The sequence below is a fragment of the Loxodonta africana genome, chromosome 7 (assembly GCF_030014295.1).
Source record: "Loxodonta africana isolate mLoxAfr1 chromosome 7, mLoxAfr1.hap2, whole genome shotgun sequence".
Taxonomy (NCBI): domain Eukaryota; kingdom Metazoa; phylum Chordata; class Mammalia; order Proboscidea; family Elephantidae; genus Loxodonta; species Loxodonta africana.
In genome coordinates this window covers 88,807,013-88,879,101 of record NC_087348.1, presented here as the reverse complement: position 1 = coordinate 88,879,101, position 72,089 = coordinate 88,807,013, and the positions used below count along the sequence as shown (strand labels likewise).

At 39.9% G+C, this 72,089-nt stretch overlaps 1 protein-coding gene across 1 annotated transcript; it reads left to right on the top strand.

Annotated features, from left to right (window-relative positions):
• Nucleotides 1-34,116: 34,116 nt before the first annotated feature.
• On the top strand, nucleotides 34,117-37,490 carry LOC135231731 (prostate and testis expressed protein 14-like). The gene is made up of 3 exons (XM_064288662.1): nucleotides 34,117-34,178; nucleotides 35,744-35,857; nucleotides 36,713-37,490. The coding sequence occupies exons 1-3, from the start codon at nucleotides 34,118-34,120 to the stop codon at nucleotides 36,850-36,852; spliced, it is 315 nt and encodes a 104-aa protein (XP_064144732.1). The 5' UTR covers nucleotide 34,117; the 3' UTR covers nucleotides 36,853-37,490.
• The last annotated feature ends 34,599 nt before the right edge of the window (nucleotides 37,491-72,089 follow it).

The following is a 72,089-nucleotide window of genomic DNA, read 5'->3' as shown; positions in this document are numbered from 1 at the left end:
GTTGGAATATATCCTAGGTAACAGCTTTCATAGGAACAGATATATGCACACCCATGTTCATTGCAGCACTGTTTACAATAGAAAAAAGATGGAAGCAATGAAGGTGTGCATCAATCTATCAAAAAATGAATGGATAAATTAATTATAGTATATTCACATAATGGAAAACTATGCAATGATTAAAAACTTCGATGAATCCGTGAAACATAACATGGAGGAATCCAGAAGTCATTATGCTGAGTGAAGTCAGTCAGTTGCAAAAGGACAAATATTGTATGAGATCACTCTTACAAGAACTCAAGAAAAAGTTTAAACACAGAAGAAAATATTTTTTGATGGTTATGAGGGTGGGGAAGGAGAGAGAGGGGTATTGATTAATTAGTTAGTAAACAAGAATTATTTTAGGTGAAAGGAAAGACAACACACAATAGAGGAGAGGTCAGCACAACTGGACTAAACTAAAAACAGTTTCCTGAATACACTCGAACTCTTCGAAGGCCAGAGTAGCAGGGACAGGGTTTAGGGACCATGGTTTCAGGGGACATCTAGAGCAATTGGCATAATAAAATCTATCAGGAAAACATTCTGCATCCCACTTTGGTGTCTGGGGTCTTAAACACAAGCAAATGGCCATCTAAGATGCATCAATTGGTCTCAACCCACCTGGAGCAAAGGAGAATGAAGAACACCAAAGACATAAGGTAAAGATGAGCCCAAGAGACGGAAAGGGCCCCATAAACCAGAGACTCCATTGGCCTGAGACTGGAAGAACTAGATGGTGCCCAGCTACCACTTATGACTGCCCTGAAATGGAACACAACAGGGAATCCCTGATGGAGCAGGAGAACGGTGGGATGTTGTTGTTGTTAAGTGCCATTGAGTCGGTTCCTACTCATAGCAACGCTGTGCACAACAGAAGGAACCACTGCCCGGTCCTGCACCATCCTTACAATCATTATGCTTGCGTTCATCGTTGCAACCACTGTGTCAATCCACCTCCTTGACAATCTTTCTCTTTTCTGCTGACCTGTACTTTGCCAAGCATGATATCCTTTCCAGGGACTGATCCCCTCCTGACAACATGTCTAAGGTATGTAAGACACAGTCTGCCACCCTTGCTTCGAAGAAGCATTCTGGTTGTACTTCTAAGACAGATTAGTTCGTTCATTTGGCAGTCCATGGTATATTTAATATTCTTCACCAACACGACAATTCAAAGGCATCAATTCTTCGGTCTTCCCTATTCACCGTCCAGCTTTCACATGCATACGATGCGATTGAAAATACCATGGCTTGGGTCAGGAACAACCTAGTCTTCAAGGTAACACCTTGCTTTTCAACACTTTGCAGCAGATTTACCCAAGTCAATGAGTATCTTGATTTCTTGACTGCTGCTTCCATGGCTGCTGATTGTGGATCCAAGTAAAATGAAATCCTTGACAACTTCAGTCTTTTCTCCATTTATCATGATGTTGCTCATTGGTCCAGTTGTGAGGGTTTTTGTTTTCTTTATGTTGAGGTGCAATCCATACTGAAGGCTGTGGTCTTTGGTATTCATTAGTAAGTGCTTCAAGTCCTTTTCACTTTCAGCAAGCAAGGTTGTGTCATCTGCATAATGCAGATTGTTAAAGAGTCTTCCTCAAATCCTGATGACCCGTTTTTCTTCATATACTCCAGCTTCTCGGATTATTTGCTCAGCATACAGATTAATAGGCATGGTGAAAGAATACAGTCCTGACACACACCTTCCCTGACTTTAAACCAATCAGTATCCCCTTGTTCTGTATGAACAACTGCCTGTTGATCTATGTAAAGGTAAAAGTTCCTCATGAGCACAATTAAGTGTTCTGGAATTTCCATTCCTTGCAATTTATCTGTAGTTTGTTATGATCCACACAGGTAAACATCCCTCTGGTATTCTCTACTTTCAGCCAGGATCTATCTGACATCAGCAGTGATACCCCTGGTTCCACGTCCTCTACTGAAACCAGGCTGAATTTCTGGCAGTTCTCTGTCGATATACTGCTGGCAGCTGTTTTTGAATGATCTTCAGCAAAATTTTGCTTGCGAGTGATATTAATGATATTGTTGTATAATTTCCACATTCTGTTGGATCACTTTTCTTGAGAATAGGCATAAATATGGATCTCTTCCAGTCAGTTAGCCAGGAAGCTGTCTTCCATCTTTCATGGCATAGACAAGTGAGCACACCCAGCGCTGCATCTGCTTGTTGAAAAATCTCAATTGATGTTCAATGAATTCCTGGAGCCTTGTTTTTCGCCGATGCCTTGGGAGCAGCTTGGACTTCTTCCTTCAGTACCATTGGCTCCTGATCATATGCTACCCCTTGAAATGGTTGAACATTGACTAATTTTATTTGGTAAAATGACTCTGTGTATTCCTTACATCTTCTTTTGATGCTTCCTCTGTTGTTTAATATTTTTCCAGTAGAATCCTTCACTATTACAAATCGAGGCTTGAATTTTTTCTTCAGTTCTTTCAGCTTGAGAAACGCCAAGCATGTTCTCAACTTTTGATTTTCTATCTCCAGCTCTTTGCACATGTCATTATAATGCTTTACTTTGTCTTCTTGAGCCGCCCTTTGAAATCTTCTGTTCAGTTCTTTTACTTCATCAATTCTTCCTTTTGCTTTAGTTGCTTGACATTTGAAAGCAAGTTTCAGAGTCTGCTCTGACATCCATCTTGGTCTTTTTTTCTTTCCTGTCTTCTCAATGACCTCTTGCTTTCTTCATGTATGACACCCTTCCATCTGGTCTTCAGTCACTAGTGTTCAATGCATCAAATCTATTCTTCAGATGGTCTCTAAATTCAGATGGGATATACTCAAGATCATATTTTGGCTCTCATGGACAGCTTCAGCTTGAACTTGCATATGAGCAATTGATGGTCTGTTCCACAGTCAGCTCCGGCCTTGTTCTGACTGACGTTACTGAGCTTTTCCATCGTCTCTTTCCATAGATGTAGTCTATTTGATTTCCGTGTGTTCCATCTGGCGAGGTCTATGTGTATAGTTGCCATTTATGTTGGTGAAAGAAGGTATTTGCAAATAAGAAGTAGTTGTTGTTGGAAAATTCTATCATTCGATCCCCGGCATTGTTTCTATCACCAAGGCCATATTTTCGAAACACTGATCCTTCTTCTTTGTTTCTAACATTCACATTCCAATCACCAGTAATTATCAATGCATGTTGATTGCTTGTTTGATCAATTTCAGACTGTAGCAGCTGATAAAAATCTTCTCTTTTCTTATTTCTTCATTTTTGACCCTAGTGGTTGGTGTGTAAATTTGAATAATAGTCATATTAACTGATCTTCCTTGTAGCCATATGGATATTATCCTATCACTGACAGCATTGTAATCCAGGATGCATCTTGAAATGTTCTTTTTGACAATGAATGCAACACCATTCCTCTTCAAGTTGTCATTCCCAACATAGTAGACTATATGATTGTCCAGTTCAAAATGGCCAATACCAGTCCATTTCAGCTCACTAATGCCTACGATATCAATTTTTATGTGTTCCATTGCGTTTTTGACGATTTCCAATTTTCCTAGATTCATACTTCCTACATTCCAGGTTCCAATTATTAATGGATGTTTGCAACTGTTTCTTCTCATTTTCAGTCATGCCACATCAGCAAATAAAGGTCCTAAAAGCTTTACTCCATCCACATTATTAAAGCCAACTCTACTTTGAGGAGGCAGCTCTTCCTCAGTCATCTTTTGAGTGTCTTCCAACCTGGGGGGCTCATCTTCATGCATTATATCAGACAATGTTCTGCTGTTATTCATAAGGTTTTCACTGGCTAATGCTTTTCGGAAGTAGATTGCTGGGCCCTTCTTCCCAGTCTGTCTTAGTCTGGAAGCTCAGCTGAAACCTGTCCTCCATGGGTGACCCTACCGATATCTGAAAATTCAACCCCCACAGTATGATAAACTGACAGACACATGGCAGAACAGTGGGATGCAGGCTTCAAAGTCTAGTAAAAAAGACCAGATTCAATTGTCTGACTGAGACTAGAGGGATCCAGGAGGTCATGGCCCTCAGTCCCTTTTTTTAGCCCAAGACTGGAACCATTCCTGAAGCCAACCCTTCAAACAGGGATTGTACTGGATTATAAGACTGAAAATGATACTGGTGAGGAGTGAGCTTCTTGGCTCAAGTAGACAGATGAGACTATGTCAGCAACTCCCGTCGGAGGCGGTATGAGAAGGCAGAGGGGGATAGGAGCTGGTTGAATGGACACAGGGAATACAGGGTGGAGAAGGGGAGTGTGCTGTCTCATTAGGGAGAGAGCAGCTAGGAGTACATAGCAAAGTGTGTAGAAGTGTTTGTATGAGAGGCTGACTTGATTTGTAGGCTTTCACTTAGAGCACAATATAAAGAAATAAATAAACATAGTCCTCTAAATTGTTATGAGAAATAAAGATAAAAGAAAGAGATTCTTTATATCTGGAAATTAGAACACTGAACATTAGAAATATTCTAAACAAAACCCCTAATAATTCTTCAGATCACTCAGGTGTATGTAATTAACTTCTGCTGCACTCCATCTTGGTTTGCAGACTTGTAAAACCATTATCTTGTCCACCATAGTTCTGAAAATCAAGTGCCTCTACCAATGCATATTATCTCATTTGGGAAAAGGGTTATGTTTGTTATGCTAATGAGAACATATCCCTGTAGAGTGTGTCTTAAATCTAATCACTTTGAGATATAAAAGACAGCATAGACAGAGATGAGTGATCACAAATGGAAGAAAGATGCCATGTGGAAATCTCCAAGTAAGGAGGAATGCTGGAGCTAGAGAAACTGAAACCAGGATTTTTCCAGGATGAATAGAGAGGGAGCCTTCTCCTAGAGTGGGATCCTTGAATTTATTCTCCAGAATGGTGAGGAAATATTATTTTGTTTAAAAAAACCACCCACTTGTAGTACTTCTGTAATAGCAGCACTAAGAAACTAAGATACTTATGCGCCTGACTCAGTACAAACTCCCCAGTTTGACACTCAAGACTTTCCCCACATTGGCCATTATCAACTACCCCAGTACTCCCAATACTTTAACCAGTCACATTAACTATGGGATGTGGAGTCAAGATAAACTGGAGTAACACAGTATAATGTCTCAGAGCTTCCTCTTCTCCTCTGTCAAATAGGGGTGATAATATGTATTTATTAAAGAAAATTCAACCCATCCCTTGTTTAAACTCAACTCTTAACCCTTCCCAGTAACCAACAACTGAGGATGAAAACAAAAGCTCTAGGAAAATTTTAAATATTTACGTAAACCTTAACTAGCCCGTAGAATGCCGCCACAGAATGTTAAACCAATCCAATCTAAAGCCTCACTTTTAATATCCCACCTTTTGCTGATGAAATGAATGACAACCAATCCTTTTAAATTTTCCTTTTGGAAAATCCCCTAACAGTTTGTACTGTTTATAATCTTGTCAAAATTGTAATCTAAAGAGCTCATCTCATTAGAGGGTTGCTCTGTGTTTGGAAAAATTTTTTTTGGACCCAATAAAATATTTCAACTCTAACTGAATTAATGATCAGATTTTCTAAAAATATATATATATTTTTTTAGTTTTTGATGGAAGTTTACACAGCAAATTAGGTTCCCATTTGACAATTATTGCATATATTGTTCAGTGACATGAGTTACATTTATCATAAGGTATCAACATTCTCTTTCATTGTGTTTTGTTTGTTGCATTTCCAATACTCATGTTATACAGCCAATTTGTTTTCTCATCTTTGCTCTTGAGTAATTGTTGACCTGTTGGTCTCATACTGATGGCCGTTAAACAGAGCACCCATCCTACAGGTAATATCCATTATTTTGTATGCCACTCTTTTTTCTCTAAAAGGTAATCTGAGAACATAGGCTTTGTTCTAGGTTTAAAGAGCGTTGCAGGGGGGACAGTCTCATGGGGTCCTCTGTTCTCTACAGTTCCAGTTTGTCTGGCTTTTTAAAAATAAGAATTTAAGTTCTGCTCCACATTTTTCTCCCATTCTATCTGGCATCACCTACTGTGACCTAGCTCAGAACAACCAATGGTGGTAACTGGGCACCATTTAGTTTTTCTGGTCTCAGAGTAGACTTGTTTCATTTTTGAGCAGTTGGTTACTTTATTATTGCTTGCTCTTGGCAAGTAGAAGCCCCATCATTGTGTCTTCGATGACTACTCACATGGTTTTAAGGCCCCAGGTGCTACTTATTTCACAATGATGCAGGTCATGATTTTTGTAAACTGTGTTGTGCCAATTGACTGAGTTGTCCCATGAGAAGATGGTCCTAAGCTTTCACCGGAAAACTGAACCTGCCAGGAAGTGACATTTCTTACTCAATTGTAAGGCTGAGATAACTGTAAGCCAAATAACAGACCAGTTTTCCCGGGAGGGCTTTGTAAAAATTGGCTGCATAAAATCTGCCTGAGTTCCTTAAAAGTGTCTGGTCATATCTGATTCTAAGGGAATTATTTTTAAAATATGACATTCCAGTCAAAGCTTGATGATATAACCAGCTTTCCCAATTATGTCCTCTTAACAAGGATGACAAATTCTTATTCAACTTATGTTTATAACTACATTGCCAAGAAAATATGCATACTCATTAAGCATTTTCCATTTCTGGAGTGATCAGGCAGAGAGAAAAAGATAAATGCTAATAAATTCTTCTGAGAAATTATTTAAGATAAAATAAAGAGATTTCTTGTATCTGGTAATGAGAACTTTGAATATAAGCAATACTCCAAACAAAACCCAAACTAATCCCTCAGATCACCCAAAACACCAAAACCAAACCTGGTGCCATCGAGTCAATTCCGACTCATAGTGACCCTATAGGACAGAGTAGAACTGCCCCATGGAGTTTCCAAGGAGCGCCTGGTGGATTTGAACTGCCGACCCTTTGGTTAGCAGCCGCATCAGATCACCCAGGTCTATGTAATTATTTTCTGTTGCCCTCCATCTTCGGTTTGCAATCTTGTGAACCCATTAGCTCCTCCACCATAGTTCTGAAATTCAAGTGCCTCTACCAATGCATACTATCTCATTTGGAAGTTTGTTATGCTAATGAGAACATATCCCTGTAGAGCTTGTCTTAAACCTAATCACTTTGAGGTAGAAAGAGCAGCATAGACACAGACAGGAGTGAGCACCAAAGGAGGACAGATAGATGCAATGTGGAAATCCCCAAGGAAAGAGTAATGCCAGAGCCAGAGAAGCTGAGACAAGGATTTTCCTCCAGGGTATACAGAGAGGGAGACTTCCCCTGGAGCCGATTCTCTGAATTTACACTTTTAGTCTCCAAAACAGTGAGGAAATAAATTTCAGTTTATTAATGCCACCCTCTTGTACTATTTCTGTTATAGCAACACTAAGAAACTAAGATACTAGTGCAACTAATTAAATATAAACTCCTCATTTGGCATTCAAGAAAAAAAAACCCAAATTGGCCTCATCGTTTACCCCCCCAGTACTCCCAGTACTTTAACCAACGTCAGGTTTACATCTGTCTCAGAATGGGCTGCATATTTACCCGTGTTTACTTCTAAAAACCTCTAAATGACTTCCTGTGATCTGGGCCTGACAGAATCCTACCCATTTTCTAGTGAAGCTTTTTCTACTTCTGGCAGTATTGGCATTCTGGGCCACATGGTTCTTTGTAGTGGGCCAAAATCCTATGCATTGTATGATGTTTAGCAGCATCCTTGGCCTCCTGTATCTGTTGTTGTTAGGTGCTGCCAAGTCAGTTCTGATACACAGCGACTTTATGTACAACACAATGAAACACTGCCCAGTCTTGTGCCATCCTCAAAATCATTGCTATGGTTGAGCCCACTGTTGTAGTCACTGAGTCATTTCCTCTCATTGAGGGTCTTCATCTTCTGTGCTGACCCACTACCTTTCCAAGCATGATGCCCTTCTTCAGGGACTGGTCCCTCCTGATAACACGTCCAAAGTACTTTAGATGAAATCTCACCATCCTCACTTCTAAGGTTGTAGTTCTTTCTTGCAAGACAGCTTTATTCATTCTCTCCCTCTACTGGATAGCAGTAATAAGCCCTCTTCCCAGTTGTGACGACTAGAAATGTCTCCAGACATTGCCAAATTCTCACCCCAAGTTGAGGATCACTGTTCTAGTCCCACCCCCAATGACATCTCTATAAAAACTTTTTGATACAATTCTCTCCTCTCCCTACTTAAAATATTTTTTGAGGTTTTTTATTTAGTTTTTATTTTCCTTTGTATTGGAATCATACTGTGCCTTATTATTATCGTTATATTTGACCACGAATTCTTTTCATTTCCTTTTACTTGTGTTTTTGTACTTTGGAATCCACACTGTGCAATTCAAAAAGAAAATTACCTTAGGCTCTGCAGCCAGACACCTGTGTATTAGACCTTCGAGCTCATTCACTGTATGACCCTGGATAGGGTATTTAATCTCTCTTATCCTGTTTTCACAAGTAAAAAGAGGATAAAATGTTCAAGTGGAGATGAATTTGGTATTAATTTTAAGCACAGCACCTGTCAGAAGCTGGCAACTGGAAGCAGTTTAACAGAAAGAATTGAGTCGGGCCTTGGGGTTTTGATCAGCAGAGACCTCCTTATGCCCTGGGAAGATGTTGCTCATCCCTGTGTCTCTGACTCAGGTAAGGAGCAGCTGAGATTAGAACTTGTGAGGAAGGTGTGTGTGTGCTTATAGGTCAGAGTGGGGAGTGGTGGGTAGAGGCTGCAGTTAGGTGCTGGCCTCAGGCACGTGAAGAGCTGTTTCCTGGAGGCCTAGGCTCCTCTTCCATGCCAGCCAGCTTCCCAGTCATTCTCCAGAGCTGTGGCCCTGAAATGTGTTCAGTGTACATTATCATCATCCAAACCCCGGAGTCACAAGAACTATAGGCTATGGAGACAGGAAAACTGGGCTAACCAGATATAATGTCTCAGAACCTCAGCATCACTTCAAACAGGGATGATAATACATGTCTATTAAAGAAAATTCACACCCTCCCCTGTTTATACTTAACTCTTTTCTTAACCCTTCCCATAACCTAAAAACATATGATTATGACATAAGGTTTGGGAATAATTTAAAAGACTGGATAAACCATTAATAGCCCACAGAATGCAGACACACAAACTTAATAAACCAATCCAAGATAAAGCACTAATTTTAACAGCTCAGATCCTGCTGATTAAGTGAATGACAACAAATAATTTTAAATTTCCCTTTTGGAAAATCTCCTCACAGCTTGTACTGTATATAAGCTGATCAAAATTGTAATGTGAAGAGCTCATCTCATTGGAGGAGGGGTGTGTGTTTGGGAAAAGTTTTTTGGACCCAATATAATCTTTTAAGTCTAATTGACTTATTGATCAGGTTTTTTAAAATAATATTATATTAAGTTTTTGGTGCAAGTTTACACAGCAAGTTAGGTTCCCATTTGACAAATTTTGCATGAAGTGTTCAGTGACATTAGTTACACGTATAACAATGTGTCAGCAATTTCTTCAATTGTGTTCTATTTGTTCCATTTTCAGTACTCCTGTTTCCCTGCCCCTTAATCTCATCTTTCCTTTTGAGTAATTGATGACATTTGGTCTCGTGCTCACGATTGTTAAGAACAACACCCATCTTATGGGTAATATCCTTTATTTATCTGCCACTCTGCTATTTCACTACAAGGTGATCTCAGAGCACTGGCTCGGCTCTAGCTTTAAAGAGTGTCTCAGGGAGTTCTCTGTTCTCCACTGCTCCACTTTGTCTGGTTTATTACTTTTTTTTTTAATAAGAGTTGGAGTTCTGCTCCACATTTTTCTCCCATTCTATCTGGGACCATCTACTGTGGCCTCAGTCAGAATGGTCAGTGGTTATAGCTGGACACAATTTAGTTCTTCTGGTCTCAAGGTACATGAGGTCATGGCTCTGTAAACTTGTTTCATCTCTGAGCTTTTGGTTACCTTCTTACTGTGTTGCTCCTGGTGAGTAGAGACACTTAGTTGTGTCTTAGATGACCAGTTTCAAGCTCTTAAGACCCCAGAGGCTACTCGTTTCCCTATGATGTAACTCATGACTTTGTGAGCTGTGCAATGGGAATTGACTGAGTTGTCCCATGAGATGATGGTCCTAAACTTTCAAACACAGAAAACCAATCTTGGAAGCTGTTTGATTATGTCTGTGAAGTATATGTATTAGTGTCTTCAGTGAATATATGTGCCTGAACCCACATATTTGCATGTACATGCACCTATAGATATGTCTATCTATTCTCACCTATGTGCACACCTGCACCTACCTGTATACCAATATGCCTATATCCATCTATATGTGCTCAAACACTCAATTTTTCTTTCTTCTGTGCTCATTGCATCCACATTCCTGGAAACTTTTCCAATAGCCAAATAATAATAACAAGTGTCTTATCTAAAGCATAGTTTCTCCTCCCCCCACCCCCACGTGACCACTAATGAACTTTGGTCTCTTTTTATATATCTATTCTTGTCTTCTTATAAAAGAGGAATCAAAGAAAGCTTATGTTTATATTCTTGACTTATTTCACTTAGCATTATACCCTCCAAATCCATTCATTTTATAATGTTTTGCAGACTCATCATTATTCTTTAGGTTGCATAGAATTTCATTGTATGTATGTACCACAATTTGCTTATCCATACATCCATTGATGAGCACTTCAGTTGTTTTCATGTATTTGCTATTGTGAATGAAATGACAATGAACATACGTGTGCATATATCTGTTTGTGTCATTATTTTTATATCTCTATGGTCAGAATCCACTCCACAGCAATGGGTTTGGTTTCAATTTGGTAGGGTAATAACTAGGAGTAGTACTGAAAATTTTGTGTTGATATAGTTCTAGTTTTGAGAAAATGCCATGCCATTTTCCATAATGACTGTAATGGTATCTTAGGCTGGGTTCTCTAGATAAGCAAAACCATTAAAACATATAAATATATATTAAAAAGAAAATTATATAAATATATATAGAGAGAGATTTATATCGAGGACATGGCTCAAGTGATTGTAGAGGCTGGAGCATCCCAAGTCCATGTGTCATGGATTGAATTGCATCCCCCGAAAAATGTGTCAACTTGGTTAGGTCGTGATTCCCAGTATTCTGTGGCTGTCCTTCATTTTGTGACTGTAATTTTATGTTAAAGAGGATTAGGGTGGGACTGTAATACCATCCTTATTTATGTCACCTCCATGATCCAAAGTAAAGGGGGTTTCCCTGGTGTGGGGCCTTTACCACCTTTTATCTCTCAAGAGAGAAAAGAAAGGGAAGCAAGCATACCGCCAAGAAAACAGCACCAGGAGCAGAGTGTGTCCTTTGGACCTGGGGTCCCTACATCTGAGAAGCTCCTCAGTTAGGGGAAGATTGAGGACAAGGACCTTCCTCCAGAGCTGACAAAGAGAGAAAGCCTTCCCCTGGAGCTGACACCCTGAATTTGGACTTTTAGCTTACTTTACTGTGAAGGAACAAATTTCTCCTTGTTAAAGCCATCCAATTGTGGTATTTCTATTATAGAAGCACTAGATGACTAAGGCACCATGGATCAGGATAGAGGTTTCTCTGGATTTATGTAAGTGCAGAAACTGGCAAACCCAAGATCAGCAGGTCAGGGAGCAGGGCTCCCACTCTCAGGCAGTGAAGATGGATGAATTTGAAGATCTGCAGATAAGATGATATCTTAAGTCCCAAGAGCCAGAGGTCAGACAAACAGGAGGCAGCTGCAGGATCCAGAGTGAGCAAAATGCTAGAACACCTGCTTATATTTGGATGCAGGCCACACCTCCAAGGAAACTCCCTTTCAACTGATTGGCTACTCAGAGCAGTTCTATCATGGAAGTTATCACAAATAAACATTGAGAATCATGGCCCGGTCAAGTTGACACAATCTTAATGATCACAGTCTACTCCTTGTTAACTTAGCACATGTAAACATATCCTTAAACCATACATAATCTCTGAATAAAAACAATGATATAGTCATACTTGCCCCTAATATGATACAACTAACACAAGTACAACCAAAAATGGACTAGCCCCCTTTACATCTTATATTTCACAAGGGAAGAAAACAGAAATATTTGATGCATACATACAAAGCAGAAATACTCATAACAATTACATTCCACATTTCAGCAACTGGCCACATGGCCATACCTGATATTCAGAACTACCTTCTTCCACCCTGCATTCCGTATTCCCTTTACCCTCAGCAAGCACCTCAGCTGGTCGTGGTTCTTTGCCTGGTGGGGTGACTCAAATCTTCATTCCTGAAGGGCCTGGGTCATTAGTAGTCGTGTCAGAATTGGGTTGCTGTACTTTTCCATTGACTTTAATCACAAGGCATGGTACTACTAAGAGACGCCCTAAGGGATCTTCTGCATTCCAGGCATACTCTCCTTTACCTCTGTCATGTGATATCAGTCCAATTTCCTGTTGGTAATCTGGATGCATCACATCAGCCAGTGTGGTAACACCCTTCCTTGCCTGTAGGTCAAGAGGTACAAGGAGCCCAAAGTGGCCAGGTAATATTCTTAGCTTCCAGGTCCATGGAATCAATGCTGTGTCTCCAGGTGGGATTATTCCTCTCTTTGGAACTAAGACCTCTCGACATGCAGAGCGTAAAGTCTCAGAGACAGGAAGCAAAAATCTTGCAAATGGAACACTAAGGGAAATAGTGAATGGTGACACTCCCATTTCCAGCTCTTGATTCCTAGACTTATGAATCCTGGCTACAGGAGAAACAGCACGATATATAGGATGCTGGTTTACAGCATATACAGCCTCCTAGAGAACATTGCCACAACCCTGCCAGGTACTGCCACCTAACTGTTGCCATAATTGTGTCTTTAGAAGGCCATTCCATCATTCTATCGAGCCACCTGCTTCAGGATAACAGGGAATGTGGTAAGACCAGTGAATTCTTTGAGCATGGGACCACTGCCAAATTCATTTGCTGTGAGGCGAGTCCCTTGATCTGAGACAATGCTGTGTGTGATCCCATGATGGTGGATAAGGCATTCTGTAAGTCCACAAACGGTAGTTTTGGCAGAAGCATTGTGGGCAGGGAAGGAAAATCCATATCCAGAGTAAATATCTATTCCAGTAAGGACAGAACACTGGACTTTCCATGAAGGGAGTCGTCCAATGTAGGCAACTTGCCAATAAGTTGCTGGCTGATCACCTCAAGGGATGGTGCCATATCAGCAAATTAGTGTTGCTCTCTGGTGCTGGCACATTGGGCACTTAACAGTGGCTGTAGCCAAGTTAGTCTTGGTGAGTGGAAGTCTATATTGCCGGGCCCATGCATAACCTCCGTCCCTGCCACCACGGACACTTCGTTCCTAAGCCCACTGAGCAATGGCAGGAGTAGCTGGGAAAAGAGGATGATTGGTTTCCACAGAACATGTTATTCTATCCACTTGATTGTTAAAATCATTCGCTGCTGAGGTCACCCTTTGGTGAGCATTCACAATGAGACACAATTATCTTCACTTCCTTGGCCTGTTCAGAGAGGTGTATTCACATACCTCTTCACCATAAATCCTTGGCTCCAATTTCCCAATCATGTTGTCTCCAAGTCGCTGATCACCCAGCCAGACCATTGGGCACAGCCCATGAATTAGTAAATAATAACCATATGGCCATTCCTTCCTCCCAATGAAGTGAACAACCAGGTGCAACACTTGAAGTTCTGCCCATTAGGAAGATTTTCCTTCACTGCCGTCCTTCAGGGAGGTCCCAGAAAGGGGCTGTAATGTTACTGTTGTGCACTTTCAAGTGATGCCTGTGTATTGCACAGAGCCATCTGTAACCAGGCAGGGGTGTTCTCTTCTTCAGTCAACATATAATAAGGATCTCCCCATGAGGCCATAGATGCACACATGGAGATGGAAGGTAATGTAACAGAAGTGGAGACCATGGGCATTTAGGTCACTTCCTCATATTACTTACTTGTACATCCAGGTCCTGCTCAGGTCCGATCTCATATATACCACTTCAACTAAATGATGGAGTGCTGCTATGCATGTCCAGCTTCATGACTATGTTGTTCAGACAACACCCAGTGTATGATGGGCAGATCAGGCTGCATGGTGAGTTGGTGTCCCATAGTTAAGTGTTCAGTCCCTACTAAGGCCCAGGAACAAGCCAAAAGCTTTTTCTCAAATGAAGAGTAGTTATCTGCAGAAGATGGCAGGGCTTTGCTCCAAAATTTGTGCATGTCTATCTGCCACTTACACCATAAGCAAAAGAGAATCAGCCAGATCATATGGCCCAAGTGGCAGAGTGGCTTGCACTGCAGCCCGAGCCTGTTGCAGAGCATTCTGTTGTTTTGGGCCCCACTCAAAACTAACAGCCTTTTGAGTCACTGGATTAATAGGCTGGAGTAGCACACCCAAATGAGGAATGTGTTGCCTCCAAAATCCAAAGAGGCCCACTAGATGTTGTGCCTCCTTTTTAGCTGTGGGAGTAGCCAGATTAGAAGGAATATCTCGACATGCCCCAAGCCACTGGACCCCTGCAAATTTCACTGAGGTAGAAGGTGCCCGATTTTTGTGGGATTAATTTCCCACCCTCTAGCACACAAATGTTTTACCAATAAGTCCAGAGCCATTGATACTTCTTCCTTACCAGGTCCAATCAGCATAATATCAACAATGAAATGGACCAGTGTTACATCTTGTGGAAGGGAAATGATCAAGTTCCCTTCGGACTAAATTATGACTTTAGGCTGGAGAGCTGATGTAGCGCTGAGGTGAGCAAGTGAAGGAGTATTGCTGTCCTTGGCAGCTGAAGGTAAACTGCTCCTGATGGTCCTTTGAAACAGGTATGGAGAAAAAGGCATTAGCCTGATCAATAACTGCATAAACTATGATATTAGGCTGAAGAGTTGATGTAACCCTGAGGTAGGCTAGTGAAGACGTATTGTTGTCCTTGCCAGCTGAAGGCAAACTGCTCCTGATGGTCCTTTGAAAGAGGTATGGAGAAAAAGGCATTAGCCTGATCAATAGCTGCATACCAGGTACCGAAACCTGTATTAATTTGTTCAAGCAATGCAACTACATCCGGAACAGCAACTGCAATTGGAGTCACCACCTGGTTAAGTTTTCAATAATCTACTGTCATTCTCCCCTCGTGTCTGTCAGTTTGTTGTATTGTGGGGGATTGTGTGTTGCTGTGATGAGGGAAGCTGTGCCACCGGTATTCAGATACTAGCAGGGTTATCCATGGGAGACAGGTTTCAGCTGAACTTCCAGACTAAGACAGACTAGGAAGAAGGACCCGGCAGCCTACCGCTGAAAAGCATTAAACAGTGAAATCCTTATGAAGAGCAGCAGAACAATGTCCGATATAGTGCTGGAAAATGAGCTCCCCAGGTTGGAAGGCACTCAAAAGATAACTGGGGAAGAGCTGCCTCCTCAAAGTAGAGTCAACCTTGGTAACATAGATGGAGTAAAGCTTTGGGGACCTTCATTTGCTGACGTGGCATGACTCAAAATGAGAAGAAACAGCTGCAAACTGCCATTAATAATCGGAACCTGGAATGTATGAAGTATGAATCTAGGAAAATTGAAAATCATCAAAAATGAAATGGAACATATAAACATCAATGTCCTAGGCATTAGTGAGCTGCAATAGACTGGCGTTGGTCATTTTGAACTGGACAATAATATAGCCTACTAAGCTGGGAATGGCAACTCGAAGAGGAATGGTGTTGCATTCATCGTCAAAAAAAGTTTCAAGAGCTATCCTGAAGTGCAATGCTGTCAGTGATAGGATAATATCCATATGCCTACAAGGAAGACCAGGTAATACAACTATTACGCAAACTTACACACCAACCACTAGGGCCAACGATGAAGAAATAGAAGATTATTCATCAGCTGCTACAGTCTGAAATTGATCAAACATGCAATCAAGATGCATTGATAATTACTGGTGATTGGAATGCAAAAGTTGGAAACAAAGAAGAAGGATCAGCAGTTGGAAAATATGGCCTTGGTGATGGAAACAATACCAGAGATTGAATGATAGCATTTTGCAAGACCAACGACTTCTTCATTGCAAATATCTTCTTTTGTCAACATAAATGGTGACTATACACATGGACCTCACCGGATGGAACACACAGCAATCAAATTGACCACATCTGTGGAAAGAGACGATGAAAGAGCTCAATATCATCAGTCAGGATAAGGCCAGGGCCCGACTGTGGAACAGACCATCAATTGCTCATATGCAAGTTCAAGCTGAAACTGAAGAAATTTAGAGGAAGTCCACGAGAGCCAACATATGACCTTGAGTATATCCCACCAGAATTTAGAGACCATCTGAAGAATAGATGTGATGTGCTGAATACTAATGGCCGAAGACCAGAGGAGTTGTGGAATGACATCAAGGACGTCATCCATGAAGAAGACAAGATGTCATTGAGAAGACAGGAAAGAAAGAAAAGACCAAGACGGATGTCAGAGGAGACCCTGAGACTTGCTCTTAAGCATCGAGCAGCGAAAACAAAAGGAAGAAATGATGAAATTAAAGAACTGAATATAAGATTTCAAAAGGCGTCTCCAGAAGACAAAGTAAATCATTATAATGACATGTGCAAAGAGCTGGAGATGGAAAACCAAAAGGGAAGAACACACTCGGCATTTCTCAAGCTGAAAGAACTGAAGAAAAAATTCAAGCCTTGAGTTGCAATAGGGAAGGATTCTATGGGGATAATATTAAAACATGCAGGAAGCATCAAAAGAAGATGGAAGGAATACACAGAGTCATTAAACCAAGAAGAATTAGTCAATGTTCAAACATTTCAAGAGGTGTCATATGATCAGGAACCAACGGTACTGAAGGAAGAAGTCCAAGCTGCTCTGAAGGCATTGGTGAAAAACAAGACTCCAGGAATTGATGGAATATCAACTGAGATGTTTCAACAAACAGATGCAGCACTGGAGGTGCTCACTCATCTATGCCAAGAAATATGGAAGACAGCTTCTTGGCCAACTGACTGGAAGAGATCCATTTTTATGCCTATTCCCAAGAAAGGTGATCCAACCGAATGTGGAAATTGTAGAACAATATCACTAATATCACACAAGCAAAATTTTGCTGAAGATCATTCAAACATGGCTGCAGCACTATATCAACAGGGAACTGCCAGAAATTCAGGCTGGTTTCAGAAGAAGACTGGAACCAGAGATATCATTGCTAATGTCAGATGTATCCTGGCTGAAAGCAGAGAATACCAGAAGGATGTTTACCTGTGTTTTATTGACTATGCAAAGGCATTCAACTCTGTGGATCATAACAAACTATGGATAACATTGCGAAGAATGGGAATTCCAGAACACTTGTGCTCATGAGGAACCTTTACATAGATCGAGAGGCAGTTGTTCAGACAGAAAAAGGGGATACTGACTGATTTAAAGACAAGAAAGATGTGCCTCAGGGTTGTATTCTTTCACCATACCTACTTCATCTGGATGCTGAGCAAATAATCCAAGAAGCTGCACTATTTCAAGAAGAACGAGGCATCAAGATTGGAGGAAGACTCATTAACAACCTGCGTTATGCAGATGAAACAACCTTGCTTGCAGAAAGTGAAGAGGACTTGAAGCACTTACTAATGAAGATCAAAGACCACAGCCTTCAGTATGGATTGCACTTCAACATAAAGAAAACAAAACTCCTCACAACTGGACCAATGAGCAACATCATGATAAACGGATAAAAGATTGATGTTGTCAAGGATTTCATTTTACTTGGATCCACAATCAACAGCCATGGAAGCAGCAGTCAAGAAATCAAAAGACACACTGCATTGGGTAAAGCTGCTGCAAAGAACCTCTTCAAACTGTTGAAGAGCAAAGATGTCACCCTGAAGACTAAGGTGCGCCGAACCCAAGCCATGGTATTTTCACATGCATGTGAAAGCTGAACAGTGAATAAGGAAGACTGAAGAAGAATTGACGCCTTGAATAGTGGTGTTGGTGAAGAATATTGAATATACCATGGGCTGCCAAAAGAAAGAACAAATCTGTCTTATAAGAGGTACAGCCAGAAGGCTCCTTAGAGGCAAGGATGGCGAGACTGTGTCTTACATACTTTGAACATGTTGTCAGGAGGGATCAGTCCCTGAAGAAGGACATTATGCTTGGCAGAGTACAGGGTCAGCGGAAAAGAGGAAGACCCTCAATGAGGTGGATTGACACAGTGGCTGCAACACTGAGCTCCAGCATAACAACGATTGTAAGGACAGTTCAGGACCGGGCAGTGTTTTATTCTGTTGTGCATAGGGTTCGTATGAGTTGGAACCAACTCGACGGCACCTAAAAACAACAAGTGTCATTCTCAAAAACCCTTCTGTTTTTTGCATAGGCCAAATAGGTGAGTTGTATGGGGATGTGGAGGGAATCACCACCCCTGCATCCTTCAAGTCCTTGATAGTGGCACTAAACTCTGCAATCACTCCAGGGATGCGGTCTTTTTCTTTTTTTTGGTTTACTATTTACCTAGGTAGGGGTAGTTCTAATGGCTTTCATTTGGCCTTTCCTACCGTAAGAGCCCTTACTTTATCGGTCAGGGACCACGTGGGGGTTCTACCAGTTGCTAAGTATATCTATTCCAATTATGCATTCTGAAACTGGGGAAATCATTACCAGATGGGTTCAGCGACCCAATGATTATGCGATTGAAAATACCGTGGCTTGGATCGGGCACGCCTTAGTTTTCAATGTGATATCTTTGCTTTCAACACTTTAGCGAGGTCCTTTGCAGCAGATTTGCCCAATGCAATGTGTCTTTTTATTTCCTGACTGTTGCTTCCATGGCTGATGATTGCGGATTCAAGTAAAATGAAATCCTTGACAACTTCAATCTTTGATCCGTTTATCATGTTGTGGATAATTGGTCCATTTGTGAGGATTTTTCTTTTCTTTATGTTGAGGTACAATCCATACTGAAGGCTGTGGTCTTTGATCTTCATCAGGATGTGCCTCAAGTCCTCTTCACTTTCAGCAAGCGAGGTTGTGTCATCTGCATAATGCAAGTTGTTAATGAGACTTCCTCCAATCCTGATGCCCCATTCTTCCTCATATAGTCCAGCTTCTCGAATCTTTTGCTCAGGTACAGATTGGGTATGGAGAAAGGATACAACCCTAACGCACACACTTCCTGACTTGAAACCAATCAGAGTCCCCTTGTTCTGTATGAACAACTGCCCCTTGATCTATGTACAGGTTCCTCACGAGCGCAATTAAGTGTTCTGGAATTTCCATTCTTCGCAATGTTATCCATAATTTGTTATGATCCACACAGTCAAATGCCTTCCCATAGTCAATAATACACAGGTAAACATCCTTCTGGTATTATCTTCTTTAAGCCAGGATCCATCTGATATCAGCATTGACATCCCTGGTTCCGCATCCTCTCCTGAATCTGGCAGTTCCTTGTTGATATACTGCTACAGCTGCTTTTAAATGATCTTCAGCAAAATTTTGCTTGCATGATTTTAATGATATTGTTGAATATTTTCTGCATTCAGTTGGATTACCTTTCTCGAGAACAGGCATAAGTATGGATCTCTTCCAGTCAATTAGTCAGGTAGCTGTCTTTCAAATTTCTTGGCATAGAGGAGGGAGCACTTCCAGTGATGTGTCTGTAGCATCTCAACTGAAATTCCATCAATCCCTGGAGAATTGTTTTCTTACCAATGCCTTCAGTGCAGCTTGACTTCTTCCTTCAGTACCATCAGTTCCTGATCACATGCTATCCCCTGAAATGTATGAACGTTGACTGATTCTTTTTGGTATAATGACACTGTGTATTCCTTCTATCTTGTTTTGATTCTTACTGTGTGGTTTAATATTTTCCCTGTAGAACCCTTCAGTATTGAAACTTGGTGCTTGAATTTTTTCTTCTGTTCTTTTAGCTTGAGAAATGCCAAGCATGTTTTTTCCTTTTGGTTTTCTGTATCCAGGTCTTTGCACTTGTCATTACAATAATTTATTTTGAAATACTCTGTTCAGCTCTTTTGCTTCATCATTTCTTCCTTTTGCTTTAGCTACTCAACCTTAAAGAGCAGGTTTCAGTGTCTTTTCACACCCATTTTGGTCTTTTCTTTCTTTCTTTTTAATGACCTCTTGTTTTCTTCATGTATGTTGTCCTGGATGTCATTTTACAACTGGCCTGTCTTTGGTCATTAGCCAGTATAGATGCAAAAATTCTCAAAAAAAAATCTAACCAATAGAATTCAGCATAAGATAAAAAAACAATAATACATCTCAATCAAGTAGGGTTCATCCCAGGCATGCAAGGATGATTCAACATTAAAATATCAGTCAAAGTAACCACATGAATAGAACAAAAGATAGGAATCATCTCAATCAATGCAGAAAGGCATTTGATAATGTCCAACACGCATTCCAGATAAAAACTCTCAATAAAATAATAATAAGAGGGTAATTCCTCAACATTATAAGGGCTTGTGTACAAAACCAACAATCAACATCATTTTCAATGGAGAGAGACTGAAAACATGCCCCCAGGGAACAGGGACAAGACAAGGATACCCTTTATCAACACTTCTATTTAACACTGTGCTGCAAGTCTTAACTAGAGCAATAAGGCTAGAAAAAGAAATAAAGTGAATTCAAATGGGTGAGGAAGAAGTATAACCATCCTTATTTGCGAACAATAAGGTATGATACGTACAGAACCCAAATGATTCCACAAGAAAACTATTGGAACTAATAGATTCAGCAGACTAGCAGGATCCAAGATAAACATACAAAATCAGTTGGATTCCTATACACCTGTAAAGAGAACTACAAAAAGGAAATCAGGAAAGCAATATCATTTATAATAGTCCCTAAAAAAGTAAAATACTTAGGAATAAATCTAACCAGGGCTATGAAAGTCCTATACAATGAAAACTCTCATACTGCATTAAACCAAAAGAGACATACATAAATGGAAAAACATTCCATGCTCATGGATAGGCAGACTCAAGATGGTGAAAATGTGAATTCCACCTAAAGCAATCTACAAATACAATGCAATCTTGACCCAAATGCCAACAATGTTCTTTAACAAGATGGAAAAACTAATCATTACTTTTATGTGGAAAGGAAAGAGGCCCCGGACAAGTTAAGCACTATCGAAGAAGAATAAAGTAGGAGAACTCACGCTACCTGATTCAGAACCTACTATACAAGTATGATAGTCAAAAGAGCCTGGTAGTGGAACGACAGACATATTGACCAATGGAACAGAATCGAGAACCCAAATGTAAATCCATCCACCTAAGGTCACCAGATCTTCAACAAAGGCCCAAAGCCGACTAAATGGTGATAAGATAGTCTTTTTAACAAATGTTGCTGGAAAAACTGGGTGTCCATCTCAATGAAAATGAAACAGGACCCATACCTCCTGCCATACACAAAAACTAATTTGAAATGGATCAAAGACCTAAATATAAAATAAAAAATTATAAAGATCTTAAATACCTATGCATATAAAATACTACAACTGTTAAAAGAGACCTATAGACTAGAAAAAAATATTCACTATGACACTTCCAACAAATGCCTAATACGTGTATTACATAAAAAAATTCTACACTTCCACAACAAAAAGACAAATAATCCAATTAAAAAGTGGGCAAAGGATAGGAACAGACACTTCACCAAAGAAGACGTTTGGGCAGCTAACAGACACACCAGGAAATGAGATTCGACATTAGAAAAATGCACATCAAAATTGCAATGAGATACCGTCTCACCCCAAAAGTACCAGCAGAAATCAAAAAAACAGAAAATAACAAATGTTGGAAAAGTTGCTAGGAGTTTGGAACTCTTATGCAGTAACGGAGGGAATGCAAAATGGTAGAACCATTTTGGATAAGTATATACCTGGGCTGGGAATACCAAAAAAAAAAAAAAAACGGTTGCCAGTGAGTAAATTCAACTCAAAGAGACCCTATAGTACAGAGAAGAACTGCTCTATAGGGCTTCCAAGGAGCATCTAGTGGATTCCAACTGCCAACCTCTCGGCTAGGAGCTGTAGCTCTTAACAATTACACCAGCAATGTCTACAAAAGAATGATATGGCACTTCCTTAAAAAGCTAGAAATAGAAATACCATACAATCCAGCAATCGTACTCCTAGGAATATATCCTAGAGAAATAAAAACCATCATATGAATAGGCATACACACTGCCATATTCACTGCAACATTATTCACAATAGCAAAAAGATGGAAATAACCTAAGTGCCCATCAACAAACGAATGGTACATACAAACACACAATGGCATACTACCTAAAGATAAAAAACAATAATGAAGCTGCAAAACATTTTACAACATGGATGAATCTGGAGGCCATTATGCTGAGTGAAATCAGTCAATCACAAAAGGACAAACACTGTTTGAGACGACTATTATAAAAACTCATGAGAAGGTTTACACACAGAACGCAACAATCTTTGATGGTTATGAGGGAGCAGAGTGGTGTAGAGGAAACAGCGCTTACTAGACAATAGCTAAGTGGTAACTTTGATAAAGGGTAAGACAGTACACAATACTGGGGAAGTCGGCACAACTTGATCATGGCAAAGTCATAGAAGCTTCATAGACACATCCAAAGTCCTGTGAGACTGAATTACTGGCCTGAAGACTGGGGACCATGGTCTCAATGGACATCTAGCTCGACTGGCATAATGTAGTTTATGAAGAAAATATTTCACGACCTGCTTTGGTGAGTAGCCTCTTGGGTATGCAAAGTTTTCGAGCAGCTACCTAAAATAACTTCACTTGTTCTGCCCTGTCTGGAGCAAGGGAGAATGAAGAAAGCCAAAGACACAAGGGAAAGATTAGTCCAAAGGACTAATGGACCACAACTACCACATCCTCCTCTAGACTGAGTCCAGCACAACTAGATGGTGCCCAGCTACCACCACTGATTGCTCTGACAGGGATCACAACAGAAGGTCCCGGACAGAGCTGGGGAAAAATGTAGAACAAACTTCAAACTCACAGAAAAAGACATCTACTCATCTGAGAGAGACTGGAGAAACCCCAAGATTATGGTCCCCAGACACCCTTATAACTCAGTATTTAAGTCACTCCTGAGGTTCACCCCTCAGCCAAACATTAGACAGGCCCATAAAACAAACAATACTATGTGTAGCTCAACCATGTATACGAGGGTAAATGGGCAGATCAGCACAGGGACAAGCATGAGAAGGCTGGAGGCAACCTGAAAGCTGGACAAATAGAAGTGGAGATCCCAAGGTTGAGAATATGAAAGCATTGACAAGTTGCAGGGTTGGCAACCAATGTTATAAAATGATATGTGTATTAATTGTTTAATGAGAAACTAATTTGCTCTGTAATCCTTCATATAAAGCACAATAAAAAATTTTTTAAAAACACATAGTCTAATAAATCGTTAGGAGAAATAGTTTAAGATGACAGAAATTCGTTTTATCTGGAAATGAGAACACTGAATATTAGAAATACTACAAACAAAACCCACACTAATCTTCCAGATCCCAGAAGTGCGTGTAATTATTTTCTGTTGCACTCCATCTTGGATTTGTAGTCTTGTGAACCAATTAGGTTCTCCACCACAGTTCTGAAAACCAAGAACCTCTACCAATGCATATTATCTCCTTTGGGATCTTTGTTATGCTAATTAGATCATATCCCTGTAGAGTATGTGTTAAACTTAATCACTTTTGAGATATTATGCGCAGCATAAGCACAGAGACAAGTGAGCACAAAAGGAGGAAAGATGATGCCATGTGAAAATCTCCAAGAAAGAAGGAATGCCAGAGTTAGAGAAGCTGAGACAAGGATTTTCCTCCAGGGTGGATACAGAGGGAGCCCTTCTGCAGAACCCGTTCCCTGAATTTAGACTTTTAGTCTCCAAAACAGTTAGGAAATAAATTCCAGTTTATTAAAGCCACCCACTTGTAGTATTTCTGTTAGAGCAGCACTAAGAAACTAAGGTACTGCTACAGCTAATTAAGTACAATCTCCTCTGTTTGGCATTCAAGACTTTGCTCAAATTTGCCCTCATCATCTACTCCAGTACTCCCAGTACTTTAAGCAATGCCGGGTTTATTTCATTCTCAGAACAAACTGCACTTTTCCTTATTTATACCTCTAGAAATCTCTAAATGGTTTCCTATGATCTGGCGCTGACAGAATCCTACCCTTCTTCTAGATCAGCATTTCTCTACCTTGGCACTCTTGGCATTCCGGGTCATATGATTCTTTATTGTGGGCAGAAGGTCTGTGCACTGTATGATGTTCAGCAGCATCCCAGGCCTCCTTTCGTAGTTGTTAGGTGCGTGGAGTCAGTTCTGCTGTTGTTGTTGTTAGGTGCTGTCCAGTTGGTTTGGACTCATAGCGACCCTGTGCACAAGAGAAGGAAGCAATGCTTGGTTATGCACCATCCTTAAAATTGTTGCTAGATTGAGCCCATTGTTGCAGCCATTGGGTCAATCTATCTCACTGAGGGTGTTCCTCTTTTTCAATGACCCTGTACCAAGCGTGATGTCCTTCTGCAGGGACTTATCCCTTCTGATAACATGTAAAAACTATGTGAGACTTCATCTCACCATCCTTGCTTCTAAGGAGCGTTCTGGTGGTACTTCCTCCAAAACAGATTTGTTTGTTCTTTTGGCAGTTCATGGTATAATCAATATTTCTTTGCCAACACCACAATTCAAAGGTATCAGCTCTTCTTCGGTCTTCCTTATTAATTGTCCAGCTTTTGCATGCATTTGAGCGACTGAAAACAACATGGCTTGCATCAGGTGCATGTTGGCCTTCAAGGCGAAGTCTTTGTTTTTTAACACTTTGAAGAGGTCTTTTGCAGCCAATTTGCACAGTGCAACGGGCCTATCGATTTCTTGACTGCTGCTTCCATGGGTGTTGATTGTGTGTTCAAGTAAAATGAAATGCTTGACAACCTCAATCTTTTCTCCATTTATCATGTGTTGCTTATTGGTCCAGTTGTGAGGATTTTTGTTTTAAGTTGAGGTGTAATCCATATGGAAGGCTGTGGTTTTTGATCTTCTTCAGTAAGTGCCTCAAGTCCTCTTCCCTTTCAGCAAGCAGGATCGTGTCATCTGCATAATGCAGGTTGTTAATGAGTCTTCCTGCAATTTCGATGCCCTGCTCTTCTTCATACAGTCCAGCTTCCAAGACACATAGTTCTGACACATAGCGACTCATGTACAACAGAACAAAATACTGCCAAGTCTTGTGCCATCCTCACAATCGTTGCTATGTTTGAGCCCACTGTTGCTGCCACTGCTCAATTCATCTCATTGATGGCCTTCCTCTTTGTAACTGACCCATTACCTTTCTAAGCCTGATGTCCTTCTCCAGGGACTGGTCCCTCTTCATAACTTGTTCAAAGTACGTGAGATGAAATATTGCCATCCTCAGTTCAAAGGAGCATTTTGAATATACTTCTTCCAAGACAGATCTCTTCATTCTCTCCAGTAGATAGCTCCCAATTGCAACAACCAGAAATGTCTCCAGACATTGCCAATACTCCCCTGGGGTGGTATCACGCGCAGTTGAGAATCACTCTTCCAGTCCCCTCCCAAATGACACCTCTATAAAAAATTTTAGATACAATCCTTTCCTCTCCCTATCTAAAATATTTTCTGTTTTTTTTGTTAATTATTCTGCCATGTAATTGAATCATATTCTGCCATATTATTATTATTATTTGTGACCATGAACCCTTTCATTTCCCTTTAGAAGGTGTTTGTGTCGTTTAGAGACCACAGTGTACAATTTAAAAAGACACTAAATCAAAAAAATAAATAAATAACTGAGGTGCATTAGACCCTCAGAGCTTATTCACTGTATGACTCTGGATGGTGTATGTAATCTCTCTCATCCTTTTCTCACTTGTAAAAAGAAATAAAGTGAAGGTTAATTTTGTATTAATGTTAAGCACATTACCTGTCAGAAGTCGGCAACTGAAAACAGTTTACCAGAGAGAATAGAGTTGGACTTTGGGTTTTTAACAGCTGAGGCCTCCCTATCTCCTGAGAAGATGCTGCTTATCCCTGTGTCTCTGAGCCAAGTGAAGAGCAGCTGAGATTAGAACTTGTGAGAAAGGGGTGTGTGCATTTACAGGTCAGGGTTGGGGTGGTGGGTAGAGGTTGCAGGTAGGTACTGGCTTCAGGCACATGAAGAGGAGTTTCCTGGAGGTCTAGGCTCCTCTTCCATGCCAGCCACCTTCCCAGTCATTCTTCAGAGCAGTGGCCCTGAAATGTGTCCAATGTACTTTATCACCACCCTTAGCCTGGAGTCACAAGAACTATGGGATATTGAGTCAAGATAAACTGGGTTAACAAGATATAATTTCTCAGAACCTCCTCTTCTCTGCAAAATAGGGGTTATAATAGATGTCTATTAAAGACAATTGACCCCACCTCATTTATATTTAACTCTTAAACTTTCCCAGAAACTAACTACTTTTAATGAAGACAAAAGTTCTGGGAAAATTTTAAATAATTAGATAAACCATAACTAGACAACAGAATGCAGACACACAAACCTAATAAACCAATCCAATGAAAAGCCCCACTTTTAATAGCCCACATAATGCTGATACATGAATGACAATCATTTATTTAAAATTTTCCTTTGGAAAATATCCTGTTTGTACTGCATATAAGCTGATCAAAAGTGTCATATGAAGAGCTCATCCACTGGAGGAATATTCTGTGTTTGGGAAAAGTTTTTGTACTCAAGAACACTTTTTAACTCTAACTGAGCTATGGATCAGATTTTGTAAAATAATATTGTAGAGTTTTTGGTGAAAGTTTACAAAGCTCGGTAGGCTCCCAGTTGGCAATTTCTGCACAAGTTGTTGAGTGACATAAGTTACATTAAGCATAATGTGTCACATTCTCTTTCATTGTGTTTTGTTTGTTCCATTTTCAGTAGCAAGTTTCCTCGCCTCCTCATCTTCTTGTCTTTGCCTTTGAGTAATTGTTGACCTTCGGGTCTCCTACTGATTGTGGTTCAGTAGAGCACCCATCTTACAGGTAATGTCCTTAATTCTGTGTGCCACTCTGCTATTTTGCTAAAAGGTGATCGCAGACCATAGGCTCAGTTCTAGGTTTAAAGGACATCTCAGGGCAATAGCCTCAGGGGGTCCTCTGCTCTCTACTGGTCTACTTTGTCTGATTCTTAATTTAGAATTTGAGCACTGCTCCCCATTTTTCTCCCACTCTATCTTGGACCCCAGTCAGAACAGTCAGTGGTGGTAGCCAGGAACAAGTTAGTTCTTCTGGTGTCAGGGTAGATGTATTTCTGTCTCCTATAGACTTGTTTCTTCTCTGACCCATTGGTGAACATTTTTCTGTTTGCTCCTGGCAAATAGAGACCCGTAGATATGTTTTAGATGGCAGCTCACAAGCTTTCAAGATCCCAGATGCTACTCACTTCACTAGGATGCCGATCAAGTTTTTTGTGAACTATGTTATGCCACTTGGCTGAGTTGTCCCATGAGACAAGGGTCCTAAGTTTTCAAACCCAGGAAACCAATCTTGGATGATGTTTGGTTATGTCTGTGAAGGATCTGTGTTTGTGTCTTCAGTGCATATAGGTGTCTGCACCCACATATTTGTTTTTACATGCAGTGGTTAAGTGTTCCACTGGTAACCAAAAGGTCAGCAGTTCAAATCTACCAGCTGCTCCTTGGAAACCCTATGGGGTAGTTCTATTCTGTCCATAGGGTTACTCTGAGTAGGCAACGGGTTTCTTGGAGGGTATATACCTAGCAGTGGGATTGCTAGATCATCGGGTAGACCTATTTCCAATTTTGAGAAAGCACCATACTGTTTTCCTTGGTTGTTGTACCATTTTATAGTCACATCAACAAAGGATCAGTATTCCAATCTCCCCACGACCAGGCAACATTTGTTGTTTTTATCTACTTTTTTTTTTTCTATCAGTGCCACTTCAGTTGGGGTAAATCGTAATCTCATAGTTTTGATTTTTGTCTCTCTAATGGTTAATGATCATGAATATCTTTTCATATGTTTGTTAGCTGCTTGGATGTCCTCTTTGGTAAAGATTCTGTTCATGGTCTTTGCCCATTTTGTGATTGGGTTGTTTGTCTTTTTGTTGTTGAGTTGTTGCAATTATTTTTAGATTTTAGAGATTAGACCGTTATGTTGATCAGGTTTTTATATTGACATGTCTCACAGTGTGGTTGTAAATGGGAATTTATAAAAGTATTATATGCATAATATATAAATTAAATATATATGATAATATCGGCAAAACTTAATCCTTCAAAGGAAGGGAAACCTCAATTACCATTACTATTCTTTGTTAAATACCTGCTTTGTTCCTGGCATTGTGCTGAGTACGTTCACCTACATTATCTCATTGAAACCGTAGAACCCTAAAACATAGCAAGGGATGGTGTTGTTGTCATTTGTTCCTGTGGAGTGGTTCTGACCTAGTATCACCTTATGCATAACAATGTCCAAGGACATATTTTCCAACTACCAATGCTTCTTTGTTTCCTACTTTCACATTGCAATCACCAATAATTATCGATGCATCCTCATGGCATTTTCAATTAATTTCCGACTGCAGAAGTTGGTAAAAATCTTCAATTTCTTTACCTTTGGCCTTAGCGGGTGCTGTGTAAATTTGAATAATAGTCACATTAACTGGTCTTCCTTGTAGGCATATGGATATTATCCTATCACTGACAGTGTTGTACTTCAGGATAGCTCTTGAAATGTTCCTTTTTGATAATGAATGCAATGCCGTTTTCTTCAAGTTGTCTTTCCCGGCATAGCAGACTATATGATTGTCTGATTCAAAATGGCCAATAGCAGTCCATTTCAGCTCATCAATGCATACGGTATCAATGTTTATGCATTCCATTTCATTATTGACGATTTCCAATTTTCCTAGATTCTTACTTCATATGTACCACATCCTGATTTTAAATCAATGTTTGCAGCTACTTCCTCTCATTTTGAGTCATGCCACATCAGCAAATGTAGGTCCAAAAGCTTGACTCCATCCACGTCATTCAGGTTGACTCCACTTTGAGGAGGCAACTCTTCCCGTGTCATCATTTGAGTGCTTTCCAACCCGGAGAGCTCATCTTCCGGCCCCATATCAGAGAATGTTCCAAAGCTATCCATAAAGTTTTCACTGGCTAATTCTTTTTAGAATTAAACTGCTGGGTCCTTCTTCCTTCCGTAAGTCTGGAAACTCAGCTGAAACCTGTCCACTGTGGGTGACCCTGCTGGTATTTGAACACCGGTGGCATAGCTCACAGCATCGTAGCAAAACGCAAGCCCCCACAGTATGACAAACTGACAGACGTGTGGGGGAGTAGGGGTTGGAACTAGACAATTTGTTTCTAGTCTAGGTTCCTCCAAATTCTCTAGTAGGGGGTGGGACAAGACAATTGGAGGAACCTAACCTAGAAACAAGGAATGTTCTTTCAGTTCTTTTCTGTTCTCTATGGCTGGTCTGAAAACCCTGGTGGAGTAGTGGTTAAGAGCTATGGCTGCTAACCAAAAGGTTGGCAGTTTGAATCCACTAATCACTCCTTGGAAGCCCTATGGGGCATTTCTACTCTGCTCTTTAGGAACAATGAGTTGGAATCCACTCTATAGCAATGAGTTTGTTTTTTGTTTGTTTGTTTATGGCTGGTCTGGCTCCATGTCAGTTTAAAGTACGAATTGGGTCTCCTGGAGGCCATGTGGGCTTCATGAACTTCAAGGAAAGAATTTTGGATGTAGAATGGACCAGTGGTTTCAGACCGTACCTCTTCAGTGGTGAGGAAGCAATGCCTGCTGAACAAGCCAAGTCAAGAAAATGAAATGGGAACTCCTCTAGGAAACTTGCTCTGGCTTCTCTGAGTTTCAGGTGATTAGATAAAATCCACATGTGCACAGAGTGTTTATGTAAAACTAAGCAGTCCTCTGGATACCTTTACTCATCTTCAACAGTCACTCTTAACTATTTTAGGAATTTTTCTGGGTTTTGTCACTATGAAATTACAAATTTATATCGGTATTTCTAATTCATCAAGTTTAGACTTAATCTATAGACTTACTAATAGGATAGATGAGGATTCAACCCTACTGCACCTTTCCCTTCCTCTCCTTCCATGTTCTGAATATAGTCATTACATAGTACAGGTAAACCAGTACTCACTCATCAATTCAGATATTGATCGAATGACTCAGGGGATTGTTAAAGAGAGGAACTGAGGACAAAAGAAATTGATAGATTTCTGTAAGTACATGGGAAAATTTACGAAGGTCATTGACCAATGTAGAATGCACCCAAGAACACATAAAAGGAGTACAGAGACACAGTGATTATCAAATTGTGCAAAGCTCTTTATGTGGTATGACTTCTGTTGACTACAAGCCTGCTTAAATTTTACTGTGAAAAAAAATTTAACTTTTCTCTTTTTACCTTGGCTTTTGTTCTTTTCCATGAGGAATTATCCTTGGAATTTTTTAAGTAACTAAGGTGATTCAAATCAATGATGCTAAGGTTAGCCCTTTCACTTAAATGTCTTTTGTATTTCCTCTCTTTGTCTTTAAAAACTTGTCTTATCTGGCCTAAAATGAGTCTCCCTATTTGTCTGAACAGAGAGGTCTCCCTGTGTGCACACAGATTAATTGATTGAATAAACACCATATGCTTTCTTTGTGCTACTGTTACTATTTTGTGTTGGGCTATCTAAAAGTGTTATTTGTCATAAAAAGGAGAATTATAACATAGGACACAGGTTTAGGCTCCTTCAGCCTGTTGTTCAAGCCATTCTCAGAGACAGGCTAGTCTGACATTCTTACCAGACCAGCTTCAAATTGCATAAAATTTATTGTGGGTCACCTATAAAACTGGATGCATTTCACCTTCTGTTTTGTTTTTCTCCTGAGAGCTTAGCTTTGATATAGAGAGAGCTTTCTCTCTGGTTTTCCACTTGTCAGAGGAAACAGACTGTCAGATTTGCATTTGGAAGTGGCCAACCATAAACAGGAAACCTGTTAAGTGCTATGGCTGCTAACCAAAAGGTTGGCAGTTCAAATCCACCAGGCATTCTTTGGAAACTCTATGGGGCAGTTCTACTCTGTCCTATAGGGTCGCTATGAGTCGGAATCAACTTAACAGTTTTTGAGCTGTAAAGATGTAGCCCTAGAAACAAGATGCACGAGTCTCACATTCCTACCAAACTTGCCAGCTCTCATAGAGTCATTTAAGTCTCAGGTCTCTCCTATTTCTGGACAAAGTTCTGCTTTTAACATGTTGTCTCATTCCTAATTCTTGTACCTATCTTTCTAAATGGTATAACTTAACCCAGGATAATCTGGGTCTGTAGTGGTTACTTTGGAGATTTTTCAAGATCAGTAAATTGGTTGATTTAAGTAGTCCACTAGATATAAGGGGATCCCTCACATCTCTAAGATATTGGGGTGCTTATTTTGATTGATACGATGTGGCTTCTAAAAGTCAGAACAATTCCAAAATTGCCTGTCTAAAAGATTCTCTAAAATGCCAGAAGAGAGGGTTAAATCCTCAGTTTCAGGGGAAGTGGCTTTTACTTTCTGCTCTCCTATCTATATAGGTGTATGTTATGTGTGGGTCTTGTTCATCTAGTGCTGCTATAACAGAAATACCACAAGTGGATGGCTTTAACAAAGAGAAGTTTATTTTCCCACAGTAAATTAGGCTAAAATCCAAATTCAGCTGTCAGCTCCAGGGGAAGGCTTTCTCTCTGTTGGCCTTCTCATCAATCTTCCCGTGGACTAGAAGCTTCTTTGAGCAGGAACCCCAGGTCCAAAGGAGGAGCTCTGATCCTGGCACTGCTTTCTTGGTGGTATGAGGGCCCCCTGTCTCTCTGCTCCCTTCTTTATTCTATACCTCAAGAGATTGTCTCAAAACACAATCAAATTTTGTAGATTAAGTCCTGCCTTTTTTTTTTTTTTACTAACACAACTGCAGCCCATCCCCCTCATTAACATTATAGAGGCAGGATTTACAACACATAGGAAAATACCACAGTACCTGGAGTCATGGCTCAACCCAATTGATACACTTACTTTTGGGGGGACATAATTCAATCCATGACAGTGTGCACGTCATATTTTTCTACCTCTGGATGGTATTACCAAATTAGATTATAATACCCTTTCAAGAAGATGTATTTTGATTGATTTCAAGATAAATGACCAATTTTAAAATTGAATAATCCCACTTTTAACAGAAATTAATGAAAGTGAATTTGTCATGACAAAAAATATATATATTTCAACAGCAATTATGTTTTCAGTACAACAGCTTAAACACGGTTTTCAAGCTGTTTTGGTACATTCAATTTTGGACTTAGGCTAGATTAGGCAAGGCGCACAAGATGGATTCTGTTAAAACCAGAGAGTAACTTTTGTTCTAATGTAAAATATCTAGCCATTCTAGAATGAGAAAAAAGTAAGCGTGGAGCAAAGCTCTATGTTTATGAAAAGTAATAGAAGTAATAGATATTCTTATAGTGAAAGTTAACTAACACTTGACAGGATTTTTGGAAATCTTTAGCATCAAATAACATGCAAAGCTGGAATTTGTTTTATCTTCTCTAAAAGAACAAAATTTTCCTTAATAACTGGGTTGTGCTTAGGAAGACCTTTTAAAAGCTTCTCTTTATCTTTATAAACCTGCTTTACCTTCTAGACAAAGTTCCTGATCTTCTGTTGACTTTACCATGTCCTCGATTGCTTAAGAAAATACAAATATTGTTATTGTCTCTTTGGTTATACAGATATCCTAACAGTGTTTCTCTATGACCCGAGATTCTGTTTAACTAGATGTATAACCTCTCAAAATCTAATCCTAAGTGATATCTTTATACCTAAAACTTGTCTTTTGGCATTTCCCAGTAGACCCCTAGAAAAGTCTCAACAGATTTGTTTTCTTTCTATTCGTAAACAGAGAGGTTCTAAAAATTATTAGATTTATTTGAAATGTTATGATTCACTTGGAGAGTGTCATCAAATGAGAAGAGTGCCTTACAAGATTTGGGGACTTCAAGAAGAAAGGTACTAATTCAAATCTGTTGGTACTACAGGTGAAATCTGGTGACAAGTTCTTGGCTTGGCTTCCTAGCTTTGAAGAGACTTTTACAAATTTAGTCTACAATTTCTTATGAAAACATTTAGCAAAGCAAATTTAAGAGGCCTATTCTTGCAGCACCTGTGTGAATAGTTATGGCCAACCTGATTGTTATGCATTGAACTAAGTCTAGCCTGGAAGTAGCTTGAGTGGCACAAGCATTTTGTATCTGTTGCTAATCACAAAGTTGACAGTTCCAACCTACTCAGTGGCATAATAGAACAAAAGTCCTGGTGATCTGCTTCCTTAAACATTATAGCCAAGAAAACCCTATGGAGTAGTTGTACTTTGTAACATATGAGGTTGTCATGAGACGGTAGCTGACTGGACAGCAGCTAACAACAACATCTAGTCTGGAATGCAACATGGAAGGTAAACCACCTTGCTCCTATTTTGTGTTCAGGTTTGTATTTCGCCACAGTCAAGGTACATATGCATTTCTCTGAACTTCGTTTTATTACGAGCTTCAAATATCTTTACTCCCATCATATGTTAGAGAAGTACTACTGTGATGTATGGAATTTGAGGCCAGTGTGATCCAGAGTCAGTAACCGATTCTCACAAATCCTTTGGCTGAGTAAGGCAGCCATGTTTCTCCATTTTAAAGCTGGTTCAATTGAGACAGAAGAAGCCATGAAAGAATGTGGTTGCCTTGGCTGGCCATGAAACTGAGCAGAACCAGAAATGCTGGTAGGAGCCAGGGTCATGACTGCCTTCTGGCAAGGGATGTACACCCTCCACCCGGACTCCCATTGGCTGTCCCTCCTAGCCTGGGTTTATAAAGCAGCAATTCTGAGTGTGTGAGACACCTTCGGGCTCTATTCTGCCTTCTGCCTCTCCTTGGCATTGGGTTCTGAGATGGGTAAGCGCATCCTACTGCTGCTGCTGGGCCTCTCCTTGCTGTTGGGCTTCCTGCAAGGTAAGCTCCTTGAGGCATACTGAAGGACAGTGACGGTTCCGTGTAGTCGTGCAGAACCCACACAGGCAGCTGCAGATTGTTGTTCCATTGGAAAGTGAGAAATGAAGTACAAGAATGGTCCTGACCCTCCTTTAGAGGTGGTCTTCACAGCCTCCATCCTACTCCCACTTGTTTTCCTCCTCCTAGTCCTCCACTCTTCTTTACTTTCTCCTTCACTTTTGACCCCAAAATGCTCTTCTTCATTTCTTCCTCCTTTCTCCCCTATTTTACTTCAGGCTCAACTTACCTCCCACACTAATATTGTCCTAGTGAAGTCACTGGACCAACACTCCAATTTCATATGTAAAAGAAATAGTATTTATTGAAAGAATGAAGCATAGTAGAGCATGCATCCAGTTTGGCTGTAATGCTGTGCTCTGCCTTACAGGAAAAACAAAGATATTTAACAAATCCAGTGAGTACAGATAACAGTTTCACATGAAAACAATAGCAAGATAGCAGGTGTAATTTACAAGTGTAGCAATTAACTGTAAAATTTTCTTTACATCAGAGTCTAGTGTAACGCTAATCTCTCATACCTGATACTATTTAATGAAGGCAATTCTTGTAAAATGAAAAATTTGAACAATTTTGACGTGGAAGTTTAATAATACATTTTACAGCTGGGCCAACCGGAATCTCTGGATACAGAACTGACATTAGTTAGGAACGTGTAAATAAACTCTGCTTATTTAGCTGAGAGAAAAAGAGATAAGGTCCAGATGTTTGCTGAGGAACTTCTTCTGAGGTACTTAAAACCACATGTATATCTATAGGCACTAATTTTGCTTTAACAGCTCAATGAAGCTTTTTCTAAGACCAGCTACAGGAACACTCTTAATGACGACAACTGAGGTTTGTTTTTCAAACAGCAAACTTTAACAGAAGCCTAATGGTTTTCAGAAGTGTAGAAGTAAAACTCTCAGTTTAATTTCAGAACAGAATGCTTCATTTTAGTCCTGAAATCTCCTGAAACAGACCTACTAGCACCTCAGAATTTAAAAGTTCCTCACGTAGTCTTAATTCATGATACTCTCTAATTCCTCAAGCTTCCTTTCTAAGAGCCGTAAATTTGAGTTGAAAGGGATCTAGGAAAGTTCTTTGTGTGTGATGAGGACAGATAACGAGGGTTGTTCTGGAAGGACTGAGAGAAGGATTCCAGGGTCACAGCACTTGAGGCCTGGCGGAGCTGCAATGTAGGCCATGATTTTCTCCCTCCTGAAAGCAGTCCCTTTCAGGAAGCCTGAGTACTTGTGAGTATAGACATTCTGTCTGTGCTCAGGCACAGGCCTTGACCCTCAGGCACAGGTGCCTCCTCTCCACAAAGGCCCTTGGTGCAGGCCCCCCAAAGACGCAGGAAAGGCTCCACTGATTGAAGCCAACCACAGAGAGATGAAATCACTCTTTTAGCAAAATAACCAATGTCAATGCGTGTGGGGGCCTGACCACTGTTCATACCAGATGTGAGCGTGATGGTGGGCACCACCTCCTGAAAAAGCCTCATTATGCTGTTTTTGGCATTCCAGCTCTACGTTGTTACCGGTGCTTTCATGTCAGACCTGATGGGAGTTGTGAATTTCAGAGAACCATCTGCGATGCCGGGGAAAATGAGGAGTGCCTTCTGGTTAAGTACTATCTTGGTAGGTGGTAAATGAGAAGCCGTCTTGGCCTGATCCTTTCCAAATTTTCAAGAAGATGGCTCTCTCAGGAGCCCTGGGAGCTGGAGCAGAGAGTGAGAGAGAGTTTTATTTCTACCAAAGAGCTGGGACAGGGCACTGTAGTGCTGGTACATTGTTGCCACTGACTCTTAAAGGGACCAGTATACCTAAAAGGAGGAAAAGGATTTGCCGAAGGATCTCTGGGCCCTTGGGCTCTCCCTCCCATGACCTGTGGAGTTCTGTCCTTTCTTAGATTCTAGTCTCCTTCTTTTGCTTTGTTCCTCCCTTCCGTATAATTTATTTTCAATTTGTCGAGGCTCATTTTATGGCCACTGGTATGGATTGAAATATGTCCCCCCAATATATGTGATATAAATCCTAACCTCTATGCCTGTGGTTATAATCCCATTTGAAAATTGGTTGTTATGTTATTTTAATGAGCCAGGGCATAGGATATGTCTTGAGTCATTCTCTTTTGAGATATAGAAGAAATTAAAAAATCAAGCAAGATGCTATTATGTTTTGAGGGATGACAGGAATTGGGCTGTAAATATTCCACTGGGGCATATTTGTGGTTGGGCTTTCAGGTAAGGAGGGCTCAGTAGGAAGGATTTAGCGTTTGGGGAGGTCAACCCATCAGGGGTCCACCTCAGTCATCTCGGTCCCTTCCCACCAAGCAGCAGCCTGCTGTTTAACCTCACTCATTGAATCACTGATTCTTCCTCTTCCAATAAAAGTTTATTGCTTACCTTTTAGGTGGCAATGTTCGCCTTCCTGGAAAGAACTCACAAAGGCAAAAAGTAAGGATTCTCTTTCCTTGTCTTTCTTCTTCCCCAGGTAACAAGATCATCCGTGGATACCAGAACTTTAGGCACAGCTGCACCAACAGGACCATATCCCTAGGACGTTTTCAAGTGGTTAATTCATGCTGCAAAGACAAGGATCTCTGTAACAGAATGTGGAACCTTGGAACTTGATCCGAAGCTTTGGTTCTCCAAATGAGCCCTTCTCATTTCTCATGTGTAAGCCTTGAAGGACTGGGCTCTCTTTCCCCATCATTGTGCAGTCCCTGAAATCTGCTCCTTCCCAGCTACAAGTGCTCAGATTTTAAGAGCTCAATGCAACTGATAGGGGCTTCCTCTCTCCCACCACCTGTGGAGCTCTGGCATTTCTTAGATTCTGGTCTCCTTCGTTTGCTTTGTTCCTCCCTTCTGTATAATTCATTTTAAATTTGAGACTCGTTTTATGGTCACTGGTATGGACTGAAATATGTCCCCCCAAAATATGTGTTATAAATCCCAACCTTTATCCGTATGGTTACAATCCTCTTTGAGAATGGGTTGTCTTTGTTATGTTAATGAGCCAGGATTATTGTAGGATATGTCCTGAGTCAATCTCGCTTTAGATATAGAAGAAATTAAAAAAGCAAATGGAGCTGAGATGATGTAAGATAGATCCCAAGGCACATGGAGATCTCCAAGGCACCAGGAAGCAGGAGCTGAAGAGGCAAGAGAGCTAAGAGAGAGAGAAAGCCTTCCCCTTGAGTTAGCCCTCTGACATTGGATTTCTAACCTTCAGAACTGTGCAAAAAATAAATTTTTGTTTGTTAAAGCCATCCCCTTGTGGTATTTCTGTTATACAAGCACCAGATAACTAACACAGCTACAGCAATAGTCTGTCTTCATGAATGTTCCAGAGCAGTTGAAAGGAAGGGATATTTCACTACTGCTGTGTATTCTACAGATGCCAATTAGGACTCATTATCTGACAATGTATTTAGATATTTCATCTGGTGATTTTTTTTTCTCAGCTTGTCCTATTGATTACTGAGAGAAGAGTTTTGAAATGTGTAGCAATTATTATGAATTTATCTATTTCTTTGTTTCCACTGGTGTTACTTCATGCATTTGGAAATTGTTAGTGCATAAAACATTCAGTATTATTATGTATTCTTGGTGGATAGACATTTTTATAATTAAGCAATATCCCTCCTTGTCCATGATAACATTTATTTTCCTGATAATAGCCTCTCCAGCTTTCCTTGGATTAGTATTTACATGATACATCTTTCTATATCCTTTTACTTTACCTATCTATCTATCTAGCTTTATCTTTAATTTCTAGTGGACTGTTCTGGAGCACAGCATATAGTTGGTCCTTTTTTAATAAAGAATTAGACAATCTCTGTCTTTTAACTGGCATTTTATACTCTTTACTTTTAATGAAATTATTCATGTGGTCACATTTAAATCTACCATACTACTAGTTGTTTTTCTATTTTTCCCATAGAAAAATATAGGCACTTTCTAAATCTGCTTTAGATCTCATATTTTTTGTACTTCCATTTTATCTGCATCATTATTGGCTTATTACACCACTTTTCTAAAATGTTTTAGTGGTGGCTAGGGCTATGGTATGCATCTGTTACTTATCACAATTTACCTTAAAATATACCACTGAATATAAAAAGAAGAAGCTTATAAAAGTATAATTGCAATTTCTCCCTTCCTTTCTTCATGCTATTGTTACCATATATTTTACTTTTACATATGTACTATACATCTAAAGATGCATTGTTACTATTTTTGCATTAGATAGTCTGTTAGTTTTTGGAGCATTTAAAAATAAGTAAAACAACATCTTTTATGTTTACCTTCATTCATGCCATTTCTGGTGCTCTTCAAGTCCTTGTGTAGACCCAAGTTTCTATTTGGTATCATACTCCTATCTGAAGAACTTCCTTAACATTTCTTGTAATGTGCTCGCTGCTGGCAATGAATTATGTCAACTTCTCTTTTTTGGGGGAAAATTGTTGTTTTACCTTCAGTTTTCAGAGTACTTCTGCTGGGTTTAGAATTCTGAACTGGAGCTTTTTCTATCAGTGTTTGAAAGCCATCATTCTGTCGTCTATTAGATTGCGTAGTTTCTGATGAGTATTCTGGTATAGTTCCTATTTTTGTTTCTCAGTACATAAAGACCTCTATTCCCTTGGTGTCCTTAAGATTTTCTATTTATCTTTGATTTCCAACATTTTGATGGTTTTTTGGTTTTTGTTTTTGTTTTTTTTTTTCAATATTTTTCTGGTTTGGGGATTCTCTCAGTTTCTTACATGTATGTTTTAATGATTTTCATTATTTTTGGAAAATCATGGCCATTTCCTGTTTAGGTGTTATTTCTGCTTGATTCTCTCTCTTAATTTTGAGAAGCCAATCACATGTATTAGACTCATATTATCCGAAAGTTTGCGGATGTACTTTTCTTCTTCTTCTTCTTCCTCCTCCTCCTCCTCTTCTTCTTCCTTTTCCTCCTCTTCCTCCTCCTCTTCTTCTTCCTTTTCCTCCTCTTCCTCCTCCTCCTCCTCTTCCTCTTCCTTCTCTTCCTCCTCCTCCTCCTCTTCCTCTTCTTCTTCTTCTTTATTCCTTAATCTTTTTGTGTTTCGGTCTGAATGCTTTATGTGGCATTCTTTTCAAGTTTACTAATTCTTTCCTCATCTGTGGTTAGTTTACTCATGAGCACAGCACAGAAATTCTTTACCTGTGATACGTTGTTTTAATTCTAGCATCTTTCATTGAGTCTTTCTTAGGGATTCTATTTCTCTTTTCAAATTCTTCATCTCTTCCTATATGTTGTCAAAATTTTCAAACTGATCTTTTTTCATACTAATTATAGTCATTTTAATGTCCATATTTCACTTCCAACAATTGGGCAATTGCTCAGTCTAGCTCTAGCGATTAATCTCTTGACAATCGTTTGGATCCTCTTGCTTTTTGTGTGTGCCTTGTTATTTTTTATCTAACGTTGGGCATTGTGTGTAACAGAGTAGAGACTAAGGTTAATAGTGTTGATAGAGAAAATGAGTAATTCTCTTCTGTGCAGGCTGTTAGTGTGAGGATTTGGTCAATCTAGTAAGGACTTATATTGTTTGGCCTTTGTTGTTGCTATTATTTCTTTCAGTGCACCATGGGCTTCGAATTCTTCTAGTGGTGTGTTGTTGTTGTGGCGTGCTTGTGAGGATGTCTGGGGTGCTGGAGGATTTTTCTTTGTGTTCATCTCTTCATTAAGTTCCAGTTACCCCTGCATGGCTGTGCCACAGAAGAGGTTCTCTCTGGGATACTGCTCCACTCTCAGCAGTATACTTCTTTAGCTTGCTATTTAGTGCTAAGCTCATGGCTGAGACAATGAATGCTCTGTTTTCTTGGTTGAACCACGGTTGAACATATAGTAAAGTGAATGAGAAGGATTTATCAAAGAAATGTGAGCTGAATAAAATATTTTCCTTACATGAAATGAGATCTAAGTCTTCAAATATTATGCAAACAGTTTTTAAAATGGACTAAAAATTCACCATATTCTTTAGCTATTTTAGGCCATTTGAAGGATCTCAAACTTGGTATGGTAGCCATCCACCACATAGGCCCCAAATGATCCTCACCTTATCTACAGGACACAGTTAGTGGACTTGGTTTTGGGTTTCAGTTTGAAGTATGCCCCAGTTAACATACCCGACAACATATGTGGCCGATGGCATTTCCAGGGGCCCTGGTGGCATGATGTTTAGGAGCTACAGCTGCTAACCAAATCGTGAGCAGTTCAAATCCACCAACTGCTCCTTGGAAACCCTATGGGGTGGTTGTGCTCTGTCATATATGATTGCTATGAGTAGGAATGGACTGAATAGCAATGGGTTTGGCTGTTTTTTGTCTTTCTATGTGAGGAAGTTACTGAGATTCAGTGAAGAAACTGACATAGAGATGGAAGTCTTAGAATCAGGACAGAGACGTCCTGAGGGAAGTAAGAAATCTGCTGCCAGATATTGGAGATTCAGACTCAGTGTGTTTCAAGAGTTCTAAAATTTTGACAACAGTATCCCTTGTTTTAATGATTTGAAGGACTGAAAGTTAATTAAAAGACATGAACAGAAGATAGAATGGGCGATTGCTCATGAGGGACTGGCTCCTTGCAAAAATCTAGCTCTTTAAAAGACTTATATTGGAAGGAAAAGCATTCCTACGTTGTAATTATATTAAGAAATTACTCTGAGCTTTCAGTGACAAAAGTCACCTATAGGTGCTATGCAGACCTTGGGGAGCCATCCAGGTTCCAAGCAGAAGGAGTCAGCTCACTGAGTGCAGCACTACTCTGAGTTGCAAGTGAGGAACAGAGGTACCAAGTGCAAAGCACAGTGAAGCAGGGACTATAAGAAAAGGATCAGGAGAAGATCCACAAACAAGGAGGGATATAAGAGAGATTATAAAAGTTGCCTACTTCAAGGATTCTGTCCTGTAAAAAACGGGATGTAAAGAAAGAATGAGAGAACCTAAACATTTGGGATCCATCTGTATAAAGAGGATAGTAATTTTTCCCTGTGTACTTTGTGGAGATGCTATTTGATGGTTTAGGAGCTGTTGCAAATGCTATATAGGTAGTCCCCTACATACTCTGATCCTGAAAAGGCATATGAAATAGAAATATTAGAATGAGCTTACATGTTAGAACCAGGTTTCCATTCCTAGACAAATAAAACTATAATCAAAATCCATATTAAACTTCATCGCATACACACCATTTTCAATAACATGTTTATCTGAAGCATATCAAGCAGTTTTCTTAAATTCAATTACCTCCATAATTGTTTAAAAAAAAAAACATCGTTTAACAACTATTAAAATAATCAAAATCAAAAACGTTGAGACATAAGTTTTCTTTTAGCACTCATTCTGTATGCAAGTAGGGTGATCAATTTTTTCTAAAAGCAAGTGGCTCAATATAGGCTAGTTACAATTGTTAAAAACTAAGTGGTACAATAAGTTTAAAAAATAACATTTGATTATTTTTGTGATTTAGTAAACAGTTTGCAAATAGGAGTTGTGTGAGAGTCCCAGCATGAAAAATGTAATCTATGAAGATGGTAGGGCTAGGGCCATGATAAGGGCAAGAAGGATCTTGTCCTGCATAATAACAGGAGGAAAATTAAGATTCCAGGGGATCTGTAGTTCCTAGGGATCTAGAGAAAATTGAAATTTGGAGAGCCTGGAGGAGTCTTGAAGAGAGATGGTAAGACAACAAGGTGGTGTAAAACTCCTTTCCTTAACCCCCAGATTTTTAAAAACCCTTGTACTCCCAAATGCCTTTTCTTATTTGGTGGCAAAGGGGTGAATGCAGAAAGGGGGCTAAATTTCATATGTAGGTGGTACTAAGCAGAGGTATGAGGCAATCTGAACCCGTTGTGGTGGAGTTGATTCCAACTTACCGCAACTCCGTAGAACTATCCCTCTGTAAATCCTTATGGATGCATATTGTTACATCTTTCTCTTGGAAAGCCACTGTTGGGGTCGAACTTGTGACATTTTGTTAGCAGCTGAAATCTTAACCATAGTGCCACCAGGACTCCTTTGAGGGAAGCTAGGGAACATGCAATGCCTGTAAGGCAAAGAGACCAGAGAGAGACAGAATTAGAACCAAGAGCAAGCATACAAATATAAAGTGATGTATACACCCACTTGATGGATGTCAATATTCCAAATACATCAGAAAGTTTCCTGGTCAGGGACAAGCAGGTCAATAGCAAAAGAGTTTGGACTTGTTTGAGATTTCCCTTCTGTTCCACCTACAGATACAAGATTCCTTGGAATTGCGAAGCTCCCATAAAGGGAGCCCAGCTAGAGGACAAATGTTACCAGAAATGAGTGGCTTACTTAGGAAATACAGAGCCAGGACCTGGAGAGAAAGATTTTAAAATTGTACTGCACCACTCTACAAAGATATGCTGAACATGCAGGACTCTGAAGTTGAGAAGCAAAGAAGGACGGCTAAGAAGTCTAACAGGCAATGTGAGAGCTGTTGGGCCTTCTAGGTCAAAATATCCATTGTGTGTACATATGCACACACTATGAACACATGGTGAACACACTATGCACACATAATACAAAGGGGAAAAGCCTCTTAAATATGATTCTTGCCAAGAGTAGCACAAGAAGGTGCTGTTGACCTGGGAAACAGATAAAAGATGCATTTCTGGGAAGGAATGAATATGATCTCAGCCTTGAGGGGGGTAGGACAAAAAGAGTCAACATTAAGGTATTAATTTAGTTAAATGATATATATTTACCTGTGAAACAAGTATGTAACTGTGAGATTAAAAATGCATTTTTTGAAGCATTGAGGGGATTTTTGCTATATGCTGTCTTCAAGTTGTTTTTAGATTCATAGAGACCCCATGAGAAAAAGAACTCCTCCATAATATTTTCTAGTCTATAATGTTTTTAATGTTTATAGGAGCAGATTACCAGTTCTTTCACTGGCAGAGCTGTGGGGGAGGTAGCATTGGCAAGATTTGGTTAGCAGCCGAGTGGTTAACCATTGGACCACCAGGGCTCCTTACTAAAGGGTTAGAGGAGACATAGCTAGCTTAGAGGAGCAGAAAAACAAGAAAAAAAAAAAAAACTGTAACAGTCCTTTAGACCGTTCAGGCCTGTGTAATTAAATTATGTTTCACTGCATCTTGGATTAGCATTAATGTGAACGCATCAACTTCTCCAACATAGTACTGAATAGTGAGTGCCTCTACCTCTGGATATTAACCGATTAAATAAAAAGTATATGCTGTAATGTCTTTCTGCTACTGTTACTATTTGTGTTGTGCTGTCTAAAAGTGTTGTTTGCCATAAAAAGAGAGAATTATAAGTTAGAACACAGGCGTAGGAACCGTCAACCTGTTGTTAGAGCCGGTCTCACAGACAGGCCAGTATAGGGTCCTTACCAGACCAGTTTCCACTTGGACAAATTTCACTATAGGTCACATATAAAAGCACAGGAGGTTCACCCTTCATTTTGGTTTTGTCCGGGAGCTTGGCTTTGATCCAAAGAAAGCCTTTTCTCTGGTTTCCACTTGTCAGAGGCCACAGAATATCAGGTCTGCATGTGGAGGTGGCCTCCTTTAGAGTATGTCCAGAGACACAAGATATATAAGGCCAAAGTTTGGGAGTCAGACTCAACTCCCTTCTTTCTCTCACAACAAACATCCTCTCCATTAATAAATTTGTCAACTTTACCTTCAGAATCTATCCAGCCCTGGTTCTATCACAACCTCCGGTGCTACCCATGGTATAGTCACCATCATCCTTCACCAGAAACGCCGCAATAACCTCCTAGTTTCCCTGCTTCCAGGCTTCCTTACCACCCATTACAGCCATAGTTTATGCTCCTCATCTGCAGCCACAGTGCTTCTTCTCAAAGATAAGCAGATCAGGTCATTCCTCTGCTGGACACCTCTCATTGGCTTCATGTTGTCCTCAGAGTGCAGCTGAAATTCTTGCAGGGGTCTGTCTCAAGGCAATACAAGATCTGGGGTCTCTTTACCTCTCTCATCTAACTCTCATCTCTCTCCACTCCAGCAGATCTTGGCCTCCTTAAAATTCTTCAAAACCCCCAGCAAAATCCTCCTTTAGAACATTGACACTTCCTGTACCCTCTGCTTTGAGAACTTTCCCTAGGTAGCCTCCAACCTCACTCCCTCCTGTCCTCAGGTCTCTGACCAAATATCACCTTTTCAAAGACCCCTACTCCCCAAAACGGTGGTAAGAAAGCATCATTTGTGCTACTCTTTGCCAGTTATACTAAGGAATCCCATGAGTGCCATTATGTTAATCTTAGCAGTGTCTGTCTGATGAAGTGTTAGATAATGTACCAAAACAGGGACAATTTTCAAGAGTTTCTTTCATTAAGGATTAAAAAGTGGTAATAAATATAAACACCAAGAGGCAACAAAACTTGCACATTTATGTTATCAATATCACAGAGCATCACTAGGCAAAAATATTTTAAAAGGACTAAAAATTTGCTCTTTTGCCATTTTAGGTCATATTAAGGATCTCAAACTTGGTGTGGAAGCCAACCACTACACAGGCCCCCAAAGATCCTCACCGTATCTACAGAACATGGTTTGTGGGCTAGGTTTTAGGTTTCAGTTTAAAGTATGCCCTAGTTGAAACACCCAACAATATATGTGGCCAGTGGGATTTCCAGGACACCTGGCGGCATAGTGTTTAAGAGATACAGCTACTAACAAAATGGTCAGCAATTCAAATCCACCACATGTTCCTTGGATAACACTGTGGGGCAGTTCTTCTCTGTCATATAGCATTGCTATGCATCAAAATGAATGTCATGGCAATGGTTTTGGCTTTCTCTTATGTTTTTTTCTATGTGATGAAGTTACTGAGATTTAATGAAGACAACTGACAGAGAGAAGAAATCATTGGAACTAAATCAGAGAGGGCCTGGGGGAAATCTGCCACCACTTATTGGAGACTCAGACCCAGAGGGTTTCAAAATTCTGACAAAGGTATCCCTTATTTTAATGAACCAAATGACTGAAGCTAATAAAAAGACATGAATAGAAGAAAGAAAGGACATTGCTTATGCTGGACACTGTCTCCTTGCAAAGAATCTAAAGCTTTAAAAGACTTGCTTTGCAAGGAAAAGCTTTCCTATGTTGAAATTCTCTTAAAAAATTGCAATGAGCTTTCAGTAAGGACATTGCCTAACGGTGATGTGCAGGCCTTGTGGTGCCATCTGGTCCCCAAGCAGAAGGTGTCAGCTCACTGAGCACAACACTACTCTGAGTGGCAAGTTTTGAACAGGGGTATGGAGTACAAAGCACACTGAAGCAGGGACTACAGAGAAAGGTCAGAAGAGGATCCACAAGTGAGGAGGGAAATATCTTATTTCATACTGTCTTAGTATGAAAGTTGCCTACTTCAAAGATTCTGCTCTCTGACAAAAAAGGTGTGAAGAAAGAAGGAGAGAACCTAAACATATGGGATCCGTCTATATATAAAAAAATATTTTTTTTTTTTTTTTATATATAGGGGATAATAATTTTCCCTGTGTAATTTATTGGATTCTTTTGTAAAAATGTTATTTGTTGATCCTAGCTACTATAAATGTTATACTGGTATTCCCATATCTTAGTACCTACTCTTATCCTGAAAATGCCTGTGAAATATAAATGTTAGAATGAACGTATATATTAAACATAATTTCCATCCCTAGGTAAATAAAAATATTTTCAAATTTTTATCGTTTATGTACCATTTTCAATAATGTTGATTTTCAGCACTTTAAGCAATTTCTTTAAATTCAATTATCTCCACATTATTTCTGCAACTCTTAAAATAATCAAAACTGAAGAAATTGAAGCATAAGGCTTCTTTTGAGCACTATATTCTGTATGCAAGCTACTCTGCATGCATATTTTATATGCAAGCAAGGTGATCAATTTTTTTTCTAAAAACAAGTGGCTCAAAACAGACTAGTTACAATTACTAAAAACTAAATGGTTGAATTAGTTTACAAAAATAGTATTTGGTTTTTCATGATTTAATAAACAATTTGCAAACAGAAGAAGTATGAATCTCCCAGCACGAAGACCATGATCTATGAAGAAGGTAGGGCTAGGGCCATGAAAAGGACAAGGAAGGATACTGTTCTGCATAATAAAAAAAAAAAAAAGCATAATAAAAGGAGAATATTAAGGTTCCAGGAGATGTGTGGTTCCTAGGGCTTTAGAGAAAACTGAAGGTTGGAGAGCCTGGAGAGGAGTCTTGAGGGGAAGGTGGTAAGAGAACATGCTGGTATAAAACCCCTCTGCTTAAACCCCCCACAAAACCCAGCGCCGTTGAGTCGATTCCGACTCATAGCGACCCTATAGGACAGAGTAGAACTGCCCCATAGAGTTCCAAGGAAAGCCTGGTGGATTCAAACTGCTGACCCTTTGGTTGGCAGCTGTAGTACTTAACCACGACGCCACCAGGATTTTGTTAAACCCCAGATTTGCAAAAACCCTTGGACTCCCAAATGCCTTTTCTTACTTTGGTGGCAAAGGGTTGAAATCAGAAAAGGAGCTAAATTTTGTTGTGGGTGGTGCTGAGCAGAGACATGAGGGAAGATAAACTCATTGTGGCTGAGTTGATTCCAACTTATAGCAACTCCAGAGGAAAAAGTACAACTGCTCCTGGTGTCTCCAAGGTTGTAAGTCTTTATGAAAGCAGACTGCCACATCTTTCTCCTGGAGAACAGCTGCTGGGTTGTGACCTTTTGGTTAGCTGCTGAACTCGTAACCACTGTGCCACCAGGACTCCTTTCAGAGAAGCTAAGGAAGATGCAATGCCTGTGAGGTGAAAACACCGGGGAGAGATAAAATTAGAACCAGGAGAGGGCGTGCAAATATAAAGTGATGTCCACCTGATGGATGCCGATATTCTAAATAGATCAGAAAACTTCCCCGGTCAGGGGCTACCAGGACAATAGCAAGAGAGCTTGGTCTTGTTTGATGTTTCCATTCTGTTTCGCCTGCAGATACAGGTTCCTTTGGAGTTTGGCAGCTCTCATAAAGGGAGCCCAGCTAGAGGACAGATGTTACCAGAAATGTGTTGTTTACTTTAGAAATACAGAGCTAGGGCCTATGGAGAAAGATTTTAAATTGTGCTGCACTACTCTAGAAAAATGTGCTGAACACTCAGGTGTCTGAAGCTGAGCGGCAAGGAAGTGTGGCTAAGAATTGTCCCAGGCCTTTAATGTGAGAGCTGCTGGGCCTTCAAGGTCAAAATTTCCATTGTGCACACAAAGGCACACACTATGAACACACTACGCACACATAGCAGAGAGAAAAAACCTGCTAAATGTACTGTGACCCTAGTGACCCTTGCCGAGAATAGCACAAGATGGTACTGTTGAACTGGGAAACAGATAAATGATGCATTTCTGGGAACAATGAATATGCTTTCAACCTTGGGAAGGGAAGGACAGAAAGAGTCAACATTAAGAGATTAATTTTGTAAATTAACACGCACTCATCTGTGAAACTAGTATATAACTGTAAGATTAAAACTGCAATATTAGAAGCATTAAGGGGATTGTTGCTAACTGGTGTTTTCAAGCTGTTTTTTTGATTCACGGAGACCCCATGTGAGAGAGAAGAACTGCCCCATAGTGTTTTCTAGGCTGTAATCTTCACAGAAGCAGAATGCCAGTTCTTTCTCTGGCGAAGCTGTGGGGCTGGTAGCATTGGTCCACCTTTTGGTGAGCAGCCGAGTGCTTAACCATTGGACCACCAGGACTCCTTACTAAAGGGTTAGAGAAGATGTAACTGACGTAGATGAGCAGGAAAAAAAAAATCCTTAATAGTCTTTCAGACCACTCAGGCCTGTGTAATTAAATTATATTTTACTGCGTCTTGGGTTAGCATTAATGTGAACCCATCAACTTCTCCAACATAGTACTGCATATAAACTGACTTTACCACTGGATATTATCTCATTTGGGAATAGGGTTATCTTCATAATACTAATGAGGACATATCCCTGCAGAGCTTGTCTTAAAGCTAATCACTTTTGAGATATAAAGAGCAGCATAGAAACAGAGGCGAGTTAACACAAAAGAGAAAGGATAGATGGTGTGAGGAAATCTCCAAAGAAGGAAAAGCACTGGAGTTAGAGAAGCTGAGACAAGGATTTTCTTCCATGGTGGATAGAGAAGGAATCTCTCCTAGAGCTGATACCCTGAATTTAGACTTCTAGTCTCAAAACGGTGAATAAATCAATTTCAGATTTTACAGCCACCTTCTTGTACTAGGTCTGTTTTAGCAACACTAAGAAACTAAGACACTAGTGCAGTTAATTATGGACCAACTGCACGGTTGGGCATTCAAGACTTTCCCCAAACTGACCCTCATCTTCTACCCTAGTGCTCCCAGTACTTTAACCAATACCAGCTTTATATCTCCCTCAGGACACATTGCACTTTCCCATTGTTCTACCTCTAGAAATCTTTAAATGCCTTCCTATAATTAGGGCCTTTCATGATGCTACCCATCTTCTAGTTCAGGGTTTCTCCACCTTAGCACTCTTGGTATTCTGGGCCAGATGGTTCTTAGTTATGGGTCAACATCACGTCCATTGTATTATGTTTAGCAGCATTCCTGGCCTCCATTCACTAGATAGCAGTAATAAATCCTCTCCCCAGTGGTGACAACCAGAAAGGACTCCAGACATTGCCAAATGCTCCCTGGGATGAGATCACGCCTAGTTGAGAGCCACTTTTCTAGTGTCATCACAACTGACACCTCCATGAAAAAATTTTTTTTGATACAGCTCTTGCCTCTATCTAAAATATTTTTTTCTTCTCTTTTTTACTCTCCCCTATAACATTAAATCATATTCTTTCTTATTACGGGTCTTCCCTGCTATTCCAAAGAAGAGTGATCTTAGGAAAATTTTCTCAAGTTGAAGTGGTGTGAAGTGAAGAAGTAATTACCATTCATTTACATGGGAACATTTTTGAGCTTCCCAGACCACAAAAAAATAACTTACCAATCATGCCAAATAACACAGAAACCTGGATGGGAATTGTGAACGTTCTGTTCCTGTCCTTTGCACATTTTGTGATCGGGTAGTTTGTCTTTTTGTAGTTGCGATGTTGTGGGCTTTTTTTATACATTTTAGAATTAGATCCTTAAATTGATCAGATTTTTATATTGACAAGCCTCACAGTTTTGTAGTAAAGGGGTCTATAAATTACTATGTACAAAGCCTATAAATTACATATATATGATAGTATCTGTAAAACTTAAACCTCCAGGGGAACAGAAAACTTAATAATTCATTACTAGTCTTCATTAAACACCTATTTTGTGTGTGTGTGTACCCAGCATTGTATTGAGTATGTTTACCTACATTGTCTCGTTTAAACCTCCGAAGCCTAAAACAGCAACTGATGCTGTTGTCATTAGTTGCTATGCAGTCGTTCTGCCTCAACATGACCTTATATAACAGAATAACACATTGCCCAGTCCGGTACAATCATCCTGATCATTAGTACTTTGTGTCCATTGTCATAGCAACTAGCTGAACCCATCTCATGGAAAGCTTTCCTTGCCTATTTCTTACCAGTTGTTCTTTCCTGATGATGCGACCAAAGTAAGTAAACTGAAGTGTCATCATTCCAGCTTCTTAGGAACATTCTGGCTTTATTTCTCCTGAGACTGACTTCTTCCCTCTTATGGCAGTCCATGATGTAAGCAATATTCATCACCAGCACCACACTTTGAATGCATCAATTCTTCTTCTGTCTTCCTTTTTCATTACCCATATTCCACATGCTTGTGAGGTGATTAAAAAGACCAAGACTTGGGGCCTCTTTTACAAATGAGGACACAGAGGATCACAGAGAGTAAACCTCTTGCCCAAGTTCACACAGCCATAAATGTGTAGAACAATATTCAAATGCAAATCTTTCCTTTCTGACTTAATGTCTGGAAAGCCACAGGGTAGTAGGCTGTGGAACCAAGCAATTGGAGGAAACTAGAACAGACACAAAGAATATTTTTCAGTTATTGTCTTTCCTCTATGGCTACTCTAGCTCCAAGTCAGCACAAAGAATGAGTAGGGCGTCTTAGTAGCCACATGAGCTTCAGGGACTTGAGGAAAGAATTTTGGATGTAGAAGGGACCAGTAGTTTCAGCCTGTACCCCTTCAGAGGCGAGAAAGGCATGCCTGTTGAACAAGTCATGAGAAGCAAATGAAATGGGAACTTCTCTATGAAGCTTGCCCTAAATTCTCTGAATTTTAGGTGATTAGGTAAGATCCAAATGTGCACACAGTGCTTATTAAAATCTCAGCAGTCCTCTGGACACCTTTGCTCGTCTTCTACAATCACTCTTAACTCTATTAGGATTTTTACTGTGATTAACCTCTATGAAACAGTAAGTTTAAATCCATTATTTCTGACCCATCAATTTTAGCCATTCTCTATGCCTTACTGCTATGATAGATGAGGATTCAGCTCTCTTGCACATTTTCCCTCCTTTCCTTCCATGTTCTCAATAGTCATTACCAGATATATGGTAATGCGATATTCACTCATGAATTCAGTTATCAACTGAATGACTCTGGGGATTGTTAAAAGAGAGAAACTGAGGACCAGAAGAACTGATGACGGACTTCTCTAAATACATTTTGAAATTCACAAAGGTCGTTGACCAATGGGGAATGCACCTGAGAACACGTAAACAGGAAGGAGACACAGTGGAGACAGTGACCACCCAATTGTATAAATTCCGTTTTTGTGAGGTGAATTTGTTACCTGCAAATTTGCTTAAAGTTTACCCTGTGGCAAAAATTTAACTTTACCCAATGTAATTTGGCTTTTGTTCTTTTTCCTGAGAAATAATCCTTGGAATTTCTTGAGCAGCTTACGTGACTTTATTATTTGAAAGCCTCTGACAACACGATAATTTCTGCAAACTCATAGAGGCTGGCCAGTCCACAAGCACCAGCAGGTGACCAATATTGACTAACCTCAGGAAGGACAGAGAGCATGATTCAAATTAATCATGCTAAGGTTAGCCTGTTACTTAACTTTCTTCCACATTCTCTCTCTTTTCTCTTTGATAAAATTGCTGTACGTTTGACTGAGCAGAGAGGTCTCCCTCTGGGCATACCTCTTAACTGATTAAAAAAACAGTATATGCTTTAATGTCTTTGTGTTACTGTTACTATTTGGTATTGTGCTGTCTAAAAGTGTTGTTTCCCACAAAAAGGAGAACTATAAGTTAGAACACAGGCGAAGGAACCAACTGTCAGCCTGTTGTTAGAGCCAGCCTCACAGACAGGGGAGTTAAGGTCCTTACCAGACCAGTTTCCACTTGCACTAACTTCGCTACGGGTCACATCTAAAACCACAGGAGGTTCACCTTCCATTTTGGTTTTGTCCGAGAGCTTGGCTTTGATCCAGAGAAAGCCTTCTCTCAGATTTCCACTTGTTAGAGGACACAGAGTGTCAGTTCTGCACGTGGAGGTAGCCATCCAGAAACACAAGATAACGTAAGGCCAGAGTCAGACTTGACTCCCTTCTTTCTATCACAACAAACATCCTCTCCATTAACAAATTCTGTCAGCTTTACCTTCAGAATCTATCCAGCCCTGGTTCTATCGCGACCTCCAGTGCCACCAGTGGTACAGTCACCATCACCCTCCACCAGCAACGCTACAGTAGCCTCCCAGGCTCCCTGCTTCCAGGCTCCCTTACCACCCATTACAGCCATAGTTTATGCTCCTCATCTGCAGCCACAGAGCCTCTTTTCAAAGATAGGCAGGTCAGGTCATTCCTCTGCTGGACACCTCTCATTGGCTTCATGTTGTCCTCAGAGTACAGCTGAAATTCTTGCAGGGGTCTGTCTCAAGGCAATACAAGATCTGGGGTCTCTTTACCTCTCTCATCTAACTCTCATCTCTCTCCACTCCAGCAGATCTTGGCCTCCTTAAAATTCTTCAAAACCCCCAGCAAAATCCTCCTTTAGAACATTGACACTTCCTGTACCCTCTGCTTTGAGAACTTTCCCTAGGTAGCCTCCAACCTCACTCCCTCCTGTCCTCAGGTCTCTGATCAAATATCACCTTTTCAAAGACTACTACTCCCCAAAACGGTGGTAAGAAAGCATCATTTGTGCTACTCTTTGCCAGTTATACTAAGGAATCCCATGAGTGCCATTATGTTAATCTTAGCAGTGTCTGTCTGATGAAGTGTTAGATAATGTACCAAAACAAGGACAATTTTCAAGAGTTTCTTTCATTAAGAATTAAAAAGTTTTTAACAAATATAAACACCAAGAGGCAATAAAACTTCCACATCTGTTATCAATATCACAGAGCATCACTAGGCAAAAATATTTAAAAAGGACTAAGAATTCACTGTATTCTTTTGCTATTTTAGGCCATATGAAGGATCTCAAACTTGGTGTGGTAGCAAACCACTACATAGACCCCCAAAGATCCTCACCTTACCTTCAGGACACAGTTTGTGGGCTTGGTTTGAGGTTTCAGTTTGAAGTATGCAGTAGTTGACATACCCAACAATATATGTGGCTGGTGGGATTTCCTGGAACCCTGGTTGCAGACTGTTTAAGAGCTAGAGCTACTAACCAAATGGTCAGCAATTTGAATCCACCAGATGTTCTTTGTAAATATGATGGGCCAGTTGACAATGGGTTTGGTGCTCTTTTTTTTTTTTTTCTTCCTTTGTGAGGTAGTTACTGAGATTTAGTGAAGAAAACTGACAGAGAGAAGGAGTCCTCAGAACTAGGTCAGAGAGAGCCTGGGGGAAATCTGCCACCAGTTATTGGAGACTCACACCCAATAGGTTCAACATTCTGACAAATGTATCCCTTATTTTAATGTTTCAAATGACTCGAGTTAATAAACAGACATGAACAGGGGAAAGAGTCGGGGATTGCTCATGCCAGGCACTCCCTCCTTGGAAAGAATCTAAAGTTTTAAGAGACTGCTTTGCTTTGGTCTCTATGTATTTGCCTCTTCTGTGTATTTCCTATAAGTGGGCTCATACAAGATTTGTCCTTTGTGTCTGACTTATTTCATTCAGCGTGATGTTTTCGAGGTTCATCCGTGTCATCTCATGTACCAGGACTTCATTTCTTTTTGTGGCCGAGTGGTATTCCATTCTACGGATAGACCTCATTTTGTTTATCCATTCATCCTCAGACGTCTTTTTTTTCTCTTAATGAATGATTTTGAGAATAGTTTTTAATGCGATAAAGTGCACACATTCTAAGGGTACAGTTTGATGAACTATGATAAGTGTATCACCTGAGTAACTAGCACCCCCATAAGAGGGAGAACATTTTCATCACCCAGAAATTTCCTTTGTGGCCCTTAGTAATCAATTCCCCCAATCCCCACTTGAAGTGACCACTGATTAGATGTTATCATTAGAGACTAGATAAGCTGGTTCTGGAATTTTATATAGATAGCATCATCCAATATGTATTTTCCTGAGCCTGGCTTCTTTGACTCAATCTGTCTGTGTGATTCATCCAGGCTGTTGTGCTCAGTGTCCCCCATATTGGGGGGAGCATTCATCAGAGCTGTGGCACCATCTGACTGATATTTAGAAATCAGTTTTAGATTGACCAAGGTCCAAGAGTATGGGATTTGTCCCCCAAAAATGTTCATTAAAAAATGAATACAAATCCTATACAAACTTTCAGAGAAGAGTTAACACCACTACTACTAAAAGTATTTCAAAGCATAGAAAAGGATGGAATACTACCCAACTCACTCTATGAAGCCAGCATATCCCTGATACCAAAACCAGGTAAAGACACCACAAAAAAATGAAAATTATAGACCTATATCACTATATCACTCATGAACATAGATGTAAAAATCCTCAACATAATTCTAGCCAATAGAATTCAACAACATATCAAAAAAACAATCCACCATGACCAAGTGGAATTTATACCAGGTTGGTTCAATATTAGAAAAACAGTTAATGTAATCCACCATATAAATAAAACAAAAGACAAAAAACACATGATCTTATCAATTGATGCAGAAAAGGCATTTGAAAAGCCCAACACCCATTGATGATAAAAACTCTCAGCAAAATACGAAAAGAAGGAAAATTACTCAACATAAAAAAGGGCATGTATACAAAGCCAACAGCCAACATCATCCTAAATGAAGAGAGCATGAAAGCATTTCCCTTGAGAACAGTAACCAAACAAGTATGCCCTTTATCATCACTCTTATTCAACATTGCACTGGAAGTCCTAGCCAGAGCAATTAGGCTAGACAAAGAAATAAAGGGCATCCGGATTGGCAAGGAAGAAGTCAAAGTGTCTCTATTTCCAGACAACATGATCTTATACACAGAAAACCCTAAGAAATCCTCCAGAAAACTACTGAAACTAATAGAAGAGTTCGGCAGAGTTTCAGGTTACAAGATAAACATGTAAAAATCACTTGGATTCCTCCACATCAACAAAAAAATATTGAAGAGGAACTCACTAAATCAATACCATTCACAGTAGCCCTTAAGAAGATAAAATACTTAGGAATAAATCTTACCAGAGATATAAAAGACCTATACAAAGAAAACTACAAGTACTACTGCAAGAAACTAAAAGGGACCTACATAAGTGGAAAAACATACCTTGCTCACGGATAGGAAGACTTAACATTATAAAAATGTCTATTCTACCAAAAGCCATCTATATATACAATGCACTTCTGATCCAAATTCCAACTACATTGCTTAATGCGATGGAGAAACAAATCACCGACTTCATATGGAAGGGAAAGAAGCCCCAGATAATTAAAGCATTACTGAAAAAGAAGAAGAATGTGGGAGGCCTCACTCGACCTGATTTTAGAACATATTATACAGCCAGAGTAGTCAAAACAGCCTGGTACTGGTACAACAACAGACACATAGACCAATGGAACAGAACTGAGAACTCAGAAATAAATCCAACCACATATGAGCAGCTGATATTTGACAAAGGCCCAGTGTCAGTTAATTGGGGAAAAGGTAGTCTTTTTAACAAATGAGGCTGGCATAACTGGATATCCATCTGCAAAAAAATGAAACAGGACCTATGCCTCACACCATGCACAAAAACTAACTCCAAATGGATCAAAGATCTAAACATAAAGTCTAAAATGATAAAGATCATGGAAGAAAAAATAGAGACAATGTTAGAGGTGCTAATACAAGACATAAACAGAATATAAAACATTACTAAAAATGACAAAGAGAAACCAGATAACTGGGAGTTCCTAAAAATCAGATACCTATGCTCATCTAAAGACTTCACCAAAAGAGTAAAAAGACCACCTACAGACTGGGAAAAAATTTTCAGCTATGACATCTCCAACCAGCACCTGATCTCTAAAATCTACATGATTCTGTTAAAACTCAACCACAGAAAGACAAACAACCCAATTAAAAATTGGGCAAAGGATATGAACAGGCACTTCACTAAAGAAGACATTCAGGCGGCTAACAGGGACATGAGGAAATGGTCTCGATCATTAGCCATTAGAGAAATGGAAATTAAACTACAATGAAATTCCATCTCACTCCAACAAGGCTGGCATTAATCCAAAAATACAAAATAATAAATGTTGGAGAGGCTGTGGAGAGACTGGAACACTTACACACTGCTGGTGGGAATGTAAAATGGTACAGCCACTTTGGAAATTGATCTGGCATTTCCTTAAAAAGCTAGAAATAGAACTAGAAATCTCACTCCCTGGAATATATCCTAGAGAAATAAGAGCCTTTACACAAACAGATATATGCACACCCATGTTTATTGCAGCACTGTTTACAATAGCAGAAAGCTGGAAGCAACCAAGATGTCCATCAGTGGATGAATGGATAAGTAAATTATGGTATATTCACACAATATAATACTACACATCGATAAAGAACAGTAATGAATCTGTGAAACAGTTCATAACATGGAGGAACCTGGAAGGCGTTATGCTGAGTGAAATTAGTCAGTTGCAAAAGGACAAATATTGTATAAGACCACTATTATAAGATCTTGAAAAATAGTTTAAACTGAGAAGAACACATTCTTTTGTGGTTATGAGAGGGGGGAGGGAGGGAGAGTGGGAGAGGGTTATTTACTGATTAGATAGTAGATAAGAACTACTTTAGGTGAAGGGAAGGACAACACTCAATACAGGGGAGGTCAGCACAATGGGACTAATCCAAAAGCAGTTTCCTGAATAAACTCAATGCTTCAAAGGTCAGCAAAGCATCAAATTGGGGACTATGGCTTCAGGGGACATCTAAGTCAATTGGCAAAATAAAATCTATTAAGAAAACATTCTGCATCCCACTTTGAAGTGTGGCATCTGGGGTCTTAAACGCTAGCAAGCAGCCATCTAAGATGCATCAATGAGTCTCAACCCACCTGGATCAAAGGAGAATGAAGAACACCAAGTTCACAGGGTCATTATGAGCCCAAGAGACAGAAAGGGCTACATGAACTAGAGACTATATCATCCTGAGACTAGAAGAGCTAGATGGTGCCCGGCCACAACCGATGACTGCCCTGAGAGTGAACACAACAGAGAACCCCTGAGGGAGCAGGAGAACAGTGGGATGCAGACCCCAGATTCTCATAAAAAGACCAGACTTAATGTTCTGACTGAGACTAGAAGGAATCCGGCGGTCATGGTCCCCAAACCTTCTGTTGGCCCAGGACAGGAACTATTGCCAAAGCCAACTCGTCAGACATGGATAGGACTGGACAATGGGTTGGAGAAAGATGCTGATGAGGAGTGAGCTACTTGCACAATGTGGACACTCGAGACTATGTTGGCATCTCCTGTCTGGAGGGGAGAGGGAGGGTAGATGGGGTTAGAAACTGGCAAAATGGTCACGAAAGGAGAGACTGGAAGGAGGGAGCGCACTGACTTATTAGGGGGAGAGTAAAAGGGAGTGTGTAGTAAGGTGTATATAAGTTTATATACTGTGAGAGACTGACTTGATTTGTAAACTTTCACTTAAAGCGCAATAAAAATTATTTTAAATAAACACTACTTCAGTAAAACAAAAAAAATGAGGTATAATCATACAATGGGATGTTGCTCGGCAAAAACAAGACATGAGGCATGCCACATGTGACATGGATAAACCTTGAAAACATTGGGATGAATGAAAAAAACAATCACAAAGGACCACATCGCATGATTCCATTTATAGAGAATGTTCAGCATAGGCAAATCCAAAGGGACAGAATATAAATCAGTTATTGCCAGGGCAGTGGTAATGGTTGCCCAATATGATGAACAGAATCAAAGTCACTGGGGGCGTTGAGGGGAAATGGAGAGGGACTGCTCATGGGTACAAGGTTTCTTTTTGAGGTGATGAAAATGTTGTAACATTGGTTGTGGTGATGATGGTTGCTCAACTCTTTGAATATACTAAAAGCCATTGAATTGTATACTTTAAATAAGTGAATCGTATGTATATGGATGATATTGCAATAAAGTTGTTATAGAAAAAATCCACCTCCCAGCCACCGTGGACAGCTAAAAAAAAAAGAGAGACCTGCTTTGCAAGGAAAAGCCTTCCTATGTTGAAATTCTTTTAAGAAACTGCTCTGAGCTTTCAGTAAGTAAATTACCCACAGTTGATGTGCAGGCCTTGTGGCGCCATCCGGCCTTCAGGCAGAAGTTGTCAGCTCATTGAGCACAGCACTACTCTGAGGGGCAAGTTAGGATCAGGGGTGCTGAGTGCAAAGCACAGTGAAGCATGGACTACACGGAAAGGATTAGGAGAGGATCCACAGACCAGGAAGGATGTAAGACAGAGAATATGAAAGTTGCCTACTTCAAGGATTCTGCTCTCTAACAAACAAGATGTAAAGAAAGAAGGAGAGAACCTAAATGAGTGGGTTCCATCTATATAAACAGGATAATATTTTTTCCTTGTGTAATTTATTAGATACTTTGGTGGAAATGTTATTTGATGATCTAAGTGCTATTGCAAATGTTATATGGGTAGTCCCATACTTCTGTACCTACTCTCTTCCTGAAAATGCATGTGAAATATCAATGTTAGAATGAGCTTGTATGTTGAGCACAGTTTCCATTCCAAGGTAAATGAAAATATTATCAAAATCCATCTTGTATACACCATTTTCAATAATGGTTACTTTCCTCACTTTAGGCAATTTCATTCAACTCAATTATCTCCACATTATTTCTGCAACTATTAAAATAATCAAAACCAAAGAAAATGAAGCATAAGTTTTCTTTTGAGCACTCATTCTACATGAAAGCAGGGTGATAATTTTTTTCTAAAAACAAGTGGCTCAGTATAGTTATAATTGCTAAAAACTAAATGGTTGAATTAGTTTACAAAAATAGTATTTGGTTTTTCATGATTTAATGAACAATTTACAAATAGAAGAAATATGAGTCTCTCAGCATGAAGAATATGATCTACAAAGATGGTAGGGCTGGGCCCATGAGAAGGACAAGGAAGGATACTGTTCTGCATAATAAAAGGAGAAAATTAAGGTTCCAGGAGATGTGTGGTTCCTAGGGCTTTAGGGAAAACTGAAGGTGGGAGAGCCTGGAGAGGAGTCTTGAGGGGAAGGTGGTAAGAGAACATGGTGGTGTAAAGCCCCTCTGTTTAAACCCCAAAAACCAAAAGCCAAACCCAGTGCCTTCAAGTCGATTCCGACTCATATCGAAACCCCAGATTTGCAAAAACACTTGGACTCCCAAATGCCTTTTCTTACTTTGGTGGCAAAGGGATGAAAGCCAAAAAAGGAGCTAAATTTTGTATGTGGGTGGTGCTGAGCAGAGACATGAGGGAAGCTAAACCCATTGTGGATGAGTTGATTTCAGCTCATAGTAACTCCACAGGACAGAGGAGAACTGCCCCTAGTGTCTCCAAGGCTGTAAGTCTTTATGGAAGCAGACTGCTACATATTTCTCCTGGAGAACAACTGCTTGGTTTGACCTTTCAGTTAGCAGCCAGTATCATAACCACTGTGCCACCAAGACTCCTTTAAGAGAAGCTAAGGAAGATGCAATGCCTGTGAGGTGAAGAGACCAGGAAGAGACAGAATTAGAATGAAGAGCAAAAGTGCAAATATAAAGTGTTGCATATACGCACCTGATAGATGCCAATATTCTAAATAACTCAGCAACTCTCCCGGTCAGGGATGAGCAGGTCAATAGCAATACAGCTTGCACTTGTTTGAGGTTTCCATTCTGTTCCGCCTGCAGATACAGGTAGGCTCCCTTGGATTTGGGCAGCTCTCATAAAGGGAGGCCAACTAGAGGAAAAATGTTAAAAGAAATGTGTTCTTTACTTAGGAAATATAGAGCCAGGGCCTACAGAGAAAGATTTTAAATTGCCCTGCACCGCTCTACAAAAACTGCTGAACTTGCAGGCCTCCAATGCTGAGAGGCAAGGAAGGACAATGTGAGAGCAGCTGGGCCTCCTGGGTCAAAATTTCCGTTGTGCACATGTATGCACACACTATAATCATGCTACACACACATGGCAAAGAGAAAAAGCCCCTTAAATGTGCTGCTGTGACCCTAGTGACACCAAGAGTAGCCCAAGAAGGTGCTGTTGAACTGGGAAACAGAAATAGATGCATTTCTGGGACAGAATGAATATTGATCTCAGCCTTGGGAAGGGTAGGACAGAAAGAGTCAACATTAACATATTAATTTTGTAAAACAGAATATATTTATCTGTGAAACAAGTACATTACCATAACAATAAAATTGCATCATTTGAGGCATCAAGGAGATTGTTGCTATTTTGAGCCTTCAAGTTGTTTTTTGATTCAAGGAGACCCCATGTTCAGGAGAAGAACTGTCCCATAGTGTTTTCTAAGCTATAACCTTTACAGGAGCAGAACACCTGTTCTTTCTCTGGTGGAGCTGTGGGACCGGTAGCGTTGGCCAAGCTTTTGGTTAGCTGCCCAGTGCTTAACCATTGGAACACAAGGGCTCCTTATTAAAGGGTCAGAGGAGTGGTAACTGGTTTAGCAGAGTAGAAGAAAATAAATCTAAGTGCCCAAAGAGGGGGATCGTGGTGAGAATCATGCTGATGTACCTATTAACTACCAGAAGAAGGCAGGGGTTATGCGGATTGCTCTACCGAAAAGATTGCCTATAAGAATAGATAATAAAAAGTAAGAACCTCAGGTCCCCCCTTTCTACTGAGTTCAGACTCATATACAGCTACCAGCTCCCCATGTCATACATCTATATACCAACCCCACCCTTACTCCCTTAGGGGAAGAGAGGTATATTCTTTGGGGAAATTAAACCAGGTAGGGTTGGGGCAGGGAGCACTTTGTTCAGAGACCACTACTACAGGGTTAGGGAGTAGAGATGAGGAAGATGTCAGACTGAAACCTGGACGATTAAGTAAAAGTCTAAATGTTGAATGATGAGACCTCTATGTTGCTTCTCTTTTCTGCTTCCAGAAGGCTGATCAGCCTCTGCCAAACCCTCTCTAGTTAGGAAAGAGATCAGAAAATCCTTCTCTGGGAAAGTTGGATGATTCTAGAAAAAGAACTAGATATTTTGACTTTTGAAAACCAAAGAAGGGTTTGTCTGCCCACTGGATCCCCATTATCTAAACTGAAGTTTTACTTCCTGAGGACCCCCCTTCTTACCCATGCACACAGGGTTTAAAGTGGCTCCTTAGAGTCTCTATCTGAAATGTGATCACAGGGCCCAGGAAGGAACACCACGGAGGTAATAGAAACAACAGAGGGAACAGATGAAAGCCCTTATGTATGATATTCTTGATGATAACATTTCCAACCACCAGGGGTAAAGAGAAGATACTAAGATACTAAGAGCTTACAGAGAGAAAATTGGTATCTGTAGAAAGGTTCAGGGAAAAAAATTAAAGCATTAAAGTTCTCAGAAATAACATGGGACAGTAGAAGAAAACAGAGAATTAAAAAACAAAAAAAAAGCCTAAATGAAAATGATTTTCTACCCATATTTCTTTATTCAGTTCAGTTGGAAAAGGGAATAAATATCTTTTCAGAAAACCAAAGAGTGAAAAACGTAAGAATAATTATAAAATAAAATAAAGACATGATTCCCTGCATCAGTGGTGCCGTCTCCTACAAGTCATGAAATACCAAACTGATGGTGGTTTAAAAAAATAAGGGCTTCTTTTCTCACATAATAAGAACTCTGGAGGAAGGGAGTTGCTAATACCAGGTCAGAGGCTTAAAAGTCAAAGTCAAGTCACTGAAATCCTTTTGCCCTTTCCCATGTTCTTGTTGTTCAGAGTCACAAAATGGCTGTGTCACATTCATATTCAGGGTGCTGCCTGAGCATGAGGCCCACCTTTCAGGAATTGAACAGACTCCCTCATGGGTTTCCCATAAGGAACGTGAAAGCTCTAGTACTGAAGCACCACTGCCTCCTGTTTTCATCGCTGTCTGCATTATATTATATTTAAATTTGTGTGCTTGTGTCTCACCTGTACCATCAGGTTTTATATGTATATTCTTTAGTTCTTCCTGTCAAAATCATCAATGTACAAAGAAAATAAAGCATTTAATATTTATTGGAGCATCTTCCCAGAGCATAGAGAGGCCTCAGCTGTTCAAAACCCCAGTGTTCAACCGAATACTCTCTGGTAAATTATTTTCATTTGTCAACTTCTGACAGGTACCTATTGTGCTTAAAATTAATACCATATTCTTCTTCACTTGAACATTTTATCTTCTTTTTACAAGTGAGAAAAGTATAAGAGAGGTTAAAAATCCTGTCCAAGGTCATTCAGTGAGTAACCTCTTGGGGTCTAACACACGGGCTCTGACTGCAGAGCCTGAAGTACATTTTTTGTTTTGGTTTCCTTTTAAATTGTACACTGTGGTCTCCAAAGGACTGAAATACATTGTAAAGTACCTGCTCTGGGAAGGTGCTGGTCATCCCTGCGTCTCTGAGCCAAGTGAAAGCACTTGAGACTAGAACTTGTGAGGAAGGGGTATGCGTACTTACAGGTCAGTGTGGGGAGTGGTGGGTAGAGGCTGCAGTTAGGAGCTGGTCTCAGGCACATGAAGGGACTTTTTTGGAGGTCTAGGCTAATCTTCCATCCCAGCCACCTTCCCGGGCATTCTACAGAGCTGTACCTCTGAAATGTGTCCAACATATATTATCACCACCCATAGCCTGAATTCACAAGAACTATGGGATGTGGAGTCAAGATAAACTGGGTTAACAATATATTCTGTCTCAGGACCTCCCATTTGTCCTCTGTAAAATAGGAGTGATAATATATGTCTGTTAAAGCAAATTGACCTCTCCACTATTTAAACTTAACTCTTAACCCTCACGAGAAACTAACAACATATGATGAAGACAAAGTCCTGGGAAATCTTTAAATATTTAGATAAACCATAACTAGCCCATAGAATGCAGACACACAAACTTAATAAACCAATCCAATCTAAAACCCCACATTTAATAGCCCACCACCTGCTGAATAAGTGAATGAAAATAATTCATTTTAAATGTCCTTTTTGGAAAATCTACTCACGGTTTGTACTATAAGATGATCAAAATAGTCATGGGAAGAGCTTATCTCATTGGAGGAGTCATCTGTGTTTGTGAAAAGTTTTTGCACTCAATAAAACCTTTTAATTCTAACTGATTTATTGACTGCGTTTTTAAAAATAATATTTAATTGAGTTTTTGGTGATAGTTTACACAAAAAGTTAGAGTCCCATTTGGCAATTACTGCACAAATTATTCAGTGACATTAGTTACATTAATCATAACCTGTGCACATTCTCTTTCATTGTGGTGTTTCTTCCATTTCCAGTACTCAAGTTGCCCTGCCTTCTTATCTTCTCATCTTTGCTTTGGAGTAATTGTTGACCTTTTCGACTCATACTATGGTTCTTAAGTAGAGCTCCCACCTTACAGGTAATATTCTTTGTTTTGTGAGCCACTCTATTTCGCTAAAAAGTGATCCCGGAACAAAGGCTTGGTTCTAGGCTTAAAGAGTGGGTCAGGGCGATAGTCTCAGGAGTCCTCTGTTTTCTACTACTCCAGTTCGTCTGGTTTTTAAATAAGAATTTGAGTTTTGTTTCACATTTTTCTCTCATTCTATCCCAGGACCATCTGCTGTGACCCTAGTTTGAACAGCCAGTGATTGCGGCCAGGAACAATTCAGTTCTTTGGTCTCAGAGTAGGCGAGGTTGTGGCTTGTGAAGACTTGTTTCTTATTTGAGCTGTTGCTTAGCTTCTTAATTCTTGCTCCTGGTAGTAGAGACCTGTCTTTGTGTCTTAGATGGCAGCCTGAAAACTTTTAAAACCCCAAACCCTACTCACTTAACAAGATTGCAGATCATGATTTTTGTTGACTATGTTAACCAATTGACTGAGCTGTCCCATGAAATGATGGTCCTAAGCTTTCAAACCCAGAAAATCAGTCTTGGAAGGTATTTGGTTGTATCTGTGGAATATCCATATTTGGGTCTTCCATGAATATATGTGCCTTCCCCCACATATTTGTATTGACACATGCCTATAGATACTTTGGAAACACTGGTGGTGTAGTGGTCAAGAGCTACAGCTGCTAACTAAAAGGTCAACAGTTTGAATCCACCAGGTGCTCCTTGGAAACTGTAGGGGACAGTTCTGCTCTGTCCAATAGGGTCACTATGAGTAGGAATCAACCCAATGGCAATGAGCTTGTTCTTTGATTGTTCATTTACAAATATTTCCGGAGCCCTGGTGGCTCAGTGGTCAAGAGCTCAGCTGCTATCCAAATGGTAAGAAATTTGAATCCACCAGCTGCAACTGGGAAACCTTATGGGGCAGTTCTACTCCGTCCTATAGGGTTGCTATGATATGGAATCAACTTCTCAGCAATCTGTTTGGTTTTTGGTTTTTACTTAGGAGTGGGAATGCTAGATCATAGGTAGATGTAGTTCTAGTCTTTTTGAGAAAGAAACATACCATTTTCCTTAATGGGAGTACCATTTTACAGTTACACCAACAATAGATAAGGTTTTCGACCTCTGCATATTGTCGCCAACATTTGTTACCTGTTCTCTTTTCTTTTTTTTTTTTTTTAATCAGTGCCTTTTCAGCCAGGGTAAGATGATATCTCATTGCAGGTTTGATATGAATCTCTCTAGTGCTTATGGAGGAAACCCTGGTGGCTTAGTGGTTAAGCGCTACGGCTGCTATCCAAAGGGTCAGCAATTCAAATCCTCCAGGCGCTCCTTGGAAACGCTACGGGGCAGTTCTACTCTGTCCTATAGGGTCACTATGAGTCGGATACGACTCGATGGCACTGGGTTTGGTTTTGGTTTTTAGTGCTTATGGAAACACTGGTGGTGTAGTGGTGAAGTGCTAGGGCTGCTAACCATAAGGTCAGCAGTTCTAACTCACCAGGCACTCCTTGGAAACTCTATGGAGCAGTTCTGCTCTGTCCTATAGGGTAGGTATGAGTCAGAATCGACTCGATGGCAACTTTTCTGTTTAAGTGATTAGAGCTCAGATGCTCACCAAAAGGCCTGTAGTTCGAATCCACAAGCCACTCTTTGGAAACCTTATGGGGCTGTTCTACTCTGTCCTATAGGGACATTGTGAGTCAGAATGGACTCGATGATCATGAACATCTTCTCTTGTTTGGTGGGTGTTTGGATGTCCTCTTTGGTGAAGGTTTTGTTCATGTCCTTTGCCCATTTTGTGATTGCATTGTTTGTCCTTTTGTTGTTCAGTTGTTACAGCTTTTTTTAGATTTTCGATTAGACCTTTATATTGATCAGATTTTTGTATGGACATTCCTCAGAGTGCTACTCTAAATGGGTAATCTATAAAGTAATCTATACATAACCTATAAATTATATATGATAGTATTTGCAAAACTTAAGCCTCCAAGGGAAGGGTAACCTTAACAATTCATTACTACTCTTAATTAAACACCTTCTGTGTACCAGGCATTGTGTTCAGTATGTTCACCTCAGAAGCCTAAAACATAGCAACTGGTGTTGTTGCTGTTGTTAGTTGCTATGGAGTGGTTCTGGCTCAGCATGACCTTGTGTTTACCAGAATAAAACATTGCCCAGTCTTATACTATCTTTATGATCATTGGTAGTTTTGGCCATTTTTCTAGCTATTAAATTAATCCATCTTATCAAAGGTTTTCCTTCGTTCTTTCCTAGCAATTTGTCTTTGCTGATGATGTCACCTAACTAAGCAAGTTGAAGTCTTGCCATCCTGGCTACTAAAGAGCATTCTGGTTGTATTTCTCCTTAGACTGAATTGTTTCTTCCTTTGGCAGTCCACAATATAAGCAACATTCATCACCTTTACCACAGTTTGAATGCATTGACTTTTCTTCTGTCTTTCTTGTTCATTATCCAAATTTCACATGCATATGAAGTGATTAAAAAGACAAAGGCATGGAATCTGTCTTAGGCTAGGTTTTCCAGATAAGCAAAACTAGCAAATCATGTGTATGTAGATGATAGATAGATAGATGAGAGATAGAAAAATAATAAATATACATATAGATACAGGTATAGGTATGGATGGAGGTTTATATCAAGGAAATGGCTCACACAATTGTAGAGGCTGGAAAGTCCCAAGTCTGTGGTTCAGCCTGGAGGCTTTTCTTAACTCATTAGCTCACGGGCTGGTGAACCCAAGATGGGCAGGTAAGACATTAGGCTGTTGGATCTCACACTGAGGAGTCATCGAATCCCAAGATCAACAGGTAATGCATCCAGCTGCTGGTTCAAGTCCCAAGAACTTGAGTTCACATGGTGATGAGCTAAATGAAGGACACAGAGTGAGCAAAAGCCAGTAAGCTTTTCCAGAAATTCCATATATGTTGAACATGAGTCACACACAAGGAAACTTCTTTTCAACTGATTGGCTACTGACAGCAGATATCATCAGGGAAGAGATTACATTATATGAGATATCACCATGGAGGCGATCACATCATTACATAACTGCCAAACTACATCAGAACTGCAAAACCACTGAGAATCGTGCCCCAGCCAAGGTGACACACAACCTGAAACATCATAGGTCCTCTTTTACAATTGAGGACACTGAAGCTCAAAGAGGGTAAATCTCTTGCCCAAAGTCACACAGCCAGAAACTTGCAGAACAATATTCCAATGTAAATCTTTCCTTGTGACTTAATGCCTAGAAAACCACAAGATAATAGGGGGTGGAACCAGACAACTTGGAGGAACCTAGATTAGAAATAAGGAATGTCCTTTCAGTTCTTTTCTTTCCTCTATGGCTGCTTTGGCTCCAAGTTAACACAATGTATGAGTGGGGTCTCCTGGTGACCATGTGAGCTTCATGGATTTCCAGGAAAGAATTTTGGATGTAGGATGGACCAGCGATTTTAACCTGTACACCTTCAGAAGTGAGGAAGGAATGCGTGTTGAACAAGCCATGAGGACTAAATGAAATGGGACCTCCTCTAGGAAGCTTGCCCTGAATTGTCTGAGTTTCAGGTGGTTAGAAAAGATCTGCATGCGCACATACCAAAAAAAAAAAAAAAAATCCATTGCCAGAGTCGGTTTTGACTCATAATGACTCTATAGGAGAGAGTAGAATTGTCCCATAGGGTTTCCAATGAGTGAGTGGTGGATTGGAACTCCTAATCTTTTGGGTAGCAGCCATAGCTCACCATAGCCCTTAACCCCTCTGCCACTAGGGCTCCATGTGCATGAAGTGCTTGTTAAAAAACTCAGCAATCCTCCAGATACCTTTACCCATCATCAGTAGCCACTGTCAACTACTTCAGCAATTTGTTGGGTTTTCCAAAAAACCAAAAACCAAACCTAGTGCCATTGAGTCAATTCTGACTCATAGCGACGCTATAGGACAGAGTAGAACTGCCCCTTAGAGTTTCTGGGGAGCGCCTGGCCGATTCGAACTGCCGACCCTTTGGTTAGCAGCCTTAACACTTAACCACTAAGCCACCAGGGTTTCATCTATGAAATTACAAGTTTATATCATTATTTCTGAGTCATCATTTTTAAACATCATCTATGGAATTACTTATGTAATAGGTGGGAATTTAGCTCTCTTACATGTTCCCCTTTCATGTTCTCAACATAGTCATTACATAATATAGGGTAAATGAACACTCACTCATCGGTTCAGATATTGATTGAATGACTGGAGATTGCTAAACAGAGAAATTGAGGACCAGAGAAACTGACAGATTTCTCTCAGTACATGCGGAAATTCACAAAGGTCACTGACCAATGTGGAATGCACCCAAAAACACAGAAACAGGAAGATGGAGACACAGTGGAGAGACACAGTGACAATTGAATTGTACAAATCCCCTTTTGTAACATTACTTCTTAGATCCTTGCTTAGAGTTTACCTTGTACAAAGAATTTAACTTTACACAATGTAATTTGGCTTTTGTTATTTTCCCTGAGACATAGCCCTTGGAATTTCTTGAGTAGCTGACGTGCCCTATTTATTTGAAACCTCGTGACAACACCTATGAATTTGTGCAAATGGGTAGAGGTTGTCTAGGCCATAAACACCATCCAGTGGCCAATATTAACTAACCTCATGAAAGGCAGGGAACATGCTTCAAATTAATCATGCTAAGGTTAGCCCTTTTACTTAATTTTCATTTATTTTCCTCCACTTTCTCCTTAAAAATTTGCTGTAACTGGCCTAAGATGAGTCTCCCTCTTCATCTGCACAGAGGTCTCCCTGTGTGTGCACAGAATTAGCTGATTAAATAAACACTGTATGCTTTAATTTCTTTTTTGCTACTGTTACTCTATTATGTTGTACTGTCCAAAAATGTTGTTTGTCATAAAAAGGAGAATCATAGGGTAGAACACAGGTGTAGGCTCCATCGGTCTGTTCAAGCCACCCGCATTGATAGGCTAATTTCAGCTTCCACATGGACAAACTTTACTGTAGGTCACCTGTAAAACTGGTTAAGGTTTACCTTCCATTTTGTTTTTGTCCTGAGAGCTTGGCTTTGATTCAGGGAATACCTTCTCTCTGGTTTTCACTTGCCAGAGAATACGGGCTATCAGGTCTACATCGGGAGGTGGCCAACAATCAGGATGTGGCCCAGGAAACAAGACCTATGAGCATTATATTCCTACCAAGCTTGGTAGCTCACATAGGATCATTTAAGCCTAAACCTTCTCCCACTTCTGAAAGAAGTCCTGCTGTTTACATGTTCTCTCGGTCCTAATTTTTGCAGCTCTCTTTCTAAATGGCTTAACACAGGATCATTTTGGGACTGCAGTGGATACTTTGGAGATTTTTCAAGATCAGTAAACTGCTTTATTTAAGCAGTGAACTAGACATAAGTGCATTCCACACATCTCAAAGATATTGGGGTGCTTATTTTGATTGATATACTGTGGCTTCAAAAAGACAGAATAATTCCAAAATTGCCTCTCTGATAGATTCTTTAAAACAGTCCTTAAATAGAGTGAAATACTTGACTTCAGGAGAGGTAACTGTTACTCTTTCTGTTCCCATATCTATATGGGTGTATGCTAGGTGTGTAAACGTTGTATTTTTTTTTTTAATCTCTGAATTGTAATACCAATTAGGTTATAATATCCTTTACAGAAGCTTTTTTGTAAGGGATTTTAAGATTATAGGGAGCATTTAAAAAATTAAATAGTCCCAGTATTCCCAGAAAATAATGAAAGCGAATTTGTCATGACAAAAATTTATCTCAACAGTAACTATGTTTTTAGTACAAAAGCATAAACAGTTTTCGAGATCTATTTGGTAATTTAAAATCTTGGATTTCGGCTAGATTAGGCAAAGTGTACAAGATGGAGTCTGTTGAAAGTGGTAAGTAGTTTTGTTCTAAGGTAGAAAATCTAGCTGTTCTAGAATAAGAAAGAAAAGTGTGCGGAAAAGCACTATGTTTATGTAAAGTAGTAGAAGCTTTATGGTAAAGGGGTGGTCTTACATTCAAAGATATAACTAGACAGGATTTTTTACAACTTTTAGTATCAAATAGTACACAAAGCTAGAATTTGGTTTTCTCTTAGTTGAATTGACAAAATTTTCTTTAATTACTGGATTCCTCTTAGAAAACAAAAAACCAAAAAACCAAACCCAGTGCCGTCGAGTCGATTCCGACTCATAGCAACCCTATATGACAGGGTAGAACTGCCCCATAGAATTTCCAAGGGGTGCCTGATGGATTCTAACTGCCGACCCTTTGGTTATCAGCCAGAGCACTTAACCACTACGCCACCAGGGTTTCCTGCCTATCTTTGTCATCTTTGAAATCTGCCTGTGGCAAATATTCTAGGAGTTTTCAGAATAAATTCCCGATCTTATGCTGACCTTGTCATGCCCTGGATTAAGAAAAACTAAACCTTGTCATTGATGAAAAAGATGAGTTGTATCTATTTTTGACAGTCCTATTACCTCCTACATTTACTTTTAAAATGTTTTTATTGTCCCTTCTGTTATATAAAAAAAAAAAAAATGCACAAATATTGTTTCTCTATGATCTGTGATTCTATTTTACCAAATGTTAACATCTCTCCAAATCTATTTCTAAATGGATCTTTATACCTAAAACTTCTCTTTCAGTATTTCCCAGCTGGCCCCCCAAAAAGTCTTAAAAGATTTGCTTTTATTCAATTTGTAAACAGAGAGGTGGTCAAAATGATCTGACTCCACCCACCTCCCATGTTAGTACTAATTTATGATACCTCCAAATTCCTCAAGCTTTCTTTCTGAGAGCCCTAATATTGAGTTGAAAGCAATCTAGAAAGATACTTTGTGGGTGATGAGAACAGAAGATGAGGGTTGTTCTGAAACGACTGAGAGGAGGATTCTCGCGTCACAACATATGAGGCCCCGCAAGCTACAATGTAGGTCATCATTTTCTCCCTCCAGCAACGTAGTCCATTTTAGGAAGCCTGAGTACCTGTGAGTAAAGAGATTCTGTCTGTGCTTGAGTACAGGCCTTGTCCCAAGAGGCACACATGCCTCCTTTCCATAAGGCCCTTGGTGCAGGTACCTCAAAGATGCAGAAGAGGTTCCACTGGTATAAGTGAACCACAGAGAAAGCAAACCACGCTTTTAGCACAATAATCTATGCTGACCTGTGTGTGTACCTGACCATTTTTCATGCTAGGTGTGGGCCAGGTGGCAGGCACCGTCTTCTGACCAGCAGCAAAAACAAATAGAAAGACGTTCATTACCCTCGTTATGATTTTTAGCTCTAAATTGTCACAAGTGCATACATGTCAGTCCTGATGGGAATTACAGGACTCAGTGAATGATCTAACATGCCAACGATGAACAAGATTGCATTCTGAAGACAAGTCAAGGTAGGTGGAGACTGAGAACCCTCTTGTGGTGACCCTTGCCAAGTTTTCAGGAAGATGGCTCACTCAGGAGCTCTGGAGGTTGGAGCAGAGAATGAGGGAGAATTTTTTTTTTTTTAAACCCTAAATAGTTGGGATAGGGTCCTCTGGTTTTGGTGCACTGTGGCCTCTGGTCCTTAATAGAACTAGAAGACCTATCAGGAGAAAATGGTTTTGCTGAGGAGCCTCAGGGCCCTTGGTTCCTCCAAGATCATCAGGCAAAAAGATACTATTAGATTGTGAGGAGTGAAAGGAATTAGGCTATAAATATTCCACTGGGACTTGTTAGTTGCAGGACTTTGGGAAACGAAGGCTCAGTAGGAAGGATTTGGGGCTAGGGGAGGTCGAACCACCAGGGACCCAGCTCAGTCCTCTCAGTCCCTTCCCACCAAGCAGCTTGACATCCCGGGCAAAGTGCTGTTTAACCTCACTCATTGGATCACTGATTCTTCCTCTTCCAACAAATCCCAATTAAACTTCATCAAGTATACACCATTTTCAATTATATATATATATATATATATATATATATATATTTTTCCCAGCAGTTCAGGGAATTTCATCAAATTCAATTATCTCCACAATTGTTCCACAGCTTTTAAAATAATCAAAACACCAAGAAATTGAAACATATTTTATTTTGTGCATCCATTCTATATGCAAGCAAGGAGATCATTTTTTTTTCTAAAAACAAGTGGCTCAATTAGTCTAGTTACAATTGTTAAAAACTAAATGTTGGAATTATTCAAAATAGTAGTATTTGATTATCTCATGACTTAATAAACAACTTGCAGATAGGATGAGTGTGAGTCTCCCAGCATGGAGAAAATGGTCTATGAAGAATGTAGAGCTAAGGCCGTGATAAGAACAAAGAAGCTTCCAGAATGCTGGTAGTCAGGCTCTTCCAATACCTCCCTAGCTAAGCAAGAGATCAGCAGATTCTTCTCTGGAAAAGTTGTATAATTTTAGAAAAAGATCTATGGTTTTAAAATTTCACTAAACGAAAGAAGAGTTGTTTGCCCGCTAAGCCCCATTTTCTAAAGTGAAGCTTCACTTACTGATGACCCCCTCCCTTGCCCACACACACAGCGCTTCCAGTGGCTTCTTAGAGTCTCTATCTGAAATGTGAACACTGAGCCAAGCTCAGGATACATTTTAGGAAAGCCCCAATATGAAAGACAAACATAAACACATACGAGAAGTAATCCAATGGAGGTAATAGACACAATAAAGACGACAGATGAAAATCTTAGTAAATAATATTTTTTATGATAAAATTTCCAACACCAGTGATAAAGAGAAGATCCTAAGAGATTACAGAAAGAAAATAGTATCTACAGAAAGAATCAGGAAAAAATAATAGCATTGTGTTCCTTAAAAGCAATATGGGAAAGTAAAAGAAAATAGAAAAGTGCCAAAAAACTAAATTAAAATGATTTTACACTCATATTTCTCTAC

What these genes read in the sequence shown, in the direction of transcription:
- LOC135231731 (XM_064288662.1), top strand. Translation starts at nt 34,118, where the DNA reads ATGGGTAAGCGCATCCTACTGCTGCTGCTGGGCCTCTCCTTGCTGTTG. An exon ending in GCTGTTGGGCTTCCTGCAAG is followed by an intron (nt 34,179 to 35,743) that starts GTAAGCTCCTTG and finishes TTGGCATTCCAG; the next exon opens with CTCTACGTTGTTACCGGTGC. An exon ending in TCTGGTTAAGTACTATCTTG is followed by an intron (nt 35,858 to 36,712) that starts GTAGGTGGTAAA and finishes CTTCTTCCCCAG; the next exon opens with GTAACAAGATCATCCGTGGA.